General features: G+C 52.6%; 3 protein-coding genes and 1 long non-coding RNA gene across 13 annotated transcripts; 1 reads left to right on the plus strand and 3 right to left on the minus strand.

The window, feature by feature from the left end:
* The first annotated feature begins 209 nt into the window (after window positions 1-209).
* OAZ1 (ornithine decarboxylase antizyme 1) lies at window positions 210-4205 on the plus strand. Its single transcript, NM_001289841.1, is given in 5 exon segments — window positions 210-328; window positions 2537-2682; window positions 2806-2978; window positions 3478-3563; window positions 3689-4205. Coding segments are annotated over 5 exon segments (651 nt in total). The 5' UTR covers window positions 210-212; the 3' UTR covers window positions 3820-4205.
* A 3647-nt stretch (window positions 4206-7852) lies between these two features.
* Window positions 7853-12059, minus strand: PEAK3 (PEAK family member 3). Its single transcript, XM_021279410.4, has 4 exons — window positions 11651-12059; window positions 10757-10902; window positions 9982-10601; window positions 7853-9484 (listed from the first exon to the last, which is right to left on the minus strand). Exons 1-4 carry the CDS (start codon window positions 11692-11694, stop codon window positions 8483-8485), a joined length of 1812 nt encoding a protein of 603 aa, XP_021135085.2. The 5' UTR covers window positions 11695-12059; the 3' UTR covers window positions 7853-8482.
* A 2900-nt stretch (window positions 12060-14959) lies between these two features.
* LINGO3 (leucine rich repeat and Ig domain containing 3) lies at window positions 14960-35533 on the minus strand. Of its 10 annotated transcripts, none has more exons than XM_038169225.2 (4): window positions 35064-35533; window positions 25239-25342; window positions 21094-23035; window positions 14960-19392 (listed from the first exon to the last, which is right to left on the minus strand). In XM_038169225.2, exon 4 carries the CDS (start codon window positions 19356-19358, stop codon window positions 17541-17543), a length of 1818 nt encoding a protein of 605 aa, XP_038025153.1. In that variant the 5' UTR covers window positions 19359-19392; window positions 21094-23035; window positions 25239-25342; window positions 35064-35533; the 3' UTR covers window positions 14960-17540. The 10 variants fall into 10 exon arrangements, with proteins under 10 accessions (XP_038025153.1, XP_071885293.1, XP_038025149.1 ...); XM_072029192.1 differs by lacking the exon at window positions 21094-23035 and having other exon boundaries at window positions 35064-35136; window positions 35257-35532; XM_038169221.2 differs by lacking the exon at window positions 35064-35533 and adding an exon at window positions 34584-34740 and having other exon boundaries at window positions 22724-23035.
* A 10859-nt stretch (window positions 35534-46392) lies between these two features.
* LOC101803471 (uncharacterized) lies at window positions 46393-49293 on the minus strand. The gene is made up of 7 exons (XR_005261279.2): window positions 49155-49293; window positions 48993-49079; window positions 48375-48597; window positions 48065-48207; window positions 47595-47711; window positions 47164-47391; window positions 46393-46545 (listed from the first exon to the last, which is right to left on the minus strand). It is a non-coding gene; the product is annotated as an uncharacterized lncRNA (long non-coding RNA).
* Between the last annotated feature and the right edge of the window lie 20099 nt (window positions 49294-69392).

Here is a 69392-nt window from a genome sequence, read left to right on the forward strand (position 1 = left end):
TTTCTGAGTGACAGTTGGGCTGTTCCCGCACGGGAGCTCTCTCCGGTTGGGGGCGTGGCCTGACCCTGGGGGGCGGTACCATAGGTGGGCGTGGCCGTACAGAGGCTATAAAAGGACCCAGGGCGGCCGCGGGGCCATTTTGTGTAGCAGCGCCTGGAGAGCGGCCGGCGGGAGGCAGCGGAGGGTTTCGGGGTTCGGACCAGAGCGGCCGGATGGTGAAATCCTCCCTGCAGCGGATACTCAACAGTCACTGCTTCGCTAGAGAGAAGGAGGGGAATAAAAGCACCATTATGCCCGCCGTGCTGAGCCTCAGTACCGGACAGAGCAGGTGAGGGGCTGGGGCCTCGCTCAGCCTTCGCACCGCAGGGCGTTCGCCGCCGCCTCCTCCCCCCCCCCCCACTCCCCTCCCCGGGCTCTGGTTTTCTTCCTCCTTCTCCCCCCCCCCCCCCCGGACCGGGGGCAGGGCTGCTCCGTGGTGGGGGCGGGCCCTGCGGCCTGGCCTCCTCCCCCGCAAAAGAAGGGGGGGGGGGGAGCGGGAGGGGAAAAAAAAAAAACGAAAAAAACAACTATTGTTTTTTTAATCTTCAAACGTTTAAGGCGACGCCGTGAGGTCGGTTACGCCCCCAGCCGTGCCAGGGGACACGTCCTAGGCCCCCCTCACACACAGCGGGCCCGGGCAGGCGCCCCCCGAGCCCCCTCCCGGTGCCACGTTAGCGGCAGGCCCCGGCCCCTCGAGGGGCTGCTCCGCCGTGCCCCCCCCATCCCCGGCGGGATAAGGGGGGGAAAAAGGCTCCTGAAGACAAAAGGCACGGCCCTCAGGGGGAGAAGAGGCAGAATTAGGCAGAGAGGGGAAAGGGCTGGAAGCTGTTAGCCCCTTACGTAAGCGTAGATATTCTTGAGAAGTAACCGAGGTGCTGAGCCCAGAGTGGAACGTCAGACTGTTACGAGAGCTCTTAATTTAAAAGCCAACAGAAGAATTGAGCAATCCTAACAGATGCTGGGGAGAAAAGATCTGGAGTGGGGTGACCGAGCTACAGTGATGGAAGCTTAGGATGTGGGTCTGCCCTGAATAAAGAGAGCGATGAACAGAGCTGGTGTGTGCATTGTGAGACCAGCCCTAGAATGCTGCAGAAGCCGTTTTGATACTTAACTGCAGGTTAAAGAACTGTGTTTTTTTTTGCAAGGGGAGTAAGCTTACCCAAACATCACTAAAATATATTCTCACTTTTGAACTATAGACAGCCTTCATTATATAGTGCTTTTCATTGGGTGAAAGGTGAAATCATAAAGGATTGCTACCGCACAGCGCTGAACAAGATGTTCAAAGGCTTATTTGTAAGGCTAATTAGGAATACGTAGATCTGCAATCATTCTGAAATAAAAATAAGTAATGCTAGTATTAAAATCGTTTCAGAGAGCCTAAAATAATGGATTGAACACATTTAATTGAGATTGAGCACATTATAATTTTTAGTTTAATAACTTCATAGCTGCTGTGCTTACTAATGCTTTCTGGCATTTAATATTTGACTTACATGACCATTCATTGCCTTTCTAATACGGATTATTCATCACAGATTCTAAGCTCATTAAAAATTAAATTCGTATGAACTGTGCAAAATGGTGGATTATTTTGTACATGTTTATTCCGATTTGCAAATGGCTGCTGGCACTCACAGACAGGACGATTGTGAAAATTTCCCTAAGGGCCTCGATTGCTGCATCTGCTGAGATGACGCAACTCAAGAGTGAGCCTGCAGGGTGAAGGATGGTGCAGAGGGAGGGGCCAGGCGGCACAGCGATTGCTGTTCCTACAGTAGAAGGATTATTCACAGCCAGGCAGGCTTAGAGATGGGATGAAACAGCACACATAGAAGAAATGTTTCATATCTGAAGATAACATTCTTCACCTTAAACACTGGATGTTGTTAAGCAATGTGTAATTGCACCAAAAGTCAATCGGTAGAAAGACTTGTAGATTTCCAAATCATCAGATGTGGTCTTTAAGTTGAAACTCAAGAGCTTGCTTCTGAGCTTTGCCTGATAGTAACATTTGAGATGGTGTCCTTTGCGAGGCTATTTAATGTAATTTTCTGACCTCCAGCTAAGAGAGCTGATGCAAAGATCTAATGTAATTAAGGCTGTATATCACAAGGAAAAATGATTTCCAGGGTGGGGAAAAAAATGGGATTTCACATACATGGTAGTGAAATGGTTCCTTTCTTGAGATCAGATCAAACATACATCTGCCACAATACAGAAATTTACTTCATACCAAGTTAAGAGTATTTTCATCTCCAGGCTAGTATTTCATTCACTATTGTACAGTGGTAGCTTTCTGGTGCCTGTGGATCTGGGCTTTACGTGATGTTCTTGTGCTTGGCCTGTATGTTCTTTTGTCTTGCTACTTGGCTAGGTTGCAGTGGGAGGAGTTCCCTCAGTCTACAAACCTGTGCCATCTAATCCGTGTAAAACCTAGAATTCTCAGGGCTCTAACACTGCTGCTTGTTTACCTTTAACTGTGATTCTTTTCTAGTTCCAGGGTTCCCTTCAATTGCTGTAGTAACCTGGGTCCGGGGCCTCGGTGGTGCTCCTGATGTCCCTCACCCACCCCTGAAGATCCCAGGTGGGCGAGGGAATAGTCAGAGGGATCACAATCTTTCAGCTAATTTATTTTATTCGGTGAGTAACGTTAAGCAGCTTGCTCTGGTAGGTGGGAAGCTTTCCTTGTCCCAGCACTCCTAATGGGAGTTAACTCTTCTCCAAAATGAACTGGAAGTAATGTTGAATGTATTACTGCTACAGGATAATCGGCTGAATGTAACAGAAGAACTAACATCTAATAACAGGACAAGAATTCTGAATGTCCAGTCAAGGCTTACAGATGCCAAACACATTAGTTGGAGAGCAGTGCTGAACAACAACAACCTCTATATAGAAATTCCCAGTGGTGCTCTGCCTGAAGGGAGCAAGGACAGGTGGGTAGAATAAAATGTAACTTGAGTTTGATTTGTCTTGAAGATCTGGCATTGTACTGTTGATATTCTCTTCAGTCTGCTCATGGTGCTTGATGCTCTCTCGTAAGAGACTACAACTAAGTGATCCTGATCTGAGAGCGTCATCTGCTTGTTCTGTTAGGCAAAATAAAATCAAGGACAAAGATTTGATTTCAAACTGCATTCCTGGTAGCAGTGTGGCTGCTTTTATCCACTGAAAATAGCATTCTGGTTCGAAGTCCATCACTGCAGTTCTCCCTTTAGCTGCAACAAAAAAACAACCACATTTTTTGGTGTAATTAAGATTTAAATTTGTCTCAAGTTATGGCTATGGCTTGGGGATTTCTCATTGGTGTGAGTCTGCAACCCATGCCTACTACTTGTGCTTGTAATGTGTGCAGATGGGTTCATGGGCCCTTGCTACCCACCTCTGATGAAGTGCGTGCTCATGTGCATTGAATGTCTTGCATTTGTTTTGTAGTTTTGCAGTTCTTCTGGAGTTTGCTGAAGAACAGCTTCGAGTTGATCATGTGTTCATTTGTTTCCACAAGAACAGAGATGATAGAGGTAGGTGTTAGCACTGTCACTAGAGATGTTAATGCAATATTTGAAGTTTTTTTTTTTTTTGTGGAAACTTTTAACTGTTGCTTGATACCAAGAGAATGAAATGTTTTCTCTTTTTTTTTTTCTAGCTGCATTGCTCCGTACTTTCAGCTTTTTGGGCTTTGAGATTGTGAGACCAGGGCATCCCCTTGTCCCCAAGAGACCAGATGCTTGCTTCATGGCCTACACGTTTGAGAGAGACTCATCAGAAGAAGAATAGATTGCAATGTTTGCCTTTTAGAGCTTTCTTGTTGTCTATAAAGATGATTCTGTAGAAATTTTGTCAACATCTATTACAGTATATATAACTTTGTATGAGATGTTGTGACCAACTGCTCTGGTGGTGAGATGTTGAAAATTTCAGACTCCACATCTTTTTCTGGATTTGTGCGCATGTTGTGGTTGTGCAAATAAATGCTCCCTCCAAATTAGCAGTATATTTCTTGAAGTTTAATATTGTGTTTGTGATACTGAAGTATTTGCTTTAATTCTAAATAAAAGTTTATATTTTACTTTTTATTGCTGGTTTAAGATGTTTAAGACTTGCACTCTGAAGAGTTGGCTCTGGAACTCTCCCAGCCATTAAAGTTGCAGGTATGGAAGGGCTTGGGTTACTTGTCGCTTGATTGGAGCTCAAGGCTATCATCTGTCAGGACTTGCAGTCCTGGAAGAGCCTGCTTTTAGTGAAAAAACTAGTAGGTTATCCGTTTCTACTGGTCATTGTGAACAATGATGGAGTAGCAGTATTAAACACCAGCCAGGCTGGCAGCCAAAGTCTGGCTTTTTTTTTTTTTTTAATTGGTTGGAAACAGAAGTTCTGAGGTACTGAGAGGCCAACTCTTGTTCTTACCCCTGCCATCAGAGTGGTTCCAAAGAGTGTTTATCAATATTGTAATAGGTGCTTTATATATATAAATATATGTAAATCCCTGCTGTATCAATGTTTCATAGGATAGATAATTCAGGGTTTGTGCTGGTTAGAGTGAAATGAGCGAAATGAGCAGTTGAAATGCTGAGAAGCACAACGTATGCATGCTATGAGGTTCAAGCAGCTTTGAGAACCAAATAATGCAGTTATAGCATCTGAAATCTGTTAGTGGTAGTGGTGGGATCCTGTGCTGGCACTCGCTGCCTTATTGGCTGTGATCTAGAAAGGCTTGCGGCACTTGCATAGCTAAATGTTGTCACTGAAGCTAAGGCAGCCTCCAGAAGGCCTGCAAATCAGGTGAAACATTGGGGTTGAAGTACAAGGAGAAGGGAGTTGGGCAGTGCGTGCTGGGGGGGGGCACAGCCACCCGGACAACGTCTGTGATACTGAACAGAAGGGAAAAATGTGGGCGTATGCAGTGCTAGATTTACCAGAGGTTGCAGTGTAGCTGTCACCTACAGTGGTAGGTCTCCAGAGGGCTGTGCTTTAAAGCATGTTTCAGGTTTTTTTAATTTACATTTGCAGCTGTACATGCTTGTTCAGTGCTATTAAATCCCATCAAACTTTGTCTATAAAGCTTAATAGCAGTGAATCCTTGGGGTCGATTGAGTGCTGGCTCCGAGGTTATTTTACCAGGTTTCAAGCACCCCATTGTTCATGCTCTTGAGTCAGTGTAAGCTCAAGCACATGATCCTCGTTTGTTCCAGCATGTGCTCTGCTACCAGGTCTGTGTCCCCAGAGCTTGGCTTTAGGATCCAACTCACCTATGTTCTGAAATGTGTAAATGCATCCTGGGGGGCTGCTCTGTGGGGGTGATCCTTAGGCAGCTGTTCTGGGCCGAGGAATACAGGCATTGCATGAGTATGTCCATCTGCTACTGCTACAATTCTCTCCAAGCAGTGGTGAACGAGTCCCATGGTGGTAACTGCCCCTGCTGCAGCACAAAGGGGCCTGTGGGTGTGGTGCTGTGATCCCAGAGAACCTGGTAAGTGATGGTCTGATTAATTGGCTTCAGGCACTTACCAAGCCTTTTGCTAACATCTGGACCCTTCACACTCCCAGCACTGTCACTCTCTGCTCCTTGGGTCCTGGTATAGCTGCATGACAGCCGGGCTGGCTGCTGTGTAGCTAGGTGAATGCAAGCAGACCCCTTCCTACTGTCACTTGTTTATGGTCTTATTGTCATGTGCATTTTTTTTTTTATTATTTATTATTATTATTTTTTTTTTTTGGAAAGCTGTGAACTTGCCAAAAGCTGGCTAGGAGGAGGGGGGCATGAAGTGGGTCGGAGAGGGTGTTCCTGCCTTTTCCCAATAAGCTGGCAAAAGCCTCAAGTTCCTAAGAGGTTTCTCGTACGAAACTTTTTGTCTCACCTGTTGTGGCGGTGATGCTCCTGCCTGCCTTCTGGGGGGATGAGCAAGTGTGGAGCCCGCACGGTTCTGCCTCCAAAGCTGTAGACCCATGCAGGCTTTGCTGGCTGCGGTGCTCCAAGCTGCCCCAGCAGAAGGGGTGATGGTCACCAGTGGTGATTATCAGCTGGAAACCAGAGCTGGGGGTGCAGGTGGTGCTTGGAGCTGCTGTTGTGGCAGTGACACAGGATCTGGCCATCCTGGCCCCTGGGACACCAGAGGCTGGGGTAGGCCTGCAGGAGTATATATGTATGTGTATGTATATATATATATATATTATTATTATTATTATTATTATTATTTCCCCCCCCCAAGGTGAGGTGCCCAAGCAGGCCCTGCTGCTGAGCTGCTGCTACTGCCAGGGCTTTTACTGCCATCTTGTAGCCATGCATGATACTACAGGAGCAGCAGTGGGGATGCAGGGCAATGCCTCCTGCGCGGTTCTGGCCCCAAAGCTCCTACTGGGAGACTCTGGTTTTGTGAACCAGCCGTGCTTGGGTACCGAGCAGATTTGTGTGACCAGGGAGATTTTTCAACCCTGTTCCTTCCTGTCTGTAGGACCTGGTTTCCCTTGGTCCCACCTCCCTTGTAGCTCTGTTTGGGAGATGCTCGAGGCAGGGATGGTCCCCACTGTGTGCAGAGCCTCACACAAAGGGGCTGTGAGCTCAGCTGGGTGCCAGCCCTGCTGCAGTCCAAGCAATGAGGCTGATGTGGGATGCAGCCCTGGGCTGTGAGGCTGGGGATGGAGCATGTTTCTGCCATGCCAGACTGGAAGAAAGCAGTGCCCTGGGAAAGCAGCACGTTGTTGGGGCAGGGCAGGAGGCAGAAACCCACTGGCTGGGAGCATTTTTCTCTGTGGTTCTGTCTCCAGGCTCACAGCTCCTGTTTACCAAAGTTTTTTCAAGTCTGGGGACTGCCAAGAAGGATCCTTCCCAGACTCAGCTGTGCCACTGGCTCTAGTGACTGCCCAGTGTGTCACCATCGATGGGACACCAGACCTGCCTCTGTGGGGAAGCCCCCAGGGCCCATCTCACTGTGTGCACAGCCCACAGCAGCTGTTCTCTATGCCGTCAGGTGATAGCTGTGAGTGGATTAATAATTACTCAGTTAATAATTATATCAACTACCCAAGTGGGGTCTCGTGTGACACTCGACCAGCTCTGCAGACAGCTGTGCCGCTGCCATGCTCACGTGGTTTGGAAGGTGCTGACCCTGCACAGTGCTGAGCAGCCACTGCCTGCATGATGTGTCCTTAAGATTTGTCCCCCCACGTGCTGTGGGACAGGCATGTGCATCTGGTTATGGGTCTCTTTACAGGGGAAATGTATTTATTGCAAGCTGCAGTCAGTTTAGTCACCACGTGAGTCAGATCCTGCTCACACGCAAGTCCCATTCCAGGAGTGGGACCATGGGGGGCACACTTGGCTCAGGGCTCAGCCAAGAATAGGTGCCAAGGGGTCTGGGACTGTGTGCGATGGGCTCGTGTCCCCAACATGCTAACCCCACTTTGCCAGCCCCCTGTTGCAGCCAGACATTTGGAGATTGTCTACGACCCTGGGCTCAAGTTTCTGCCTTACCCACACAGGCTTTGCCCCATCCCATACACCTTGAGGTTTCATGACACGGATCACAGCACAGTGATCGCCATACAGGGCATCCAGGTGCTGGTTCCTGGCACCTAACAGACCCTAAACAGAGGCTGAGACAGACCCATGGGCATCTCACACTTCCCCATAGATGCAATGGCCCTGCCTTGGCGCAGCCAGACTGACGATCCAGTCTGGCCCCTGTGTGCAGTAGCCACAAACCCACCCGCTGTCTGCTGCTCCAAGTCATCTGTGGAGTGGTGAAGTTCAGCTTTGTGATCCTCTCTGGATGGATTGTCAGGGTGTAAGAAAGCACATAAAAGGCCAGTATTTAATAGGCTCAGCTCTGGGTTTTATTGAAGCTGTGGTTGCTTTATTTCCCCCTTTGAGACGACATTGGTATTTGTGACTGTGCTACAATCTGTTCCTAAAAAGGGCAAGGCTGTGTGATGCATTGTGTTTCTTCTCCCATAATGGTATCTTAAGGCAAGCAGTAATGTATGGCTTTGTATTGTTATTTAAAACAGTGGCAGTAGCAGTACAAGAGTTTTTTTTTTTTTTTTTTTTTTTTTTTTTTTTGCGACCTCGTGTGTGTGAAAAATCTAAGCTCCATTAACCTTACCCAGGATAATCAACCACTGAGCTGAGCTGGTGCTTTGTCCTGTGGCTCCCATCCAGCTGTCTTTCTGAGATGCTCCAATAACCTGCACTCAAACCATTGAACAAAAATCAGTGAAAGGTATAAAAATACATCCTGCATCCTGGGAGCCAAGGTACCATGGTGGGAGTTTGGTCCCTGCTTACTTGGGACCATTGTTCATGTGGCGTGCAGGATCAGTTTCAGATTTGGAAACAGTTTTTGCAGCCAGGATCAGCCTTGGTTAGGAGCTGAGAGCTGGTGGATTTGTCCAGACCTCTATGGGCTCCCATCTTTGGGGAGCCTTTTGGGCATGCTTGTTTTTAGGGCATGTAGAGAATCTGGGTAACCTGGTAGAGCATATGCTCCGTGACCTCTGCAAAGTACTGGCAGCACAGCCACTCCTCCAGGCCAGGGCTCCCCCCGGCCCCAGCCCCCTTCTCAGCAAACTTCAGCAGCAGCAGTGCCCTCTTCATCTCCACCCAGTTCCGGAGCAGAACCAGCGTTTTGTTGCTCTTGGCGAAGAGCTCCTGGCGAGGCCCCCAGAGCAGGACCTGCAGGATGCCCCTGGCCTGCTCGATGGAGACCCTTTTGAAGGGGTCTTGGTGGAGAAGCAGCAAGGCCAAACGCTTGAGTCCCGTGGAGTAGATAGACAGGGAGGGGATTTCAGGAAGCTGATTTCTTCTCAGGTCCAAGGCATTTTCCAAAGAGATATCCACATGCAAGATCTTATAGATCAGCATGCCTATATTCAGCTCATCTGCCATTGGGGTGAGGGGAGCAGCAGAACCCTCTGTCCAATTCTGCTCTTGGCTGGTAGAACAAGGTCTTCTCTTGTTTTTAACCTTGAACAAGTTGCTGATGATCAACCTTGGAAGGGACAGCCCCATGGATGCCTCCTTGTCCTGCTGGCTCCCAGGGGGACACGGGCACTGCACCAACAGCAGGTTCTCGGGGCAGATGTCACCCTGCCCCAGATTCTGCGCCCTGAGGTGCTCCAGCCCCATGCACACCTGCAGGAGGAGGAGGCACGCCAGGCGCTCATAGTGCCCGGGGCTGCTCCTGTGCAGTGCCCAGGAGCCCTCCACAAACCCTGCCAGGGTCTGGTAGGGCACGTCTGGGGATAGGAGGACCTGCAAGACTCGGGGGATGGCAGGAGGGGCTGGCTCCTCTCCAGAAGGGGACAGTTCCTGCTTACTGGGGTGGCCCGGGAGCAACAGCTCCCCAGGGATGTGTTCGGTGAAACGTCCGATCACGCGCTGGATGCTGCAGTGTGCCCCGAGGAAGCTCTCCATGCCCAGACTGCAGCAGCCTGGCTTGAGGACCTGTGAGGAGAGAAAGAGCAGGGATAGCTGTGCCAGGACAGAGCCTGGGTCCTGGGCCAGGCCACCGCTTGGGTTGGGGCCACAAGTCCCAGTCTTACCCATGCATGGTGCTGGGCTTGCCTGCACCCTCTGGTGCCTACCAAAACAGCTTGAAGCAAGAAATGGGGCATACAGAGGGGGGTGTCAGTCCTGTCTGAGCTGCAAGGCTGCTTTGTTGGGTCTCATCCTGCACTACCAGGGAGCCAGCCCCATTCCCTGCTCACTGGCCCCTCAAGGCCTCGTGCCAGGGCACTTGCCCCAGTGATCCCTTCATCCTTTACCTTGGACCTTTGATCCCTTGAACCCACGGGAGCCCTCAGCAGCAGCAGCAGCAGCAGCGCCAGCTCATTTAGCAAATGAATAAGTTGTCACCAAAGGGGAACCTCCCAGCTAATGTGGGCCACCCCAGGGTCACACTTGCCTGCAGCCCCCTCCTGCTGCCCAAACTCCCCGCTTACCTTGGCTGCAAGCACCAGCTGGTCTTGCCTAAAAGCAAATCCCACGCGGAAATACCAGGCATCGCCACTCTGGCAGCACGGCTCCCGCTCCAGGATGCTGAGTGCTGCCCAGCCCTTCCCTGCCAGCTCTGCCCCCAGCCGCTCCGGGGGTCCCACCAGCCCCTCCTGGGCTTGGGCCACCAGTCGGGTCAAGCTGGCCACCTGGCAACCCACCAGGGCTGTGTACAACCCGTCCCATCCCTGCAGGCCCCGCAGCAGCCGGCCCAGCTCTGCGTCTCCTGTCCCAAAGGTCAGCTCCTCTGGGCTGGGTGTCAGAGCTTCCCCCGGGATGCTCCAGGGCTCCCCCAGGCTCTGGGACTTGGCCAGGGGCTTCTTGGGTGCCCGGGGGGGCCCAGAGCTGGGACCCCCCTCCTTGTGTGGCAGCAGGGTGCTGCCAAACCATGGTGTGGTGTCGCTGTGGCGGGGCCGTGATGGACCCTGCTCCGGGAGGGACTCTGCTCGCTGCAGCTGCTTTTTTGGCAAGGGAGGAGGCAGGGGGTCATGGCCGGGCTGGGGGGGGACTCTCCTGGCTCCATCCCCTCGGCTGGCCTTGGTGGGGACGAGGTGGGCGCGCAGCTCTCCTGGGGAGGGAGGAACAGGGGGCTGTTATTCACACCACCGCACCTCTCCAACCTCAAAGCCATGCACAGAGGGGGGAATGGCTGTTGGGGGTGTGGGGGGGTAGGGGGTGGAACAGCATAGTTCTGTCCCGGGGGGGTGCCTGGTTATCACTCACCCACGTTGCTGTAGATGAGGGCTGAGGCGGGGGTCTGAGGCAGGTGTTCCCCTGGGGTGTCTGGCATGGTGGTGGGTGGTGCGAGGTCCCCCAGGTCCAGGCTGGCACAGCGGGTGTGCACTTGGCCCCCCGCCTGCGCCATGGCCCTGCACAGAGCTGGGAGTCAGCGCTTGCCCCCCCTCCACCCCCCAGGGGCTTCCGCTCCTCCCACTGCTAGCTCTGGGGAAGAAGAAAGAAAAAGGGGAAGCAGCAGCTGGGGCGGACATGGCTGTGAGGTTTGGGGGTAAAAGGCGGGGAGTTTGGTCTCCCAGTGACTCCAGCTCCTGCACTGGGGGTGCTCCTGTGGGGCGGAGGCTGTGTGGGTTTTTGGGTGTGCTGGTGCATGGCTACAGCCATCATTTCATATCTGCCTTGGTGGCCATGAGGTGGATGCAACGATGATGGAAAGGTGTGGGGTGAGGGCAGGAAAAGCTTTTGTTGCCCTACCTGCCTGAGCAGAGACAGGGCTCAGGGGATCCAGAGGTCTGTGCATGAGGAGGGATGTGCAGTGAGCCTGCGAGCACTGAGCAGGGACATAGAGCAGTGGGAAGGAGCCAGCCATGGGGTTTCACTTCTCCATCCTGGCCTCTGACCCTGCTGTTACGAGCGGTACTGAAACCATGTTGGCTTTCTTGAAACCCACCATTTTCTGCTGGCAGCATCCCTGTACAGCTTCAAGCTTTGGCACAGATCTCCGCCCCCGCCCCCCCCCCCCCCCCCCTCCCGCCATGCATTACTCCCCTGCTGCACCCATGGGTCTTGCAGTGGTGCAAAACCTCAGGCTGGAGCATTCTTGCTGGGTTGCAGCTGGGAAGTGTAATTCTGGGACACATTTGCAGAGTAGTTTGTTGTTACCTCTGGTATTTTCTCGGCAGCGGTGGGGGTCTGGTGGGCTCCATCTCCGTCTCCTGGCACTGCTGGGGCCTCCTTGTGTTCAGCAGATGTACCGGCACCCCATTCTGGGATCCCCAGTGCTGGCCATGGCCTCTACTTGCAGGAAGATGTACTTTCAAAACACATTCCTCAGTGTCTACCAAGCTTAAAGTAAGTCCAAGGCTCGGTGTCACTTCTGAGCCATCCTTGTGTCACCCTGGGGTGCTCTGGTCACCGATTGCACCACTGTCAGCTGGGAGTGCTGTGACCTGCTGCACGTTGTTGCAATGTGTTTGCTTCACCCCTGCTGCTTGCACACACTTCACACTCCTCCTCCTGGGTGCTTTCTGGATGGCAGCAGTGCTGCAGGGAGGGATTTCTGCTGTAAAACCTTCCAAAACCCTTTTAAAGTCCCTTCTCTCCAATGGCTTTACACTAGATGTACCAGAGTGGTGGAAATATTTATTTATTTATTTATTTATTTATTTTGTCTGGGATTTCCTGGAGCTGTTACAAATCAGGAAATTCCCCCTCTGGTATCTGTCACCCCTAGGACAAGGTTGCTCTTTTAACACTCTAAAAAATGAAATGTGGGCTGTCTTGAATTGTGTCCCAGCTTTAGGCAAACCATGGGAATTTTGCCTGAGAGCCCCAAGGCTGGAGGATGAGCAGGCTTCAGGAGATGTGGCTTTATACACAGAAAAGGCAACATCGTCGGTATTTTTGAAGCTTGAGCTGGGACAAGACAAATGTCCACAGGAATGGTGGTGGGACAGGCTGGTTTTGGGGCTTAACTGGTGCTTAGCTGGTGCCTGAGGCACAGATAGCCCACTGATGGGGCTTCTTGTGGTGCATTTTACAATTCGCATTTCCTAGACAGCACCAAGAAACCTGCTGTGTTTGTGTCTGTTTGCCTGTAGTGCTCACCAAGCACAGGCCATATATTAGAACTGATAAAGCATGTGCTGGGGCTGAGCTGTATTTTAATCCTGATTCAGGAGGATGTGCAAGAATTTGGGAGGTGACAGCATGTGCTTCGTCCTTCCCGTGCTGGTTGCGATGCTCTCCCTGCTGGATGCAGTGGGCTCAGCTTCTGCTTGCACTGCAGAGCAGGAAGCTTGGCTTTGTACTCTCCCCTGCTCCCCCCAGGGCTATAGTGTCGTAAAAATAGGAATAGAAATGGTGAGCATTTAAGATTCATCAGGATTCTTGGCTTATTGATGGTGTTTGGCAACAGGGTCAGCACCTTTCCCTCATCTTGGTAAATCATTTACGTTAATGACTGTACAACAAACCATTCTAAACAACTGTAAATCTACTAGGAACATCAATTTTTCTCCTTAATAAATAATGTTACATTCAAGATAAACCAGGGACCATTAGGAATAAAAAGCACAGCATTAGTGACATGAATGTTCCCCTGCAAAGCTAGGGAAAAGGCATCAGTCAGAAAAACTTGCAGTGGGCAAGAAGAGACTTTGGATGTTTGGACCTGTGACTTCAGGTAAACACCTCCAAACTGTTACTGGGAAAGCAGGGGGATGGTCACTGGTATTTTGGGTAAAAGGGAAATTGGGCTGTAAATGGGTCTAGCATTAAACCACATTGCAAAATTAAGTCTCCAATTGTCAGCTCTGTGCCAACATGTCGATTCCAACCACAAATGGCAAACTAAAGATGGTAAAACACACCAGCAGCTGCCAAACGTGGTGGGTGTATCTCCCCGCTAAACAGAAAAAAAGTCACACAAAGATATTTTCTCCCCAAATCGCTCAATTCTAGCAATTGCTAGAAAATAGCAATTGCAGGGCACTGCCTGAGATGGGGAGAGATTTCCTCGTGGAGCACCTCAGGAAGCTGATTTTCAGGGCAGCAGGAGGGGTTTAGGCACCGTTGGCTGACAAAATTTGCTGACCACCTTCTGCCAAAGTTGCCGAGCACTCAGCAGCTTTTTGTGCCGGCAGGGCTGGCAGAGGTCACTGCCACAAAGCCCTTTGTGCCCCCACACTCTGCAGCCGGGGGGCCTGGGGAGCTGAGGCAGGGAACTTCTACTTTGCTGAAGTCTTTCTAATTTATAAGGAAATTGGTTTCTCATCCCAGCGGGAATAAGATCTTTAAATGCACCTGCTGGAAAATTGCTTCTTTCATCCTAATTGCCTTTATTTTTTTTGCATTTTTTTGGTTGTTATCCTTAATACCTGGCTGCTGCAGGGATTTTTCAGGCCCATCTCTGGTTGGGTTTCTCTTGGCTGGGGTCAGAGCCGGTTTCTCAGCAGCCTTGGTCATGGAGACTCCATCACCCCTAGAGCTGCTGCAGGAACCATGGGGCTCAGCTCTAGGTCCTGTGAGCACCCAGACTCTTCAGCACAGCAACTCTGACAGTGAGCCTGTCGTACTCTCTGGAAACATGCATTTATTATTATTTTTTTTCCATGCAGGAAGTAAAAGAAAACCCCCAATTTCCTCTTTTACACCCCAGTGTGCTCCTGCCCTGCCCAGCTGCAGAGGCCAAGGGGCATTTTCCAACTGGGACCACTGCTGCTTTGTTGCTGCTTGCACCCTGGGAGCATCCCTAAATCCCCACAGGGTGCAGGGTTTTGGGGTACAGGGGGGAAGGAGCCATCCAGGGCTGGCTCTTCCAGCAGATGGAGGCATTGCTTTGCTTCACCACCCCACAGGCACCCAGTGTCTATCCCAGTGACCATCCCAGTCCCACACTGAGGGGAGCCAGGGCTGTGGGGTGACCAAAAGAAGGACAGCCACCGAGCCTGGGAGTGCAGGGTAATGGGGTGTTTCTGGATGTTTAGTAGTCCCTTCACATCCCACTGCTGGGAACACAAGGACAGGTCTGCACCTGGGCAAGGGCAGAGATGCCAGCATGTCCCCTGGGGCCGATGGGATGGGGAAGGGAACCCCACGTACTCCTTAGAAGCAGAAATTTTCCCAATTCCCCCCAGTGCTGCTGGCTCCAGCTCCTTAGCCCTGCCACAGCACCCACCTGTGTCTCGGTTTCACCAGCCAGCGAACTGTGGTGCATACCCTGGTGCCTGGATTTCAGCCTCGTCAGAGGCATTTGGTGAAAATTCAAAGCTGTGCTGATAGGGTATGCTGATATTTCCACACTGCCCCTGGGGATGCCAGTGGACGTGGGTCTGTGGAGCCCTTTAATCCGCCCTCCTCCCAGTTCCATGCAAGCAGGAGGGTTGGTGCAAGGCTTTGCACCCATCGGCTTCAGGGCATACTTATAAACACTCAATTAATAATTAATAACAGATTAATAGCAGTGGCAGCTTGTTAACACATGCACATTAATCATTTATTAGTTATTAATATGAACTTTAGTACCCTCTGAAAGTTGTTTTAGCATCGTTTATTAGGGGTTTTACAGGGCTGGCAGTGGTGCGCACAGGTGATCAACAGGAAAGCCCAACCCCCCCAACTCCTGACCCCACCAGGGTCCTCACCCACTGCCCTAATCCCTTTGGCTCCATGTTTGCAGCTTTGCCCTGACCTCCATCCCTTAGCGAGTGCCCAGTCTGAGCAGACAGTTGTCCCCAGCTGAGCTCCAGGTGCTTGGGGTCTGCCCGAGCCCTTCTGCCTTGCTGGAGGCTGCGGCATGGATCCTGCACACAGTGTAGAAGGGACCAACTGTGCAGGTAGCTGTCTTACTGGAGGCACATGGGGAAGAAAAGGCGAAAAACAAAGCAAACAAACAAACAAAAAAAATCACAAAATCCTAGTTTTGTGTTTTTCTTTTCCTTTTTTCCCCTGCAAATAAATTTCACATGCTCATGACATAGAAAACTGTGCAGGTCTGCACTGCCAGAACCTTCCTTTGCAAACGGTGGGAGGTTTTTGGAGATTTTGTAAGCCTTTGTGCCTGACCCCTCCCACACACCCCCAAGGTAAAATAAATAAATAAATAAATACATAAATAAACAAATCAGACAGAGCAGGTGACGTGGGTGGGACCCCTGACACAACAAAGCATGCACAGCGCGGGGAGCGTGGGGGCACCTGGCATGCGACCTGTGGTGAGGATGATGGGGAGTGATGGGTGTCTCCCCAACCCTGTGATCCCCCCAGTGTGGGCAGGGGAAGGCACGGGAGCAGCCTGGGTCTGGTTTGAACGTGGTTGGGTGCTGTTTGGATGCTGTGGTCATTGACTCCGCCACCCCCTTCCCTCTGGGGACAAGCTGGGGGCCGAGGAGGCCAAATGTGTGCTGTGCCCATGGCACATCCCAGCAGGATGGGGTGCAGTTGAGATGGGGTGCGGGGATGACACAGAGTGAAGATATGGGGCCATAGCCCTGTCCCCTCCAGTCCCTGGCCCTTTGGGAGCTTGTGCCCAAAATTCATCCCCAAAAGGCCTGGGGGTGCCATAAGCCCTGCTCAGGCACACTGCTGGCTGCCCAGAGAGAGGGGACATGCAGGAATGGGGACAGGGATGGCCCCTTTGTGAACACAGGGAGGAGGAAGGGGGCACAGCCCTTCCTGTAGCCCCCCCAAGGAGCTGGGGCTTCTGCTACTCTACTTAAAAGGTACTTGAAAATGGGTGAAAAAGATAAAACCATCTGAAAGCTGCAACCTGCGCCCCAAGCATGGAGATGAGCTGGGGGAGTGGTGGTGGGCTCTACAGGGTCCCATCCAGGCTCTCTCTCCAGCTGCTCCTTCTTGCACCCCAAAAAATACATCCCGAGGTACAGCAGAGGTGGAAGAGCCAGTGGGGCAAGGGACATGAAGCTGGGACTGTCCCTGTGGCAGCAAGCAGGGCGCAGAGCTCCTGTCCTGTAGAATTCAACTTTGCAAGCTAAAGAAGATGCCCTGCCTGCACCCAAAGCTGCCTTTTGTACCTGTATGAGGACATCCCACCGCCAGCCCTGCAGCTGCAAATGGGACAACCCTGTATCAGGAGCAGAAATGTGGGCACCACCTTGTACGCCAGCCCTGGGAGCCCTGGAGCAGGACCCCAGCCCTCACCCCCATCCTGCTGCCTGGTGTCACCGTCCCTGCTCCCCACCAGATTGCCAGAGCTCGGTCCCAGCCTCACATCCCCATCAAGGCCATGGCTGGAGAGCGGCTTGGATGCATACAAAGTGGGGCCTGGCCTTGCTGTGTGACTGCTCATTGTATTTTGAATGCCTGTGGCCTCATTATTTTTTTCCCCGTTTGTTTCCTGCTCACACCCCCCACTGCCTGGCGTGGGGTAGGAGGGACGGGTGATCATTATTGCTTGTGCAGGAGCATACCCAGCACCCATTTTTGCAGCTGCCCCTTGCTGAAGCTGCCCAGGTGAAGGTCCCGTGGCATGGCCATGTCCTGGGGTCTGGCTGTGCCGGCGGGGGGTTGGGGGGGGGCCAGGAACACCCTGGTATGGCACCCCAGTCCTGCGTCGCACCGGAAGACTTTTCTTTTGGAAATTCATTTTAAAAAATTGTTGGAGGAAAAAAACAAAACAAAACAAAAAAGAGAGAACAACCATAAACAACACCAAGAAAGTTTTCCAGACAGTCTCTTTAAAAAAAAAATAAAAAGGGAAAAGGGAAAAAAAAAGGAAGCTTTTTTTTTTTTTTTTCTTTTTTTTTCCCAGGCCGAAATGCTGCTGATTCCATCAAGAAATGCATAGTTGGTAGCAAAAACATCAGCTACATCGGGAGCTGGGATGGCCCCTGGGCAACTTGTACCCTGTGGGGTCACCGTGGGGCTGGGACCATGTGGGTCCTTGATCCCAGACTCTGGGTACATGTGGTGCTGGCCCTGCTGATGCCCCCAAGCAGCAAGGACATCACCGGTGCCCCTGCACCCCCAGTTCCATCCTGCTGTACCCATGCCCAGGGCTGGGCAGCAGACAACATTTCTCCTCCAAAGAGGCTCAGATCATCTTCATGTTGAACTTCCTGGCTCCTCCTTGGCCCGTGGTGGTTGTGGGACCATCCACCTTCCGGAAGGAGTACTCCACCGAGAAGTTGTTCTTGTGCTGCCCCCGGCCCCGGCTCCACACAAAGAGGAGCAGGAAGCAGAAGAGGACCACGCCAAGGAAAGTGATGCAGCCCATGGCTGTGGAGACCAGGATGGTCTTGAGATCCAGCGTAAACTTCAAGAAGACCTGGGTGTCATTGTGGTAGGTGTCGTTGAATTCGCTGAGGTACAAAGTCCGGTTGGCGTAGGGGGAGCCGTCGGCTGGGTGCCCCTTGACCGTCAGGGTGGCAAAGTAGGTGTCGTTGCCCCCCGCGTTGCTGGCAATGCAGATGTAGGTACCGCTGTCCTGCACCTGGGCAAAGCGGATCTCCAGGGTGCCCCCTGGCAGCACGGTTGCTCGCCCTGTGCTGCGCGTGGTGATCATGCGGTGCTGGGGGGACACCCAGACGATGGAGGGGTCTGGCTCCCCGTCCGCCCGGCACAGGAAGGACACAGACTGGCCTTCGCGGGCTGTGACATGCTGCAGCTTTCGATCCCTGATCTTGGGCTTCTGGCAGGTGAAGTACTCAAAGAGCACGGAGTCGGGGAAGTCGCGCAGGGCGTTGCCCTGGATTTCAGGTGGTGTGGAGCACATGGGCTGCTGCCCGTCGAAGTTGAGCGTCTTCCGTCGCTGCAGGATCCAGAGGAGGCGGCAGTCGCAGGCCAGGGGGTTCCTGTCCACCCGCAGTGTCTCCAGTGTGTTGACGGAGTGGAAGGTGCTCTCCTCCAGCGTGGAGAGAAAGTTGCTGGAAAGGTTGAGCAGCCGGATTTGTCGCAGGCCAGAGAAGGCCTGCGGCTCCACAGACACCAAGAGAGCGCCCACAATGTGGAGCTCCTGGAGCCGGATGAGGTCTTTAAAGGAGCCCTTCAGCACAGTGCTAATGGGGTTGTAGGACAGGTTCAGGTACCGGAGGTACACCAGGTTCCTCAAGGCAGCGGTGGGCACGGCTGTGATGTTGGTGTAGGTGATGGAGAGTGAGGTGAGGTTCAGGCCCTGGAAGCTGGTGGGGGAGACATCTTCCAGCAGCGGCCAGTTATCGATCTCCAGCTGCAGGAGGTTGTAGAGCTTCTTGAAGTTTTGGTCCTCCAGTGTGGAGATGCTGAGGTGCCGGAGCCGCAGCACCTCCAGGTTCTGGAGGTAGGAGAGCGACTCGGCTGAGATGGAGGTCAGGTTGCACTTCTCGATGGTCAGCTGCTCCAGGCCGAGCAGCCCTGAGAAGGCTCGCTGGGAGATGTACACCAAGTCGTTATCACCCACCTCCAGGCTCTTCAGGTTTCGCAAGTCCTGGAACATGTAGTCCAGCAGGATGACAAGCTTGTTCTCGCTGATGTCCAGCAGGGTGAGGTTGGTCAGCTTGGTGAAGACTCCTGGGGGAATGAGCTTGAGCTGGTTCCCCCGCAGCCGCAAGGTCTGCAGGTTGAACAGGTTGCTGAAGGCACCTGGCTCCACATTGGTGATGATGTTCTCGCTGAAGTCCAGCTCCTCCAGCAAGGGGTATGGGGAGAGGTCCCCTGGGTTCAGACAGCGGATGCGGTTCTTGTTGAGCTCCAGGATCTTGGTCTCAGTAGGGATGCCCTCGGGGATGGCGGTGAGCCGCTTGCGGTGACACACCACTGACTTGATCTGCGGGGCGCACTCGCAGCGGGCAGGGCAGGCTGCCACCCGTGGGGAGCTTTGGAGGACCAGGTGGAGGATCAGGACCGGGAGCCAACATGTCATGGTGTAGAGCATGGTCTTACGGACTCTCTACCATTCTCCCATGCACCTGGAAGGGAAAGAGAGACGTGATGCAAGTCCTATCAAGATCATCAGTCTGTGGGCTACAACCAAAAAATGCCTCCATTGGAGCACCCCAAACCATGGTCCATGGCCCTGACAAGGTCCCAGTCCCATAGGAAACCCCATGGACCTCTTCTTGTGGCCTGGGGACTATGCCTTATGCAAACACGGGCATGAAGCAAAGGTGGGACACCACGTCCTCCTTGCTCCCTGTGGTGGCAGCGGAGGGTTCTTGCCTGGGGTCCTGCCCTGCCATGGCCATTTAGCCTCAGTCCCACGGGATGGAGGATCCTTGGACCCTCATGCAGGAGCTGGTCCTCCTGTCCCTGTCCCCCTGCTCTGTTCTCCAGAGTGGGCTGGGGGAGGCTGCATGCTGCGGGCTGAATCTTGGCAGATGACGGATTACCGCTGACCTGCTGCTTGCGATGCACCGGCCGCAGCTCAGCCGCTGCTGCCCTCCTTTCAGAGGGATTAGGACCTCATCACCCATTTCCCTTTTCACTGCTTTTCCCTTCCCTGCTCTCTTTTCCCTCTTTTGCCCCAAATCTGCCAGAGACACATCCCAGCATTGATGCAAAGCTCATCAGCCATCTCTCCTGAACCAAGCACTGTCATTAACCTAATTAAACAGCAGGGCTGCTCGGTTGGAGTGCTGTAGGCTGGTTCTGGGCTGCTACACGATCCAGCCTCAGGGTGCGCAGGGGGCTTCCCAACCCTCCTTATGCCCACAGCATGGGGAAGGATGCTATCTCCGTGGATAATTTCCAGCTCTGATCCTATTATACAATCTGAGCAATTCGCCAGCAATAAACCCATTGCTCAGTGCAATTTAGGAGCCACAGGAGATTATCTTTTAAAGACTTCTTTTTGCATGTCTTAATTTTGTCACACTTCCCTGTCTCTCCAAGCCAGTAGGGAAAGCATCACCATCATCCTCACAGCCACGGGCGGCTAGGAGGGGATTAATGCGGGGCTAGATGATGCCGAGCGGGGTTCCCTTGTGGGGTGGGATCGCCGAGCAACCTGTCTCTGCTGCTGTCCCCACATCCCAGCCATGCAGCTTTTGGGAGGCATGCGGAGCTGGTGCCATGACCATGTGCTCACGCCTTGACTACATCCTTTCGGTCCAAGCGGCTCTGCTCCTCCCCAGCCCTTGTACTTGCACAGGTGCTCACTCCCTGCCCTTGCTGGGCTGCGTGGGAAGGATGCACCCAGACACAACGTGCAGGAAAAGTCACTACCATTTATTAATAGCTTGTTACTGCGATACTGCTGCGTTCTCTGGGGCTTGCCTGGCCTCTGGGGGGTGAGGCCAATTAAGACTCAACTCAAAGGCCTAGATAGAGGCTTCTCTTTGCATTTAATTTGTTTTTAAAAATAACACACCTGCTGCTCACCAGACTGGGGAATGGAGCCAGGGAAGCCCAGGCTCAGCACAGTGCAGGCACAGCTGCAGGGCAGGGACGGAGAGGCTGGGCAGAGGAATAAAGCTGGGCAGAGACTGGGGAAGTAGCAAGGCTGCTACTAGCCATCGAGAGCACTTGCTCCTCAGCACCCAGGTCTCTCCTTCTCTGAATAAAGACCAGAAAAGAAGCTGGGCTTGACATTTCTAGGTTCCCCTGCTTTGACATCACACAAGTACAAACACTTCAGCCAAAGCAACGTCTTGTTTTACTCTCGCACCTACTTTCAGAATTCAAAATGGTCCTCCTGGGGCTGCCCTCAGAAACTGCTGCTCGAGGCCAGGCATGCGATATTCCCCGCTGGGCTCCGGGAGGGCAGCAGCACCCAGCAGCACCCAGGGGAGTCACCAGTCCTACGTCTAGCAGCACCCACAGTGCGGTCACTGCAGAATCTCTGTGCAGGATGGGTGCATGTGGGGCAGGATGCAGTGCTGGGGCCAGTGGGCACGTTGGGCAGGCTTGTCCCCCAAAACACTGATGCTGCAGAGAAGAATGACAGTGTTGGGACTGTGCTGTGTCCTTAAGCACATGCCCAGGAGGCCCCACGTGATTTCCTGGTGCTGGAGGCTGGAGAATCTGTGCACGTGCAGGGGAAAAGCTGTGATGTGATGGGAGCCTGGAGCCCCAGAGTGAGCCTCCTGCTGTCCCGCAGCTTCAGCATGGTGCCTGCAGACCCTCCCTGCTGCCAGCTTCGGTCCCTCCTCATGGACCTCAAGCCTTATGTTCCGACCACCCCTCATCCTTCCACCAGTCCCCCTGCTCCCAGAGGGGCCCTCTGTCCAATCTGGGCTGCAGAAACTGTGCAGCTGATGCTGGGGAGTGCAGGAGGGGGAATCAGAGCTGAGAATGAGGAGTCAGAAAACTTGGGGGTCATGGGAGGCCAGTGGTCTCCCTGCACGTTGTTGTGATGAGGCTGTAGTGATCAGGCAATTAGCAAAGCAAGAATGAGAATAATCCAGCTGAAACAGACAGGAGGAGAGAGCTGGGTGTAGAAAGCAAGAAAATCAATCACCAGATCCCATGGAGAATTACCTAACGGAGTTATTCCTAATCCCATCAGAGTCTGGCTGGGAAACCAACTCTCCCGGCTCTGCGCTCTGGCGCACACGGGCAGTTTTTCTAGGTCACTTCATTTCCAGGCGCTGCTCACCTGCCCAGCACAAAGCCAGCTGCTTCATCATTTGTGGTGGGCACCAGGGCCCCATCCTGCCTGTGCCAGCCCCGTCCTGAGCAGCTGCAGCTGAAGGAGCCAGTAAACACCCTGGAGCTGGGCTGGGGACAACGGGAAGAGCCTGGTGGTGCCCAGCTCATGGGATTGGGATCCACCAGAGGCTGTTCAGACATCAGATCTTTTTGACAACATGCAGAAATAGGGCGAGAAAGCATGGGAGGAGAGATGTCTGAGAGAAGACCTGCTCCTTGTGGGTCACTGCAGAAAATACCCCAAAGCACAGCTTAAAGGGGCCATTGGAAAACCACAAGACCCTTATTTAGATGGGAGTGATTTTGGTGACTGGCAGCTGCTGCATCTTATGGCTCCCCCCCTGCTCAATGGCCTCAAGTCTCAGGGCTGGCCACGGCAATGCTGGAGCAGCCAGGCTGCCCAAGCCTCCAGCAGGGCCAGGATTTACCCTTTCTGCCCAGCAAAACCCATGGCTGACCTCTTCCTGGAGCTGCCTTCCCCCTGTGCTCCCACCCAAGTCCTCCACAGCCGCAGGACTTGCTGCTTCCCTCCCACGTGGAAACTCCCAGCCCTCATAACTGCTGTGAGGACCCAGAACCGAGGATTCCCAAATGAGTTGTGATGCCAAGGAGACAACCTGAAAGAAGCCACCGCTTATTTTTAGAGACAACCTTATGATCGTCAAGCACGTGGCTTAAGCAATACTCTGCAGGCAGCCACAGATTGGCCACAATCTGCTCTTCTTCTTGATAGACATCATGTCTGAATCTCTATCTCCACAAGATGCTCCCCAGAGAGAAGACATTCAGAGACGACCACAGCGTACAACATTTCCAAAAGGTCACTGCTGCGGGTAGTGGAGAACGGAGCGCAGCAGCCACGCAGCAGTGCGGGGCCCAGCGGAGGTGGTTGGTATGCTCCCAGCATCTTCATTTCTCTCCCGAGGTGGGTGTCTCCGGCTGCAGGCAGTGACAGTGGTGGCCCTGGAAGCGACCCCAGGGTTATTTTTGGAGGATGTCCAGCACATTTTTGCTGTGTAATGAGAACTTTGCATTTGCAGAAGCCTTTTACCATCTCAGGTGATAGAAAGCGCAGACGGACAGCCCGTGTACCTGGGGCTTTCTATGGTTATTCCCCCAAAACTACACCACATGCCCACCGCAGCCAGTGTGGCACGCTCAGCTGGAGCCCCATGGAAGGGACAGAGGGAACTTGCCAGACCCCGGCCAAGCAGGGCATCCTGAGGCTGCACTGAGGCCAGTGACGGGGACACCCCACTACCACCAGGTAGGGAGCACCCCCGTCCTGCAGACACAGCACCCAAACAGCGCCCAAGCACCCAAACTGACGTGCTACCTCACCACACACCCTCCCAGGGAGGGGACCTTCCCTCTAAGGCAGGCAGCTCCATGATAAATGAAATACAGGGGCAGGATGATTAATAACCACAGAGGAGCAGCATACGCTGTAATTATCCACCTTTCAGCGTGCTGATAAATGGCACTGCTCGGGAGTGTTCGGACCCCCCCACATTCACCCTAGCTGGGTGCAGGGTCCAGCCTGGCCCCACTTCTGAGGGTATTGTGGCAGCCCAAGTGTGTGCTGCTACCCACAGGCTCTGCCCAAGCCTCCCTGAGGGAATTGGCACCCGAGGGAAGGGTCCTGACACAGAGTCCCTGGGATGCTGTGAGCCCTGGGCAGGGTGGATGGGGCTGGCTGTCCCCCACCCCACAGCCCCCCATGGGCACTGTGTGTTGGGAGCGAGCCGCATCATTGCTGAGGCTCTAATTGGACTGGATGGCTGGATTCATGTGCAGGATGAACAGACGGACAGAGCAGCCTGACAGACAGATGTCCGCTCTGAGGACAGGGTGAAGTGGCAGCCATGGGTGGAAAACAGCCTGAGGCCAGCAGGATTGCTCTGCTCTCCATGGAAAAACAAGGAGGGCATGGAGGGGTGGCAGCTGCCGATCCACAGCTTCCGACCTCCTGGAAAACCCCGCTCGGGGCAGAAATCCCCGGCAAGGGGCACAGGGAGCAGCAGCCACAGACTGCCTTCCCTCCGCCTTTCAGCTCTGCTCAGCGTCAGTCCAGGGCTGAATGCCTTTTTTAAGACCTGTCTACAGCTGCTGCATTTGAAATGTTATTGCCATCCCAATTACGATCATGGGAGCAGCGAGCAAAGAAAGCAAAATGCCGTTACAGGGTGAAATAACGCTTGACATTGCAATCTATCCCTCATCCTGCCAGGCAGGGGGAAGATCAAACCAGCTTCACTTTAATAGGTTCTTGGCTGGGGAGGGGTACAGGGGACCTTGTCCCAGCCCTGCCAGAGCCTTGTGGAGAGCAGCTCCCAAATCCACCCTAATCTGGGCAGCAAAGCCTCTGGCAGGCACCTGCCACCATCCGCCTCTGGATGGATGAGGCAAACTAGGGAAGGAAGTGGTATAAATTTGCGTTTCTGGGGGAAAGCACAGGATATGACCCTGCACTCAAGAGCTGCCCAGCCTGGGGTCTCCAGCTGCGCCACCCCAACGGCTCCTCCTGGCTGGAAGCAACAGCAAGCGGGGACATCTGGAGCACGAGAAGCTGGCATTGGTCTCCAGATCTGCAGCTTCAGGGCATTAGCTGCAGTTGTGGGACTGTGAAAGCATCTCTGTTCCCATCTGCAGCCCCAAAGAGGCTCCTGAATGCCAGAGCTCTCTGTGGTGGGAAGGCTGGGGGAATCCAGTCCCCAGAGCTCTGCCTGTACCTCCCAACCCAGGACTGTGGGGACTGAGCTGGTGAGCTCTCGAGCCCTTGTCCCCCTCTCCATGAAGCCCATCCAGACATCCAAGCTCCAGCCATAACTCCAAAAATGCCTTTCTTCAAGCCATGAGTGGCACTGGGGACCCTGCGGCTGCCTGTGCAGCTATCCAGAGCCCTTGCCAGCACTCATCATCCCCGCAAGCCCCAAGCCCAGCGCTACGCCTTCCCTCCAGTCTTTTCTTGCTCATTTTGGGGCAGCAGCAATGGGCAGAGCTTTCTCTGCCATTACATGGAGCAAACATCGAGGCTTCAAATGTGGTGGCACCGAGTGCTTAGAGCTGAGGAGAGGAGCAGGGAGTTAATGCCCTGAAGCATGACAGCCACAAGCACTGAGGGCACAGCCCCCCCAAGCTGAACCCCCCCGTGCCCCTCACTCACCGTTCTGCAGGTCCGGGGCTGTGCCAACATCTGTCTGTGCTGCAGTGTGCGAGGCCGAGGAGGTTTACATGGCAAAGCGTCGGGCACGGCCAGCCTCCACTCCTCTGGGTAAAACAGCACAAGGAGAAGAGCATAAATCCCCTCCCCGCAGCGGCCAGAACCACAACTAAATGCCCCAAAGGCCATGGATACAGAGCACATGCATGTCCCAGACAGGGGAAGCAGCCTTAGCCTTGCTCCACCCCGACGTATGATCTGGTCATTGCACCTCCCCTAATTAAATGTATTTATATAATCACATATAAATCACCCTTTTACAAACAGTTTCCGAGTGGCCAGCTCTGGAGTGCAGCAGGGAGGATGCACAATGCTCCCTGTGCGCGGTGACCTCAGGCTATGGCATTTCTGCAGCAGTGCTGCCAGCAGCTGCTCAGGAATCCTCTTTTGAGGGAGATTTGAGCCAAACTTACAAGCAAAAACCCCCGTCCTGGGTCCCTGCCTCTTGGGGTGCAGAGAAGTGTTTCCAGCCCCAACGGCTGGCACAGGACACTGACCTCCAAACAAATGCCTTTCTACAGCTTTGCCTGCATCAAGTTTAGTTTGCCTCTATCAAAGTAAGAGGGGATTTAAGGTCTCCCTTTTGGGGGAAATATAGCTTCTTCTGGTTAACAAATGGCCCCAGATTTCAGGTCTGATTTGACTGCACCTGCAGGGATGCTGCCTTTCCAGCCCAGCTGCCACTTCACCCTCCCACAAGAACCCAGGATGTAGAGGAAAACAGCAAAGAAACAAGGGGGTGGCCAGACCCAGTCACACACAGCTTGAACCCACAAGTGCTCCTGGGGACATCCCTGATGACACCAGGAGATGAGCCCAGGACAGCTGCTGGTGCTTGCGAGGCAGGGCTGTCCTCTGTACCTCCCTAGTGCCTCCCACAAGCCCCAGCTCCACCTGGGCACTGCTCATGGACATGCAAAACACCTCTTTTGGGATCCCCGAAAGACCGAGCACATAGCATGCTAGAAAACCAAAAATCTCTCCAGGAAAGTATTGCTACCACTGAGCAGAAGACACAGCCACCTCCTGGAGCCAGCTGTGAGCTGGTGAGTGCTGTGGTGTGAGATGCTGCTCAGGGATGGTCCTGGCTCACCCCTGCTCTGCCTGGCTGTCCCCCCGGAGGATGAGCGCCCATGTTTCCAGCTGCCGTAAGACAATGCTATCCCAGTTACATGCTTGCAGCTCCCCTCATCCTCCCCCACATTTCCTTTTGGCAGTCAGCAGCATGAACACACCTGCATAAAATTAAACCTGTGCTTTGCACAAGGCCCCAGTGGGGATGCACGCCTCAAAAGCAGCTAGCAAGAAAGGAGCAGCACTAAAAAAATCCCCCATTAGCAATAACAGCAAGGAGCACCCCCTGCTCTGAGATGTGCCCCGGCATCAGCAGAGGGGTGCAGGGGCTGGCAGTACTCCCACACCTTTGCTGAAGCCTAGAGCAGGGGCGTGTTCATATTAAACCCACAGCAAGTGAATGCCCAGGGGCATCAGGTGGGCAGCAGCCAGTGCCTAAAACACAGGCAAGAGCTCTCCAAATGACCTAGGGAGACCCTGCCCTGCCCTCAGTGCCAGCAGGTGGACATTTGCAGCACCAATGCCATGATGATGCAACTCAGCAAGGATTTTGTTGAGCGAATTAGTCCAGTGTATGTGATTTGAGGGATTATAACCTCACGAAGTATGGATGCACGGAGAGCTGTTTCTGCTACACGTTGCTAGCAGCTGTGGAGCAGGTGGGGTTCCTGTAATGCCAAAGTAATGTGATAATTGGGAGGGAAGCTGCCTTCCTTTTGCATTGTCACAACGTGTGAGGCATTTCCGTGCAGAAGTGAAGCACGGTGACAGAGCAGCTCGGCTCGCTGCTCCTGAAAGCCAGGCCTCTGGCAACTGGGGTGGATAAGGCAAATCCTGATAAGAGTTCCAGCAAGTTGGATGTGCCCCTGTATTTATTGCAATCCTGCTGAAACCAAATTGCAGCGAACCCGGCAGCTACCAAACCCTGCTCAGCAGCCGGCTCTCCCCAGCCACCTCTGCTCTCCTTGCAGGCTGCACGGCTTTGCCTCCAGCCCTGCACCAGTGCGGACGTGGCCCCTACACTCGCATTAGAAAAAGCAACTGGGCTTGGCTTAATAAACCCCCGCCTTCGTTACGCGAGCCTCTCTTTCCCACACATCTGAGAGATTAGGGTCTCAACTGATGTTCTTGGCATTTATTTTTGGTAACTCTTATGTCACTTAGCAACCTCCGGTTCAGGTTACTTCAGTTTTTTGTCTGCCAATCCATTTTAATCCCTGTGAAATGGGACCCATGAACGCGCTGCTGAAGTGGCCTAAAAGTGTCCTCTGGTTCCCATGTGCCCGCAGCTCCTGGCCTCTCATTGCCATCCACCCTGGGTCTCGTCCTGCTGCCCAGCCTGGGGCAGGAGTGCACAGGGGCGCACAGAAGCACACGGGAACAAACAGAAGTATGCGGGAGCACACAGACAGAGCCTGCAGCAAACACCACCAGGCAGCAGGCCCGGAGCCCTCAGGCTGCTGCAGGAGCCTCATTCTCCTCCTCCCAGCACGACCCCACTCACCCGGCACCGCTGCCCCACAGCACTGCAGCCAGGACCACAAAGCACATTGCAGTAAGCCAGAGACTTTCCTCATTAGTGTAATTAATGTCAGAGTTCCCAGCTGGCCAGGCTTCTGGCTGACCTTTACTTCAAGAGATGTGAACAACAAAAATGACTCAACACGGGGGTGATGTTGTGGGCTGCTCATTTGAAAGCATCAGTGAAATTGTCTTAGTGACGTGCCCCCAAAAGAGGAGCCCGCTGCAAAAGTGAAATGGGATAATTTGGAAAACCACTGTGGGGAGGAGGCAAAAAAACCTCTGCTCTGTCCATCCAAAGAAGTAGCCTGGCTGGCACCCAGCATTTGCTTGTGGGCTTGGGGTGATAGGAAGGAGAGAACGGAAGAGGTGGGAAGTGGAGGGAGAGCAGTGTGGTTCTGAGTTTTGGGACAGGGGGACATCGTCGTGCTGGAGCCAGCTCTAGCGGTGATGCTGCAGGAGCAAAGCCCAGCATCCAGCGCAATGGGGATGGCTCCGTCACGTCCTTAACTTGCGGGCCACAACAAGCCACAAGCCAGCAAGGAGACAAATGCAAACTCCTGTCAGATCTCAACTCCATCATGACCACCGCAACAAACAACCTGGCCCTGGGTTGCCAGATGTTTGTGTGAGGCCCAGACATAGCCAGCCCAGCAGCATGCACTCCCCTGGCCCCGAGCACACCCCTGCTGCACTACCCCACAAGCAGACCCGAGGTGACGTCCCCACAGCGCCGTGTGTACAGGAGCTGGGATTAACGAAGACAGGATGGTTCTGTCTTTTTTTTTCTCCTCCCCTCCATTTGTCACACTCAGTTAATACTCCTGCTTCTGGAAAAAGGTCACAATTTAGATCTCATTTATGTCACTTCATCTGTGGTTTACAAGTGCAGGGTCCTGCTCGTTTTGCTGCCCTAATTAGAGCTCAGTTACTGGGGTCCTGCTCTACCTCTCCACACTGCTGTGATGGAAGGGAGAAGAGGTGGAGGTCTTGGCTGTGCAACCCTGACAAGGCTGCCCATGAGGAGATGCCCCTTGAAAAGCTGACCCGAGGCCAGCCTCTTCCCTCTGGCAGCATGGAGGGAACCAGATGCACTTTCCTTACAACGCGATTTAAGTGGAAAAATACAAAATATTTTTCATTCTGGCTCTGTTGAAGGGTTGGCATCCAGGTGGCCAGAACAGGGAGAAAAGCAGAGCAGGTGACTGGTGGGTGAAAGAGGGCATCAGAGCCAGCTGTCCAGGCTTCTGGATCTGGCCCCGCAGGCGCAGGGATGCAAACAGGACAGCGAGGTGTGGAGACACACATGGCCACAGGGAGCAAGAAGCTGCGCAGCAATGTCCCCATGCACCACAGGAATTTGTGGGTCTGTCCCTTTGCCAAACATCATGTCCAGCACTTCAGCACGACGTCCCCCTTGTCCTTGCCCCAGTCCTGCGGGCTGTTAAGGGGTGTCTACATTTTGGTGACAGGCTCAGTGCTTGGGCAGAGGGATGGGGACAATATTTGTTTCAAGTGTTCTTACATTCCCTTCCTATTAATTATTTTCCCTCCTTTTCATGAACCTTCTTCATTCCTCCGTATCTCCCTCTAGCAATGGTATCTGAGAGAAACAATGAATTTTTAATAGAAGGGGGTGGCATGCAGAGGGAGACCCTAAGGCAGAGATAAAAACCAGCAATCTATTAAAATAAACCCCATCATCGTGAAACCTCATCTTAGGGAAAAATCAAACCTGGAAGGGAAACACATGAGGGACCATGGGCAGGGACCAAAGCACCATGACCACGCAGAGTCACAGCCAGCAAGGAACTGAAGCCGTGGAGTGGGGACACGCTGCCCACAGCCCACCACTACCTGCCCAATGTGCCCAGCATCCTTCCACGGGAGCACCAGGATTTCCTTCTTTCAGGGGATGTTTCTAAGCTGGGCACGGCTGGGTGTAAGCATCAGCTCCCCCTCAGGGCTGTGAGCCCATTGTGCCAAAGGGACAAGGAGGCTGCAGGGTGTACAAGGATGCTGGGGGGTACAAGGATGCCCAGCTCACCTCCCCGCAGCGCCTCTGTGTCACACAGCTGAACCTAAATATAGCCCCCATTTTCTTTTCTTGTAGACACAACCAGTGCTCCGGGTGAAAGTCCTTTCCCATGAACTCACTGTTGCTTAATAAAGCACAAACCCTCCAAGACCTTGATACTGGGATCTGTCATTTTAATTCTTAGCAACACTTGTCCCTCTCCCCAGCGGTATGTGGCCGCTGCTATTTTGGCTGACATGCTGGGAGCTGAACAAGGAGCTCCGGCATTGCATGTCTGAACTGTTAAGACCTAAGCAAAAGAGAATAGCTGTGGCTCTAAAAACCAAACCAAACCAAAACAGAAAACCAACAACATAGGATGGAAAGAACTCCAGGTGCACAGACTCTTACCACAGTTCGGATGCAGCAGATGAGTCCCAGTGCGCCTGCGTTTGTGGATGCTGAGGGCATGGCACAGAAGGACAAGGCTGACAGGCACAGGGGCTGCACATCACAGCCAAGCTCATGGGGGCATGAAAAACTCCAGGGGATGAAGGCTGGCAGGACATGAGAACCCTGACAGAGGCAGTTCAGGAAAGAGAAGGGATGAAAACCCAGCGTCATGGGGAGAGCCTGCTGCTGGCACCACGCTGAGGGGTGCTCACTGGTGTGAGCATGCTCCTTTTTGTCATTTTCCTATTTTCAGTTAACAAGAGGGAAAAATCAGTCCCTGGCCAGGGCTGGGAGCAGCCAGGGATGACTCTGAGCTCTGACGGAGGGTCCATTTCCCCAACAGGTTGCAGAAACCTGCTCCAATGCCCACACCATCCCTGGCCCCATGTCCTGGTCTGCCCAAAATCCACCTCTAAAATCCTGTGGCATGCTGCAAGCCTGGGTTTCCCAAGGCCAGCCCAGAGGGTCCAAAGCAAAAGAACCCAAAACAGGAGGAACCAGCACATGCCATTGCTGATGGCTACCCAGTGCCCGCTACCAACAGACAAGCCGTGTTCCTGCATCCCCTCACCACGTCCCTGTATCACATCCCCAGCCCTGCATCCTCCCATGCACCACAGCCCGTGCTGAAACTGGCTGCCTTCATGAGCCAAGTGTTGGCTCTGTCCCTCCGGAGGTGCTGCGGGGCCGCCGCTTCTCTCACCAGCTGGCAGCCGGTGTGCCCGAGGCGCCGCAGCTTTCCTGGGGCTGTGCTGGCAGCCCCAGGAGTCAGCTCTCGCTGCAGGTAAACCCTACATAAATACTTTGAAAATAGCTTCCCGATAACGCCCAGAGCCCAGTCGATGTTCCTACCACGGCTGGCGAGACGGCAGCTCTCATCATCTTTTCCAAATGCTCTCGTGGGTTTTATTGCTTTACTTCATCTCTACTCAAATCTCTGCTCGGAACATTTCTGCCCTCGCCTGTTCATTTTGGTGTTTTTCCAGGACTCACAAAGCAGCACCTCGGGCTCAAACAGCACTTGTGCATTGGGGCTGGTGCAGGTCTTCCAGCAGTGCCTTTCACCTCCACACCGCAGCCCCTGCTCAGGGGTGGCAAAGATGCTGCTTGCCCCCTGCGCCCTTCTTGGAGTATTAAATCATCACTTTGCAGCTGAAGACATACACAGACATACAGCAGGACGTGGGCTGTGAGAGCGTATGAAATCACAAAGCCAGACCTCCAGAGTACATCCACGTATGGACAGGGAAACTGAGGTATGGAGCACATTATATGTATTTTTCTTGCATACCACCCATGCAGGGGGAGTGAATACAGTGTGGAACAAACTCAAAGACAGCCTTGCTCAGCCCCACTGCCCCTTCACTCAGCAAGGCAGGATTTGGAGCTTGGGGAGATGCTGCTGGTGATGGTGCCCGCCTGGGCTGCCCACGCCGCGGCAAGCTGACGGCGTGGGAATTACCGCTGCCCACACAAAACACATCCATCCACGTGCTTCACATTCCCGGCATTATTTCCAGGGCTATGGCAACGGTTTGCTCCCATCCCAGGGATGCAAATGCAACAGCGACGGAGGTTGTGTTTGCCAGAGGAGCCCAGCTCCTCCGGTGCCAGGATGCAGGCCCATGTCCTGTCCCGCTGAGTGGAGGTGCAGGGGCAAAACACAGCCAACCAACAACCAGAAATTGAAAAGGCTCCATCGCCTCCAACGGCAGCATTTTCAAGCCTCTAAACGCCAAGTGCAAAGACACCCAGGCGCTCTTGTCCTTCCATATAATCAGGCTCCAAATTAAATGCTTAATTCAGGCCTGAAATGCTGTTTGGAGGGGAGAGCACAATGATGAGGCTAGGACCCTGGAACAATAGATGCGTTAGCATGTAATGCAAAGCTTGACGCTGCTAACAGAAGCAGACATTGCTGAGCTCCATACATAAAGCAGAAGGAAGCCCACAGCCCCGCTAGCTCCAGCAGGGCATCAGCAGATGCATGCCCTGCAGGAAAGGACAAGATAGCAACAGTGGTGCGGGACCCCCATGCCCATGGCCATGCTGGGGACGTGGCTGGACCCTGCTGCCACAGGTTCCTTGCTCACCCTGGCACGTGAACCTACCTTTCACTCTGGGCTATCAACATGGAACAGCCCCTGAGGGTGAAAGATAACTCAGTGCTTTTCTCTCTTCCTCCAGCTCATTACTCCCAGAATAAAAGCAAAATCTGCTGATGTTTAAGCTGAAAAACAACTCTTGCTTGAAGCTGCTTCGCCTCCTGTTTCCCTGAGCTGGTGGAAACATGACTGCTCCCTACGCTCAAGTTGCTCCTGTCGTGCCGGAGAGCATCGCCCCTCAGCTCAGCTGTGCCAAGGATATGCCATGCAAACCAGTTTTACAATCTCTGAAACCCACACGAAACCCGGGGGATCGGGAGCCACCTCTGCCATCCCTCCAGCAAGCAGCTGTGCCTCCACTCTCTCCTCCCCTGCTTTAATAAGCACCAAAAAAATGTCAATGGTAAATAAATTAGTTCAAATTAAACCAGATCAATTACAGGCTGTCAAACTAGCAGCTCCCTATCAGGTCTTTGAGTTTTCTCCTGTTTAAAGCACATGCTCCATGTTTCTTGCCATGCACCTGAGCATTCTTTTCTCCATCGGGCAGTGCAAGGGATGCTGAAGCAGACCTTTGGGGTGCAGAGCCCTGAGCACCCCATGGCTGATAGGGCTGTAAGGCACAACCCCCCTGCTGGCATCACCTCCCGCTGGTCACAGTGGTCAAATGGGCTCAGCCGGGGCAGAGCTGGGTGGTGCAGCACTTTGTGCACGGGTTGTCGCAGGGTTCACCGCCTGCACGTCTGCGTTTTCAAGGATAGCAGCAGGATCTGCCCCGGCATGGAAGACACACACAGATACACTGTGGTGAGTGGCCCTTCAGCTTGCTGGGAGCTGCTGGGCAGATCTGCTTTTACAGTTGACTTTTTAAAAAATTCCTGGTGATTTGATCACAAGAGACATTTGGAGGAACTTTCCCTCTCTGAATACAGCCTTCCTCGTGGCATGGCCCCTGCAGCTGGGGAAGACAGCGCCCGCTGGGGCGGTTTGCTCCTCACACCCGCAGGCAGCATATCCCCAGCTGGGAACTGGGCACGAAGCCGAGCAGCACATGGGAGCTCCTGGGAGGGCCTGGTCCTTGTCAGGCCTCCGAGCATCCCCAGCCCATCCCCAACCCCTCTTTGCTCCAAAGTATCAGGTGTGGATCCACGCACCAATATGCTGTGGGTATATTTTGCTGTGGCTCTGCCTGCTTCTGTTATCCTCTCTCCTCCCGTTTGCGCTTTTCCTTCCCCCAAACCCATGTCTGGTTCAGGCTGGGCATCAATTTAAGGAGCAGCTGCTCTTCTGCAATCGCTCCCTTGCGTGAACGCTGTGGGAATTAGAGCACCTTTTGTCAGGTTTTAGCTCAATCCACTTTGTAAGTGGATTAGGAAACTGGCACAAGAGTACTCTGGGTCTGGAGCAGGAAGAGGCAGGCTGCTATTCTGGAACATGATAGGAGCCGCGTATGCTGTGACTGCTGCCTGCTCCATTTCCCTGAGCAACACAACCCCGGTAACACTCGCGTTTAAATCAAGCCTGGGATTTTTGACAGGAGAATACACCTAGCCCTAAAATCGAGGATGCTGAGAGCGGGGACGGGCAGGGCCCTGGGGTGGCAAGGAGGACCCGGGGGGGAAACAGGAGCAGCGGAAGGTGGGGACGACCCTTCCTTAGGCCGGGAGGTCTGCTGAGGTCTGCCAGGGAAAGGCTGCGGGGGGCTGCGAGAGGCTCCCGCCAGCCCTGGCAGCGGGGGGAGGCTGCAGGGACCGGAGCCTCAGGAGCGCAGGGGCCGAGGGCAGAGGCTGGAGGGGGGCACGTTCCGGCTGGAGGCTGCCAGAGGCACCTGCAGCTCTCCGCGCATCCGAGGGCATTCAAACCACCGCACACAAGCGACCCCCCCACCCCGCCGCCCCCCTCCGTGCCGAGCCCTCTCCCCCCGCCACCTACGGGGGGGGCCTCGCAGCCCCGAAAGGATCCGGGGTGGGGTTGGGGACAGAGGCGGGCACCGGCCGGGAGGACCCCGGTGGATGCGCGGCCGCCCCCGGTACCCACGTGCGGCTCCCCGCGGGGCTCTGCCTGCCCCGGCACGGCTCGGCTCGCCCCCCCCCCGAGCCCCCCGGTACCCGCACTCACCGCTCGGCTCCGCTTCCCCGGCTGCCCATAGCGCGGGAGCGGCGGCGCGGGCAGAGCCGCAGCCCCGGGGGCGGCGCGGCGCTGAAGGCAGCGGAGGCTCCGGCCGGACCCCGGCCCGGCCCCGGCGCGTCCCCGGAGGGCGGCGCTCGGCGCCTCTCCCCCCACCCCTCCACCCCTGCCCGCGGCGTGGAGCCGCCCCCCGAGCCCCCCGCCGGGCCGGGAAGCCCCGGGAGTGCGGGGTAGGGGGGGGGATAAGGGATGAGAAGGGGGGATAACGGGATGGCAGCGGGGAGGGGGGGGATGCGCGGCCCCCGGTTGTGCTGCGAAAACGCAGGGGCGAGAGCGGGGTGCACGCCCCTTTGGCAAGGCAAGGAGGGGTGCGGGTTCCCCCCCCTTCCCCAGCAGCCCCCCAGTGCCCCCCCATCCCCCCCCGACTTTACGCCCTCCCCTCGCCCTTCGTCACCTCGCCTGGGCACCCACCTCGCTGTCTCCCTCTCCCCACTGGAGGCTTCATCCACACGAGTGATCGCGAACCAGAGAGGTCATTTTCCCCCTATCCAACAGGAGAACTGGGGTGAACAGGAGGTAGATGGCTCCAGAAAGGAGCACAGGACCCCCACGTTCACAGCCCTGCATTGGGCTCTGCCATCCCGTGCAGCAGTGCTGAGCTCACGGGCAGCCCTGGTAGAGCCGGGAAGATGCTCAGCTCTGCACCCTGCCAGCACCCACATCCCATGTGGGGACAGCACATTCCTCCCCCGACCTCCCTGGATGCTCCTCTCTGATCCCACTAAAGCCTCCCACAAGTGGGGATGGTTTGGTTAATTAGGCTTTGGGGATGACAGAGGCCAATTGCCTCCTCAGGGCTGGTTTCCTTCCAGCGCAGAATCGCGGTTGCTCCATATCCAGCTTGGATGCTTGGTTGAGGCTGCTCCTTTCCAGCCCAGGTGCTTAGGGAGTGTGACTGCTGAAGTGCAGAGCTCAGTGCCCTTGATCTGTTGCGTGACAGTGGACAAGCATCACCTGAGCTCTTCAGTTACATTTTCTGCATCTGACCGTGTTTTTCAAGCAGGGTTTGGCAGCACATCCTCCATTTTATGGATGGGGAAACTGAGGGACAGACACGAGGTTTAAGGTGCAAGGCACAGCTCTCAAACCCAGGCTGATTTAGTGTCGTGGGCTCCCTTATCAGATGTTCTTGCCTGAATTTGCTCCTTTTGTGAGAGATGCTGCCAGGAGAAATGCCAACAGCTCTCCTAGCTTGGGTGTTTTATCAGAGCCACTTGCAACTTCCACCCTTCCTGCTACAGCCCAGCACTTCTGCTGATGGAGATTACTGTCTGCCTCCTACTGCTCATTTGCTCTGGGATGTGGATTTATAATTTCATTGCAGACACAGGCAACTCAGACTTTCCCATTTGAGCTTCATCCCCAGCCTCATCCCTGGATCTGCAGTTAAACCCAGCAGATTTACACAGGTGCAAAGGCATCTTGTTGCTGTTTTAAATGATAACAATTGATGTGCCTAATAAAAGATGAAAAATCCAAGCATGAGAAATGCAGATGTTTTATTTGGAGATGCGTATGTAAGAAGCTGGTGTGAGTGGCTCTGGAGCAACCTGAATTTCATTTCAATTCCCCAGGCTGGAAAGGTGATTCTGGCTAATTTGAATCTACTCATTAAGCCACTGTTTCAAAAACACAGAGTCAATTAAACCATCTTCCCCCTGCCCTCGCTCTGTGGGCCTGCCTTGCTCTTAATCAAGGGATGGGGGGAATTGCAGCATCCGTGTGGTGGGGAACAAACACTGAGCTGGTTTTGGCTGATGGAGGTGGCTGCCCTACTGCTGCCGGGTGGGGGGGACGCATGGCACGTGTGACCCCAAGAGCAGAGGGGCCCACAGGTGTCAGCACCAGCCAGGCCGGTGGGGAGCCCCTGGGGCAATGCAGGGGATGAGCAGGACTCAGGGAGGGTCTCTTTCCGGAGGTGCTGTTCTGAGCCAGCACTGGGAGCAGCTTGACAAGTTATAGTGCTTTCTGGGTCATTTTCACACAGACTCAGCAAAATGATTAAAATTAAAAACAAACAATAAAAAGAGAGAGAGAGAGAAAAAAATCACAGCTGCTCTAGCACACACTCAAAATCCTGAGCAGTTTTTGGCTGAAAAGTGCTACAGGAAAAAAAAAAAAAAAGGGTTAGCTGCCTTTTGCTGCACTTAGCTCTCTCGCTGAGGAACGGAGCAGCTTCCCGATGGAGCCAGGGCCTCTCCCTGCCCACTGCTGCTCCTTGGCAGCCCCAGCCCCATCGGGTGTGCTGGTCCCCTGCCAGCCCAGATGCAGCAAGCAGCACTGCCAGCTCTGGTGACAGCCAGGGATTTTTTTTTCCCCCTCCCCCTAGGGATGCAGTGGGAGCCACGTACTGTCTATGGGCTCTTGGCAGTCATTAATTGTGCCTAATGAAACCTTGAGGAACTCACAGAAAGAGCTGCGATCCCCATGGCCAGTCCGGCAGATGGTGTTGGACCCCGCAGAACTCAGGGTGTGTGTGGGGGGAGAGTTCATTGGGATCTCCTTTGGCGCTGGGGGAGGGAAGGCTGGAGCCATGAGAGGGAGCACCCCCAGGGCACGGCCCCTACACCAGGACAGAGCAGCGGCAGCCAAAGCCCTGGCCATGGGGACCGGGGACAGCAGCATCCCCAGGATGATTTGTCCCGCCAGGGTGGGCAATGCCTGGCTGAACCCCGCCCCATTCGTGCCCCAGTGCCTTTCCCTGGGAGCCCAGTTGCTGTTGGGGGGCAGAGAAGGGGGTTACTCTCCAGCCCCCGGATTGCTGGTCGCCAGCTTTGCAGGGAAACAATCATGAGTGGAGAGTGACACCGCATGGCCGGAGGCAGCAAGGCCCTGGGTGCCCTGGGGACACCAGCACGTGTTTGTCCCCTCCTCGGGCTGGGAGGATGGGAGGAGCATCATGGAGCATCCCCTCAATGTGGGCCGGGGTGGATGAGCAGGATGAGACCCTGCAGCACCCAGCTGCGAGATGCCACAGGCTTGCTCCAGCCGGCACCCCAAGCACAGAAGCACCTGTACCCATTGGTGCAGGGCTGGGGGTTGCACCCCAACATGCGGCTTCCCCCCACTGCATGGTGCCCATGTTCCTGGATTTGGGGAGCGCAGGACAGGGACAATGCCACCACCACCAACTGCCACAGCATCGCACACTTCAAGCAGTGTTCATGACCTCTGCTGCATGGAGCTGGTGGCGTTCCCCGTACAGAGCCTGACTCCGCGCAACTCTGCCCTGACCCCGTTGTTGCTGTGGCTTTGATCTGCTTCAGAGCATGAACCCCCGGGGGAAGACATCTCACCTTCTATTTACCTACAAAGCACCGGGCAAACGTACCTGCTCTGCAAACACAGCAAGAGCTGATGACTAATCCTCGTTACTTTTATTATGTATTTGGTAACTAAAATAAAAGTTTCTTTGCCAAACACCTGCTGTTCTGAGCCGTCCCCAGCAGCAGCATGGTCAGGCAAATGGTCTTAATCCCCATGGGAAGGAGAAGGGACCTTTTCCCCTCCAACTGTTGTGGCTTTGTGTGACAGCGAAAAGGGACAGAGCGATCTGGTGCCTGGCTCTCCGCTGGCTGTGTTAGGGCCCCTGGACATCAAGCACTCAGATGTCCCTCCCAGCAGCCAGCCAGCCTAAGGTGACAAAAGGAGGATTTCCCCCATTCCCTTTATTTAGGGCCCTGTCCCAGTTCTTGCAGAGCCGCTGAGCACTGGTGCCAGCTGCCTTTGTCAGGAGCTCTGTGTGCTCAATGTCCCCCACAGTAATGTCCCAGCCAGTGTGCCCATCGCCTTGCCCTGGGAGGGACAATGCACCTTGGGGCCTTGCCCCCGCTGCCACCCGGTGCTCTGGCCCCATTGCAGGGACATTGCTTCTGCAGCCGCTTGCTTTGTGAGTGCAGGAGCCTGCACAGGACCTCGGCCCCATTGTTGCCAGCACCTAAGCGTGAGGCTGCTGATTTACACTGCTGCGGGGAGACCGGTGCTGCCTAGCTCATTGCTCATCCCTGCAGCTGAGGAGTGTCTGCTTGCTGTGCAAATGCAGGGAGGTGCTCCAGGCACCAGGACAAATTAATAGGAGAAATTGCTGCCAGCAGATGTGCCCCAGTTCCTTCTTCCTGCTGTAACCTCAGCTCTGACTGACGATGGATCTCCGAGCAGCCTGGAGTGGTGGGGTTGGGGCAGTGACACTGTAGGGCTTGGGTCTGCCTGGGGTGGAGAATCCCCAGGAGCTGCCCCCATGCAAGGAACATCAGCCTCTGAAATCCAGCTCTGAGCACACACAGCCACCGCAACCTCTTCCCCAAACACGCCTTAGCCTGTCAACAAACCCAAATTGCGTCTTGCTCCAGCAGCTGTGCCCTCAGCAGTTCCCCACTGGGTGCTTGGCGCTGCAGTTATTCTGCACCAGAGTGAACGTCCCTTCCCAAAGCACCAACCATGGCTCAGTAACAGCAGCAATAACACTCACAAGCCCTACATCTGCCCCAAGGGAACTGGGGCTCAGGAGGAGCAGCAGCTCCTCGGGGAATGCCAAGGGGTGAATGAGATGGCTCCAAATCTCTGCCCTGGGGCTGGGCAGTGCCACATATGCCTGTGGATTTAGGCAGTGTGCAGGCAGGAGCAAGAACAAGTGTGCTCATGGAGCAAGCCAGTGCTTCTCACACACAATTTCTCTTCCTATTCCCCCTCCGGTGTCACTTCCCTGCCTGGTGCAAACCCCGTGGGATGGGGCAAAGGGGCCGGCACTGTCCTCATGGGAACCTGGCAGCACAAAACCAGCTGAGGCCTGGGCATCATCGTGCGCAGCCTGGCCCTCCTGGTACAGGGCAATGTGATGAACTGCGCTGGTGCAGCAGCTTCCTGCAGGACACCGCCTGCTTCACCCCCTCTCTCCCTGGTTCAGTGGAGGCACCGCTCAGTGGGTCCAATGTCCCTACTCCAGCCCTGACCAAGCCCACGCGGGGTCTGTACCCACGCGTCCCATCACTCCCTACTGCTGGAGAGCTGGGGGCAGCCGCCCTGCCGCCTCCCGCCCCGTCCCCGTTGGGATGCATCCCGATGCGATGCAGCCCACATTCCCCTTCCTGCAGCTGTAGTGTGAGGAAGGCACTCCCGCCTCCGCAAGAACCCTGCCTGTGTTTATCTGAGCACAACATCGAATCCCTCCCGGCAGCTCCAGGCTCGTTTTCAAATGTCATTAGAGCCGCTTTGCAGGCGATTAGGATTCCAGGCACTGCAGTGCCTGGACGGCAAATGTGTCATGTGCACCTGCGAGACAGAAACTGTCCCTGGTGCCCCTTGCCCCCGTGGTCCCACGGCTGCCCCCATGCTTCATGCAGGCAAATCAAGTTCTCTGCCCTTAACTCATCAGCTCCAGCTGTGGCCGTGGCCTCCAGTGGCCCTGGGGTTGTTGGGTCACACCAGGCAGTGGCAAGAGGAACCCAACGCTGTGCCCGTTCAGTGCACTTGCTGAGCTCCTTGGGTGCTCACCTCCCTGCCTTGGGACCGAGGCAGCTGCCAGGGCCACCAGCCAGGAGAAGTCCTCCTCATCTATTTCTAATCACTCTCTCTCAACTCTGCAGCATTTCTGACCCATCTGTCACTTCACAAGATATCATCTCAGGAGAAAAGCTGCACTTTGATGTAGCTCACATGGGAATGCATCCCCAGCCACCACCAGATTTCCCACTTTGTGGGCAGATGCTAACTCTGAGCACCAAAATCCCCAAGGAAAGGCTGCCCCAAGTGCACTAAGGATGGCACATTGCCACCACACATAACTGGGAACCTGGAGTCCTGCTTTTTTTCAGCTCCCTGCCTTCACTCCACGTCCTCTGAGTGGGATGGGAGCCATTATATTGAAAGACAAGGCAAATTACACTGGTGTGCAATGATGGTAGATCTGATTCATAAGCCAGGAGGGTTTTCAAGGTCTAATTTGGGATTATAGACAGATGACGACTTCTTTAGTAACCAGGAAGACTTGGGAAACTTCAACTTTTCTTTGAGGAACATGTAATTACTTGCCAGCTTAGTGCTGTTCCCATGGCTGTCTAAGAGCTTGGCTTCTGTGGGACAGAGACGCTGTCACAGTTCAGAAATGGGTTTTAAATAGGGAACAGCTTAAAATTTACCAGGAGGATCATCCCTTGACCTCAAGCTGGTCTCCAGGAGCATTGGCTAGCACCAGCTTTAAGAGTGCAGTTTCTTCCCCAGGGAATCCAGTTGTTGACAGTCCATCGCAGCCCATGCGCATGCATTGTTTTTATGAAGCACAGGTGTCCACACAGCCCCAACCTCACCCCTTCTGCCTGCATGGGGACTGGGAGCTGGAGCCGTGTGGCTGCCCCAAAGCTAAGCGATGCTTCGAGGCTCCATGTGTGAAGTCCCTTTTGCAGCTGGGCACAGTGGGAATGGGCTGGGCTGCTAAGGGCACACAGGTGCACAGGTGAGTGTGTGTGGCCATCACCCCAGGCCAGGCATAGCACCTGGCAGGCTGGAGGGCACCCGCTGGGGCTGTGGAGACGTTTTGGAGAGCATCAGCACCGGAGGTGAGACTGCACTGGGCACCGGGCCAGCGTTATTAGCATCTCGCAGGCAACAAATCCACCCACGTCCTCCACGGAAGGAAAAACTGTTTGGAAACAAGGGCTCTGTCTGGCACAGGGAGCTGGGGACATCCGGCACCCCGCGTCTCCTGGCCAAAGGTGCTGTACCAGGAGGATGTCAACAAGTAAACAAACTGAATGCCCACAACTGGGCACGGATGCAAAGGCAGCCTGCCCACTGGCCCTGCACACTTCAGGCATTGGCAGGAGTGGGGCAGTTGCTCCCAAAGGACCATAGGTCCTTCACGGGGCAGAATTAGGGTTCTGGGCACAGGGCAGCTGTTGCTGGCTATTGCATTTTCCCAAGCTGTTTTTGCTGTTAATGCCTTGTAAGCAGGATAGAGTCAGGCAGGGCAGCCCCCCCCAGCTCACCAGGATGCACTGAGGGCTGTTGGCCGACGGCTGCAATGCTGATGCAGTGATCCCTGCTCTGCCTCACAGGGCTTATCCCACCTGCAGGCTCCCTTGTTCCTCCTCATGCCCTGCCCCTTCCATAACAAGCCTCAGAAAACTTCATCCAGCCAAGCCTCTTCATTTTTTTTGAAAGCCCCCAAGCGTGTCTCATCAGCACAAACAAGAGGAAGAGAAGGAAGAAACTAGTTAAAGCAAAGTCCCAAGAAAGTGTTGTCTCATTACTCTCCACATCTGACAAAAGCTACCAAAGCTGCATTAAACTTAGGAGTAACAATAATTCATCACACTTCTGCCATCATTAATCCTGGGTAATTGTTTCTATAATTAAAGGCCCCATTGTGTCTTGTCTCTCTAATACAATTTATTAGATGGGGAGCAGTCTTGCATGAACGATGCATGGCTGCTGGGAAGACATCTGCCTTTGGGTTGCTCGCATGCAAGAAAATGCAGGGAGGCTGCCTCCAGTGCCAGCAGCTCCTGCATGCACCTCATGGCATTCAGCCCGGGGATGAGAGCCCACGGGGGATCAGAGCTCCTGGCCTGTGATCCACAGATGAGCTACAGCCAAGGAGCAGCAAGAGGAAGCACCTCTGGCCCCAGAGCTGTGGGAAGGCTGGGTTTGTTTCAGCAAAGCTGCATTAAAACCTTGAGGTGAGCCAGGCACGGCCCAAGGGGTAGAACTCTCCGCTGGTGATGATCTAGGTGGTCTTTCAACTCCCCCCTCCATGTTACCATCCCTGGAGCCCAGATAGGAACTGGCTGGAGTGCACAGTAGAAGATGCAATCCAGGGCAGTTCCTCAGCTGCCCCAAGATGTTCTTGGCATAAAGTTCCCTTTGCTCCAGACTCCTCCTAAAAAATATTTTTTTGAAATAAACCCAGGAGCTACTAAGAAGGCTGAAAGAGCCATAGAGGTCCCGGAAGGCTGCTCACCTCCTTGGGTGACCCACAGTGAGGGGCACTGCCAGATCAGAGCTGGAGTGGGAGCGTGCCTTGGCTCTCAGCATTCCCCACCACCTCCCACTTGTCTAAGCTAATACTTGCAGCATCTTAAAAGGAATATGAATAAATAGAGCACGTTTTGGAGAGTGCATGGATGAAGTTAATAGGACCTGAAAATTACTCTTATGAGTCACCTCCCTAATGTATGTGCATGTTAACACTCACAGCGTGCTCACCCTCCATCTTTGTTTTCCAGAGCTTTCACTGGGGGGTTTGGCTGGGAAGGCACACACGTGGGAGGCACTGCTTATTCCCCACCTCAGCTGGACATCGCCATTAGAGAGGGAGTGGGCTAGCCCACGGCATCTCATGACTGTTCAGTTGCTTTGCTCACAGTGTGACACACAATAAGTCTGCAGACCTCAGCTCTTCTTGACGCCAGCCTCCTGCTGGAGAGCAGCCTCAGCCTCCAGCAGAGCGCTGCTTTCCCAGTGCCACCCAGCTGTGACCCTGGTACAAGAGACGACAACCAGGCTGGCAGCACAGATATTGGCTCCCAGCCCCTGGAAGTCTTCAGAGCACACATGAGCCAGAAGTATTTGGCCTGGAAAAAGCGCTCCCCTCAGGTAAGGGGTCTGCTTCCAGCAGCACTGCTCACAGCCTGGAGCACTCCCGTACCAACCTGCGCCTCGGGGGCAGGTGGGCAGCACAGAGCACCCATGAAAGGAGCTCAGTTTTGGCTGCAGCAAGAGGTTGGACCACTCATACCTTTGTCTATCCCCATCTCTGTGTGTCCAGCTCAGGGCTGAAACATTCTTTTAGTTGCTCAAAGCAACCTCAGGCTCTTGCATCCAGATAAACTCCTGCTGTAGAGGGATGTGAAGTCAGCCCATGTGGAAAGCCGGTGCTGGCAGCTCCCTGGAAGGGGCTCTGACTGCACCGAGGTGCAGCTGCAGCACTGGCTGTAAAACCACTGCGTTCAGGGCAGCCACAGCACTCGGAGAGCAGCTGCCTGTGCTGCGGAGCAGAATCAGTCAGGTCTTTGGTGCAGCCCCTTGGCACCACCTGGAGCTCAATATCGCACAATAAAGTGGGATTTATCATCTGGGAGGTGTGGGCAGGAGCCTCGTGCAGATGACAGCACTGAGAGAGCACCTACCTGGGGGGCAGGGGACTTGTATCTCCTCTGAGCTGCTGGAGGCTGAGCAGGACAGGAGGGGCACAGCCCAAGGGGTCCCCCCTTTTCCTGCTCAGAAGGATGCTCCCAGACCACAGATCAAGAACAGGTACAAAGAAGAGGAAAGGGAAAGATACTTGGAGGTGCTTAGCAAAGAGCTATGCCTTTCAATAGAGGGAGATGCCTCCATCCTCATGTCCTGCTCTTAGTCCCCACATCTCCACCCTGCTGTAGCACAAGGAGGGGCCAAATCCCCAGGAGTCATCAGGTCCTGTAACACCCTGCAGGTGAGACACCGCGGCATCACCGAGCCGCCCTCAGCATCCTTCTAGCCACAAATCCACCTTTGCGTGAGGTATGAGCCTTGCCCTGCTGCAGCCAAGCCAGCCCCAGGCACAGTCCTGTGAACCAACAGGGGGTTACTCCTCCATCCCCTCCAGCAGCAGTAGCCCCCGTTCTGCCCCTCCCTGGGTGACCACAGAATCGCAGCACATACCTGGGTTGGATCCAAGGCGAACACTTGGGATAAAGCATCTCTGTAGCTCATTCTCCCTCCTCTGAGCCATTTGCTGCCTTCACATTCATCTGAGGAAGGCTCTTCTCCCTAGATCAGGGCTCAGGACTCATGTAGGATTCGGGCATGTCCCTCATTGCAGACAGGTATGCCCAGAACTGATCTGCAGGTGAGCTCAGAGCCAGGTTTAGTGCTAGTCCCTTTCTCACTACATTTTGAGGCATAGTGGCTCTGCAGCCTGGCACTCAGACAAGGAACAAAGGCCCCTCTTTATCTCCACATCCAGCATTACTGAAGCTCAGGAGCCAGCAGGAAAATCCCACACAGATTTCAGAAAATGCCCTTACCTAGCTGTGTACCACTAAATGATGTTTTATCATTCTCTGCTTTGAAAACTCTGGCTGCAGAGAATAGGGCTATTAAAAAACAAACAATGAGCAATTGACTTAATGCAGAGCCCAACATAATATCCGTGAGTTGCAATATCAGCTCTTTTATCAGCCTTAAGTAAAACCTTGCTATTATTCAGCAGTAATGAAACCCCTGCTGCTGTGGCTGCAGATAACGCAAGGTGAGAGGAATACCTGCACTTAAAGAGACACTACCATAGGGAAAAATGAGGAACAGCTCATAACTACCTGAGCTTTGACACTTGGAGTCCCGAGTTCTGCACACTGGAGGTGCACAAATAACTGGTCCAACCCATGAGGAAATCCACTCTGCCCAGCCCAAGCCATGCCCCACTGAAGCAGAGCCACATGGAGCTGCAGCAGGTCTCAGGCCAGAGCCACGTGTGGAAGGTCAGCTTCAGAGCCCTAGGGAGGGCTCCACGGGCTGCAGCTCGAGCTCAGGTGTACCAACCAATTTCAAGCTGAAGCATTTCATCCTTTAAAGCATTTGCTGCTGGCCAGAGCATGACAACTTTAGCCCAAGGGGGAAAAGCTGCAGAGAGCACAGCACAACCCAGAGCTGCTTCTGACAGCTGAAACAACCTGTGATTAGGAAGACATCAGTACCCCTGATCACGGCAGGGCTGGGAGCAGGAATATCTCCATCCCCACCACCATCCTGCCTTTAACTGTGGGATTTGGAACTCCCACTTTTTTCTTTTTTTTTTTTTTCCTTCCTCAACGCATATGAAATAGGACACAAAGAATCAAAACCTGGGGGTGTCTCAGCACCTCCCTCCCTGGTAAGGATTGATGCTTCTCAGAAGCTTTGCCCATAGGAGGGATCAAGCACAGCTGGCAGGGTTCATCCAGGCTGGACCTGCTGGAGGGCTCAGCTACTTCAGCAGCACACCCCATTTCAGGCAGCCAGTTATTTTTATCAGCTGGAACACTGTTAGTCTGAGCTGATGCACATGCAAACACAGCTAGAGGCAGTTGTGCCATCGGACAACCTCCAGGCAGGCCCTGAGCAAAAGCTCAGCACCTTGGGCTGCGTCCTTTTTATTTTACTGACATTTGGAATATCTATTGCTCTTTTCAGTTTCAGCTACTATCACTTGTTCCATGTAACAGATGTGTTGGCCAACCTAAAGTCACTCCAGGTTGTGTTCATGATAATCCTGATCCCAGCCTCCCCTTCCTGACCCTGACTCACTTCTTGCTCAACTCTTGCCCTGAACCGAGGTCCTCTGTAGGATTCATTCAGGGAGGGCCCCAGGCAGAAATATCCCAGCAGACTGAAGACCCTCAAGTGCTCAGCAAGCAGTGTGGATCCCCTGTGAAGCTGTTTGGTTTATCCCAAAGACAGGCTTGCTGCCTCTTGTATTTCTGGTGATGTATATGTGGAGGTGCCCATCCTGCACATCAGAGGACAGCCAGCACAGGGACAGCTGGGGACCAGTCAGCATGGCCACACTCAGGCACTGCTGTATTGGAACACTGCTCCGCTACCTGTACCCCTTCCCATCACAGCATTGCCAAAGCCATAACCCCCTGAGGCCACGGAGAGCCTTTCCACAGGTGGGATTGGGGCACAGATGCCAATGGCAACCCTGTGCTCCCAGCAGCAGTGTGCCAATGCCACCTGGCACAGAGAGCCTGCCAGGTCCAGCTACTGACAGCCAACTACATCCCAATTCACATGAAAAATAGGGTAATTTATTATAAAGTTCAAAAATATCAATGTCATTAACTGGACAGCTTACACTAGAACACAGCAGCCAGAGAAAAACAGACACTTCACAGCCACAGCAGAGGTCTGGGCCCACCGGTCAGGGTTCCTGCTTACCCTAGAAAAGATGAGATTTGTCCTTGAGCACAGCAGCCAGTCACAGGGGGTTGAGAAACTGAGCACAAAACATACCCCACACTTCCTCACCCTCCATTCCTCTGCAAGCTGAGCATCAGCTTCATAGGAGGTGGGAGGGTATTGGTTGGTGCCTTGGGAACAGATGGGTCTAGAGCAGTGGAGGATCCCATGCAAAGTTACTGGTGATGAAGACTCTCCCACAAACCCTCCCCAGTTTTCAGGGCAAGCTCTCTGGGTCACGGTGTCATGAAGCTTCTGGGTCAGAGGGAGCTGCCCTAGGTACCAGCACAAGGTGCTCAACTGAATTTTGGTAGCCCTAACACCCAGGGGATGAAGGTGCCCAGGGCTCTGTGCACAGCCAGCATCACCTCAGCAGCATGTCTGGGACTGATGTGTCCTTGCTGGGGAAGACAGCCGCAGCCCTACAATCCTTGCCTGGTTCACATGGCAGAGAAGGGAAAAGAGAGCTGTCCCAAAAAGCTCAGAGCCTGAGGGCATCTTCCCAAGCTGAAACCCCTCTGAGTACAGACCACTTATGATACCTCACCTAATAAAGGAGGGCAGGTGGGACTATTACTCATGCAAGAAGAGTCCTCACCTCATGCTGCAACAAACTGCTGCTCTCATGATCCGCCTCCTGCTCCTGGCCACTACCATCCCCACTGCTCTCACAAGCTGGTGGCTTCTGGGCATCACCATCACCACTGTCAGTGTCAGAAGCGTCTTCCCCACTGCTGGACACAGACGAGTCCCTCAGTCCCTGCTCCATGCTCGCAGCCAGCAGCTCTGGGATATCCCCATCCCCAGTGGGCTGGGCATCTTCCACCTGCAGAGACAGGGACTGGGTCAGACTGCAGCTCCATAGACAAGCAGCACAGAAAACCCACGAATGATCTTGTGAACTCACCCCAGAAACCTCTCCTTCTATAGCCAAGGGAAGAAGGACCGAAGCATGTCCTTCCAGCTCAGTATCTGAAAGTCTACCCAGGATGAAGTCAGCAGCTGGATGCAGCAGGCCTACTCACTCACCTGGAGAGCTGATGACTCCTTCAACAGAACAACCCCATCCTGCTCTTCAAACTCCAGGTCTGCTTCAGTGTCATTCTGGGACTTGTACTCCTCGCTGTCTGTTTCCAAATCCGAGGGCTGAGGAGGGAAAAGGCAGCCCCTGAGGGAGGCATCAGCCCTGCAGCCAAGCAGCCATGGGTGGCCATGGTGCTGCTTTGCAGGGACACTAACTGAATGGGAATTCTGGTGTTACGGGGCAAGCAGGGCACCCACACTTTCAGACACTGAAGATGCAATACTCAAGTTCTCCTTGGACAGCCTGCAGCCCCCAAAGGGCATATGACAAAGGAAGCCTCTTTGTGTCTCTCTGTGCAGGCTCCTCTGCAGCCCTACATAGAGAAGCTCCCAGTCCACTGGGAAGACGGAGGGCAAACAATCCTGACTCACTTTCCCAGGGGGAAAGGATCTGCTCAGGCACCAGAACACCATACCTCGTATGTGACATCTTCAGGGTCATCTTCCAGCAGGTCCCCCTCCAGCACCTCCACCCAGGACACCTGCTCCTCCAGAGCAACATCGTCCCGTTTCCTCTTGTTTGCTTTACTAGAAGGGTTGATCCGAGCTTCTCGGATCTCTGCAGGGATCCACAGGAGGCAGAGTGCATACAGAATAAACACACAGCTGTGCATTTCCCAGCTTTCTACCCAGCACAGGAGCTTCAGATCCAATGTGTTTGGATGTCATGCTCTGTGCTTCTGGCCTGCAAACCCTTTGGGTACTCCAGAAGTCCCCAGCTCTTACCCTTGGGCATGTTGCTCTGGCCCCAGTCCACTGGCAGTTGGCCCAGGACGTTCCGGATCCTGGTGGGGACGATGGAGAGAAGGAGACGCGTCAGCCTCCCGTAGCGCTTCTTGGCGAGTCGTCCAGGTCTGGTGGGAGACTGTGTGGGGCAGACTTTGCTGATAATTGTCTCTACAGGGACCACAAGCCCAACCCAGGCTGATACTTTCTGAAGGATCTTCAGCTGCAAGCAAGAGAGAATTACATTTGGTAGCATGAGACCTTCCAGTTACTTCAAGTTCTCAGTGAAAACCTTGACCTTTGAGCTCTGCTCTCTCCCAGCATAAGTAGGACCAACTTCAATCAGGTAAACAGGGACCAGTGAGGTTGTACCTTGCCCCCTTCTGGTACAGAGAAGAGAAACACAAATGCTGCAGTAACCACTAGCAGAAGAGGAGTAAGATAAGACCAAATCAGACAGAGAATGAAATGGGAATGGGAGAAAAACAGAGGATGAGCACACACTGACTGCAGAGCAGGGGGGATGAAGAGCAGAGAGGATGATAGAGCAGAGAAGCCAAGCCACTGCCACCCCATCCCCTTGCCCTCAAACCCCTCCAGCAGAGAAGCATCACCTACCAGGTTCCTGACAAAGCCTAGCTGAAATACCTGGCACAGGATCCTGCTAGGCATGGAGTAGGGTTTGTTGCGGACAACCATCTGCCCCTACACCGAGAGAGAAAGGTCAGCCATCCTGCACTCCAGGTTCACCCTGGCCCCAGCAGAACCCACCCCATGTACCTGGAGGAGCTCTGCACACACTGAGCTGCTGTGTGACTAGGACTGCTGCCACCTGATGCTGCCCAAACCTGGCTTAGCCTAGCCTGCAGCCCCCAGCTACTTGTAGTTCATGGCCCAGCTGCTCCCCATTGTGCTGACGAGCTGCTTGCCCCACTCACAAGTGAGGCAGCCCCATGTGCCCTTCTCTGGGGGTTCCTTGGTGTCAGCACTCAGCCTGATGCCTCATTCAAGGGGGGTGATAGCTCTCAATTTCCTCTACAATTTGGGATACTCATCTCCCAGTGTGGGTTGTAGCTTGCAGAGCCAAGGCTCTGGGGTGGGATGTCTCCCATCTCTCTGTGCTGGTGCAAATAGCTAAGGCAGAAGGCTGAGATGCCAAAATTCAGACCCTCTGCGCCCCCTGATGGGCCTAAGGGAGGGGGACCCTCAGCTTCCTCCCTGTGTGCACCCTCCCATTGCTCCTGCAGTGCAGTGAAGCTGAGTCTGGGGTTTGTTTGAGTCAATAAAGCTGAAAGGAAGAGAGCGAGGCCAGCCTTTCCTTGCGTGACCCCTCCAGTTGCCTTCCTGTGCCTGAGTGGTTGACAAATGGCCTCCACTCTGATGACAGCAGGTGCAGGGATGTGTCAGCCGGTGTCACCCAGCATCACGGCACGCAGAGCAATCAGGGCTGCCTGCAGAGCATAAATATGAGGCAGTGCTCCAGCAGCTGCCAACCCCACCATGCTGCATCGGGAGGCAATGCTCTGTCCTTGCTCACTCCAGGACAAGAGCTCCAGGGACAACTTCCAGCACATGGTGACCACTAACCTGCATCCCACAGTTTACCATCCCCTCTCTGGACATCCTGGAGAAACACTGGTGTGTGGGGCCGCTGGTGAGGACAGCACAGGGCAGCAGCTCGGGGCTGGTGCTGGTGGACACACGCGGTGTGCCTGGCTCCATCCCATCCTGCTCCAACACCGAGCTCGCCACCAGCACGTAGACTATCCCAAATCATCTTGCCTGGGCAGCTCTGCCCCTGCCCCATCTCCCCAAGGTCATCACACTGTACGGCTTTGTCACCCTGGGGCAGAGCCCTCAGGTCACCTGGGAAGAGGCCTTGTTTTTCCACACAGGTCGCCCTCGAGCTCCTGCTGCTGAAATACCCCCCAGGTCCCAGCAGGAGCCAGGGCACTGCAGACACCCCCGGGTACCTGGGGCTGCTGGAGATGGGTGCTCCCACACAGGTGGAGGCCTGAGGGACCACAAGCGGATGAGTCCCAGTGCCACCGGTCCCAGGGATGTTGGAGGCAGCCAGCAGCCAGGCCCTCCCTCCACCCTGGAGACGTGCCATGTGGGGTGTGCTGGAGAGCAAAGAAGCTGAGAAGACAGCGAGGAGGCTGGTGATTCACTTCCTGAAGGTGGGATCCAGCCTGGAGCTCTCTGCTGGGAAGTTCTCTGGGAACTTGCTCCAGAGGTTCCTCAAGAAGCCCTGTGCTCCCCGGCAGCTCAGGCCTCTGCGTTTTACTTGCCACTGACTTTACAAAGCTGTTCAGGAAGCAGAGGATCCCTAAAGCCTTGGGACAGAGGCACTTTTTGCAAATACATTGACTGCCAGGCAGCCAGACCCAGACCCTAGGGCAGCGGATGGGTCACTCTACCTGGAGGAAAAGCATCTGGGTGGCATTGCCCTTGGCCAGGCACCAGAAGCGCTCCCCACAAGGCAGGGGGGGTCAGGGCAGGCTGGGGAGCAGAGTGGTGGCAGGTCTGTAACTGCATGGTGGCCTAATAAAGGTAAAAACATCTCAAGCAATGAGTGCGCCTCTGTTTTTTCCTTAGCTGTCCCAGCAGTTTGGTATCAACAAGATATTTTGGTGCCAGCCACACACACCCCATCCCCCCAGCACCCTCAGTGCACCCCCCCATCTCTGCAGCTCCTGGCATTTATCTCCCAGCCACAGCAGGCTCTTGATGGGCTGAAGCAGGAGGCTGCCTGTGCCCTGTGGTACGAGCTGTTGCAGGGCAAGGGAGAGGGGTGATGATGGCAGCTGCTTGACAGCTGCTGTCCTTCTCCATGGCTGTGGGGTGGGACATTTGTGTGTGTTGGGGACCCTCCCCAGGTGAGGACCCTCCCTCTGCTTTCAGCAGGCAGCAGCTCCTCCGGAGCAGTGACTCCCCACCATTCCCAAGGGTTCAGTCACCAACCACTTGTAACCAGCCACAGTTGAGACAGTTTCACATTGCTGGCTGTGCACTCATAAATTGTTTTTTGCTTTTATTGAGAAGCAGAACTCGTAAGGCAAGAACTAAAGCATCTCTGGTCAGCAATGCTCTGGGGTTAATGCAGAGCAGCCTCTTGGATCAGCAGTGTTGGGCTGTGGCCACCGTCCCTCCACAGGGCTTTTAATTCCCAGCAGGGACCCCCCCAGGGTGGCACTGGGTGGTCTGGTCCTGGCCAGGCATCAACAGAGACCCTGCAATGAAACCTCACCAAGCTGGCAGTAGTCAGGTTTTGGGTTGGGGCCATTAAGCAGGGAGTTAATCATCTTGGTTTGATTCCCACCTTCCAACTCTGTTCCTCCAACACTTTAGCCCCAGTAGATGATATGCCCTTCGCAGGACATGCTGATCCCCAGGCAGCTCTGCACAGTGTGCAAATACAGATGAGCAAAAGCAAGATTCAGGGGTCCCATAGTTGTGTTCTTTTCCAGGTATCCTGGTTTCAGTTAGGACAGAGTTAATTTTCCTCCTAGTAGCTGGTAGGGTGCTCTGTTTTGGATTAGAATGAGAAGAGTGCTGATAACACGCTGATGTTTTAATTGTTGCAGAGCAGTGCTTACACCAAGCCAAGGACATTTCAGCTTCTCGCTCTGTCCTGCCAGCGGGCAGGCTGGGGGTGCAACAAGAGCTAGGAGGGGACAGACCTAGGAAAGCTGACCCAAACTGGCCAAAGGGGTATTCCACACCATCTGATGTCATGCTAAACAATAGATAGGGGTGGCTAGCTGGGGTGGGGGGGGCAGGCTGCTCGGGGTTAGGCTGGGCATTGGTCAGTGAGTGGCGAGCAATTGCATCGCTCATCACTTGTTTCGTACACATTATTATTAGTAGTACTATTATCATCATTATTGTTATTATTATTGTTGTTATTACTATTTTTCTGTCTTAGTAAACTGTCTTTATCTCAACTCACAGGCTTCACTTTCCCATTTCTCTCCCCCATTCCAGAGAGGGAGGGGGGAGGGTGAGTGAACAGCTGTATGGTGTTTAGCTGCTGGTTGGGTTAAACCACAACACCGGGCAATGCTCTGTGAGTGCTGGTACCCAGAGGACATCAGCATTGGCATTAAGTGGGTGCAGAGCTTTCCAGAGTCCAAATCTCGGTTTCCTCCAGGCGTGTACGTGCCCTCTGCAATGCTTACTGCATGGATATTAAAAGCTTTTTCTCCAGCACAGGAATATGTGACAGCCAGGGCTGCTAGAGAGTGAACTGGGATCAGTTACATGATAGAAAATCCACTAAACATTTATTATAAGGAGCTCAGACACTATGGGGTGAGTCAGGGACCAAGACTTTAAAATTTAAATTGATCTCCAGCTCCTGAGGACATTGCCTCTGCTCTGTACTCAGGGCTGAGAGGGCAGATAGAGTTACCAGAGATTAATAAACAAGCAGTTATCAGTTAGCTGAGCTCTGATATCTGAACATGTGCACGCTCCAAGCTGACAAGCAAATGTGAACTAAGCCATGCTGCTGTAAACCTCTCTCTTTCTTCTTTTGGTGCTTAAGCTACTGCACAGTAGTTGCTCTACCCAACTGCCTCTGTCATCTTCCATCTTGTCATTCTCCAAGCATGGGGGCAAATCCTCAGTAGCAGTTCGCTGAACCTGTGTGTCCACTGTATTAAGTAAACACTGGAGATTGGGACCAGGACTTCTGGGTTTTATCCCCTGGTCTGTGACCTTCCTGAGCTCCCGGGAACATTTGTGTGCCTCTAACCTTGTCTACAAAATTAGAAGAAATCTTCTGTGTTTCACAGGTGGATCACGGGGCCTCATCCATTCTTCTTCACAAGACATCTCTGATGCCCTTGGCAGGATTTCCCGAGGGAAGAAATATTACAATACGTTATTACAGCCTGCCATGGTACAAGACTCATTTCCTCTGGGTGTGCCAGCACGGGGATTATCAGCCTGGACAGAATCACAAATTAAAGGTTTGTTTAAAATGATTATGGTGGGGATTGCAAGGTGGCAGGCATGCTCTGGGGCCAAGCAGGGAGGGAAACACCAATTCTGGCCTCACAGCCTAGCCAAGGTGCTCAGTGGCAGAGCTGCACCTCTGCCATGTTTCAGTAACATCTCTACAAGTCATCTCTCCAGCAAGGAGAACGTTGCCCACCATGCCTCAGGTGTGCAGGATGCTCCTTCCTGCACAGCCTGCCCCGGGCAGCGAGGACATTACAGTGGGAGACATCACATAATCATTATTTATGAGATAAATAATTGTTAGCAGCGGCTGATTATTCTGCCTGGGCCAGATACATTTTCTAAATGCTGTTTTTGTCTGACTCAGAATTTTGTCCTAGCCTCCTGCAGGTACAGGCAGCAGAAATGCTCAGGGCTCATTATCCCCTCTCAATCCCACATTCACTGGCTCCAGCAGCACCAACTACGCCTGGCTGTCAGTGGGTGGAATTAGAAAAGCAATCAGCTGAGCCCATGGGGAGCTCCCCCAGACCCTGCAGCAGCTGCTGCCTGGGACCCCCCAGACCCTCCTAGCACCAGCCCAGAGCCAGGCACTGCTCCCATTCCCCAGTCTTGCACTGCAGCCCCTGGCAATTGCCTGCAGCCTTTCCTTTTCCAGAGGTACTCAGCTCCCTCCACTGCCATCTCCTACAAGCACCGGTCTTACCGGCTCTGCAAGGCCACCAAGGGGATGCCAATTGCTCAGTGCCACTCCTCTCAGGTGCAACAAATGTTACCCAGTGAGAAAGCAGCCCTTTGCTACCCTGGGCAAGGGGAGATTTCAGCTTCATAGACCCAGCGCCAATCAGCGGCGGGAGCAACGAGAATTTCTCCCTGTGATTTTTATGCAAGTGAACACCTGGCCTTCCCGAGATCAATACTGAGCCTCAAGTCTTTGCCAAGAATTTTATAGTCAGCATCTATGCATGCTGGGTGCGATAAGCCCTTTTGTACACTCATTAACTGCATCCTCCTCTCCCAGCTAATTGCTGCTGGAAAGGTCATGCTCTGGCTATGAGACAGTACGCTGCAGCCCGAGCCCCTGCCTGGAAGCCGGAGGCTGGGAGGCTCTTCCATAGCCTCTGCAGCGTGGGGCATGCAGTTTGCCCCTGGTCTCCTGAGTGAGAGGGACCTGGGTACCTCCCTGCCAGGGGCCTGGCCCTGCTGCTCTGCACCCCAAAACAGCTCTGCTTCCCATGGGCTCCAGTGCACCTGGGTGCCAGGAGAATGGCTTCTCGTGGCTCAGGCTCATCCTGCGGCTGGCAGGTGCTTGTGACCAGGTAGTGGCTGCCATGGGTGTACCTGCTGCTCCTGTTTATTTCATGAATGGGTCTGTTTGCTGCCATGTGTGCGGCACCCCTGTCCATGCTTTTCTATTCAGAAAGCCAAATGTGGTGGGATCGATCTGCTCTTGAGTATGAGAAGCACTAGCTCTGTTCACCTGTGAGGGGTTGTCTTTCAAAGACAGTGTGACCATCTGCTGCTCTTCATGGAGTTGGGAGTCACCTGTCTCAGGACATGGGGTTCACAGCTGGGAGGGTGTTGTGGGAGCAGCCAGTGCCTCAGGGATGTGCTGTTATCTCTGGACATCTCTGCTCTGCTGCTGTGGCCAGGTTGGATGGAAAAGCACAAAGGTGAAGCATCTCGTGTTCTGTGAGAGCAAGGCGAGCTCCTGGCCGAGCCCAGCTGTGGGCAGCAGCTGGGACAAGGCACTGGGCAGTAGGAGGTGCTGGGGCAGGGGAGTGCACAGTGGGGCTGGTGACCAAGCCAGAGGGCTGCAGGGAGAGCGGCAGTGATGCCTGGGGTAGAGGCAGACGGTGCCCACACATCTGCAGCAGCCAGCACAGAGCCCCTTGGCAGCATCCTCCGAGCTGCACCGGAGCTGCTCCCTCTGCCATGGGCTGGAGCCAGCCCAAATGAGGCTGCCAGCTCAATTAGAGGAAACATGCGGAAGGCATCTGCAGGGATAGTTCCAATTTCAGCACAGGGCAAAGCCGGGGAGCTGTGTTTTTGTCTTGTTTCCACTAATTATCCATGTAGATAAAACAAGCTGTTAAAGCTGGAAACCCAAACAGTTTTCTGTATGCTGCCTTTGCATCTCCCAGGATCTGACCCCACTGAAGAGCAGAGCTGATTTGTTCACTTGGGGGGTTCATTTCCGCCTGGCTCCTCTTCCCATGACTTTGTGTAGGCACATCTAATTCACAAGCCAAAGCCTGTTGCTGTGCCCACCCCAGGGAAAAGCGGCATTTGCCAAAGGTGGTTTTCCCAAGCTTGGGGTTGCATGTAAGGGGTTTTCCTTTCTGTGCACAGCATGGAAACCCTCCCAGGCTCATTGTCCGGGGATTTCAGCATGGATGCAAGCAGCAGAGATGCAATTGCTACATGAAGGCTACTGCCTCTGTGTGCCTGGTGCTGTACCAATGCAGAGACAGCCTGAGCTTCACTGGGATCAGCATCCCATGTGTCCAGCCTGAGATAAGAGACCATCTGACCTCCAGTAACCACTGGGGATCATGAGGAACAAAGCACCATCTCCATACCACCCACCACAAAAAGGGTGGAAAATCACAAGCACCTTGTTTACAGACCTGGAGCCTCTCTGTGAGTTATACCCAACCTCCAGCTGCCTCCTGCTTCAACGGCCCCCAGCTGATGCTCTCCACAGCTGCAGTCTCCTCCTCCTCCTCTCTGCGCAATCCTGTGTGCCAAGCCACTGCCTTTTGACCATAGCTCTCAGAAGCATTTCAATGCCCTTGGCATGTGTACAGCAAATACAAATGACCAGCAAATCTGTAAATCTCTTCATCAGAAGAGCTGAATAATGTTCCCCCAGACCCCAAGTTCTCATCTTTTGCCACAACCCCTTCTTCATGTGGGCAAATGCATGTGCAAGTACTTCTAAGAGGCTTACAAAGCGATATTGCTTTCCCCATCAAAAGCCCTGAGTCATGTTATTCCTAAAAGCTGCACAGTTCACCTTTGTATTTGCTTCAAGATAATTGCTTAAAAAAAAAAAAAAAATCAAAGCAGGATTCATTATGTTTCTTTAATTGCCCTCAGGGCTGGGTGTATTGTGAGGGCCAATATAATTTAGCTAGATGATTTTCATTAGGGAATAAAGCAGAAGAGAGAAGTGTTTTCTGCTTTCTGTGCCTTAGCAAAATAACCCTTTTTGGAAAGCTCTCAAGTGTGCAGGACTGGGGCAGTGAACCCCCAGCACCTGACCCGCAGCCCTCCCCGTGAAACAGCAAAGACATGAAATAGCTGAGTAGAAGCCCCTGGCCAGAGCCTATGGGAATGCAGGTAACAGGCACTCCTGCCAGCAACGCTGAGGGTCTGAAGGCTTGAGAAGGAGGCGCCCAGGCAGGAGAAGGTATATTGCCTGATTTATGTGACCAACATGAAAAGTGTCAATCATGGCTGCTGTCAACAGCCGATGGCAAGACCAGGCGCAGATCTCGTGGTGGCAGAAGCATGGCACTGTGGGCACAGAGAGCTGCTTGAGTTCATCTTCCCTGATGCCCCCAGCAGCTGGCTTGGGGTGTGCTGGGTGAGATCTGGCTGCTGATGGCAGGACTCTGCAGGCTAATAAAGCATTGGTTTGTTTTGGAAAGAAAAACCTGCATTGTGCTTTTGTTTCCAGCTGCCTGTGGGGCTTTTGAGGGCATGGCCATGGGAAGGGATGCCTTTCCCTGCTTTTCCATCCCTTGCAAAAAAATGACTTTTTGCTCCCTCCAAAGCTTAGCTCTGTTCTGGCCACCACATCTTCGAATTCTTTGAAGGACAGAACTGTCAGGGAGACTTCCTTTCTTCTCCTCCTCTCTCTGCCATCCTTCCCTTGCTCCATCACCCTACGGCTCTGTTCCCCTGTAACCTTTCCAGCGAGTCCATTTTCTTCAGTCCCAGTGGGGTCTACAAACCTTGCAGCAAGCGAGGGCATGCTGGAGGCAGCACTTGTCACGGGCTGCAAGGGTTGCATGCTGCCAGGAGAGCTCCTCCTGCTCACCTCTTCAGTGGGAACTCGGAGGCTCCCTCACAGCCTCCTGCCAATAAGTCAGATATGTGGGAGAAAAGATGATTTTATTCAATTTTATTTATCCTGTTGGGGCTGAGATATTACTTTAAAAAAGGTTCAACCAATCTTTTAATCACAGAAGGACAGTGACGAGAATGCAGAGGTAGGCACTATATCTACCCAATTAAAGAGATTAGTCTTATTGATTTTAATGGGGGTGATTCACCGGCTTGAGATGAAACACCAGCTTATTTATCTGCTGGATCACAGCCGGAGAATGCAGCATCTTGCAGGATCTGGCCCTTCAATACCACATCTAGCTATGGGCAGTGCAGGAATCCAGTCCTTTTAATAGTGATAGTTTTGAGATTATGTTTGGAGTTTTATCACTATTATTTTAGGCAACATGCCCAACAGGGAGCAGTATGATTAATATTTAGGGAATAAATCCAGAGGTAATGGTCCCCAGGAGCCCAGGGATGCTGACGCCTCAGTGTGCTGGGAAGTCAGGCGGAACCACTGATTTCTGAGCTGCCCATCAGATATGCTGCCAGCAACTTTTCAGGATGGATTGGTAGCCCTAGAAATACAAACTGCTTAACCACCCAGCTCAGCTGCTCTGGGGACTGGCAGCCCTGCTTCTAAAGGATTGGTGCTGTCAGGGTCCTGCTCTCATCCTTGCACCCAGCCAGGAGCCTGTTCGCACATGTAAAACTGCCTCATGTCTATGTACTCTGAGCACAAACCTGGAGTCAGGGTGCCCTTATAACAGCAGGCACCCAGCTATGGAGGAGCGGCTGGGCACTGAGCCCCTGTGCGGGTGATGCCTCCCCCAGACCAAGCACTGACTAAGCCCCCACCAAGCACTGAGCTGCTTTGGGCTCCGGGAGCACAGGGATGGTGCCAGCTCTTCCCCTCTCTGTCTTGGTTAAAACCCATCCTCATTTAGCTTAGGTTAAGGTCAGGGCTTTTTTAAGAAACTGCCTCATAACACCTCTCCTACGGGTGCTGCCTAGGAGCAGCAGCACATCCCCAGTCTCCTTGTCAGTTACTCCCTAGCAGATATCATCACATTTTCAGAGAAGCACCGTGGATCACGAGCTGCTCCCAAGTGAAGGGGAGCCATCCTGCCCAGTGCTTGCCAGCAGGCCTGGTCCTGACCAGTGCTGGTGCTGTCCTCAGAAGCATCACTGCTTTCCCTGACCTCCCAACATGAGATGAATGTGGGTTTACATTCAGCTCCGTCACCATTTCTGGTGCTGGGGAGGTGACCATGAGAAACCCCACACTTCCCTGGTGTGGGACATTCCACCATCTGGACAAAATCAATTTCTAATTAGTCTGGTTTAGGAAGAACCACCCCAAAGAACAGGTTCTTCTACAGGCAACACAAGGCTCCATCTCCTGTAGACCATTGCTGCTGCCCATTACAAGAGGCAAGAACTGGTTTTAATATAACATTGTTTATTTCCAGTTTGCTTTCTCCTAACATGCCTCTAAATTTGTTTGTAGCTTTGGATGCTCCTTGGTTGGTTCCCTGTGGGAATGCAGGGAGCCAGAACAGACAGTCCTAATACACCCATCACACACCTCAGGTTTGCGTGATGGGGCCAGAAAACAAGCACTGCAGCAGCAAAGTAACCAGGAGAGTCTGTTGGTCCTTGGTACTTTGTGAATTAATATTCAATCACTTCCTCAAAAGAACAGGGCAGGGACACCAGGCTTTGGGATGTCAGAGACGCAGACCCTGTATGATGAGCGCACGTCACTATGTCAATGAGTGCTGCTCTGTCCTATTTCATCTGAATCTGCTCCTCCCAGGAGCTGTAAGAGCTGTCTACAGTTATGAAAAAAAAAGACATCTTCCTTCCACTCTGAGCCACACAGCTCCCAGCAGTCAGCTCTTGCGGGAAAACAACCGATCCTTCGTGTACAGGAGGAGTTCAGAAGGTGCGAGCAAAGTTCGGTGTTCCGTGTGAGCGTAGTATGGCAAGGCCACCTTACATTATTCGTTGGACACTCCTGACAGTGCACGCCTCACAGGAGATTAGTCTATTCCATGCTTTCCATTTAAGTCTCCCTGTGCAAGGAGAATAATAATTAGACTCTTGTAAATGTCATGGCAGGGTGAAACGAGCTTGCCCCATGGGGCAGAGGTGTCCAAAGCTGTGGGATCTGGCATGGGAACAACCAGGGCAACTGCTCCAGACCTGTGTGCTGTGAAGAGGTTTCAGTGCCTGTGTCCTGGTGAGTCGTGGTGCAGTGCAAGGCTCTGCAACAGACTTTCCTCCCAGCCCAGCAGTGGCCTAAAAGGCCAGGTATGCATAGCTGCCAGCCTTATTGCAGGGCTCTCCAAGGAAGTGGAGCCGACCACGTTTGATTTCAAGAGCCCTGAGCAGAGGTGACCTCTGCTGATAAAAGTGCTGATGGAGGAGGAGTGTGCCTGCAAGCTGCCTGCATTGTCACCTTTGTCATGCTGCATCCCTAACAGAAAGCTCAGAGCCCAGGGGAATGCTGGGCGAGAGGCAAGTCAGCAAATGAAACAGGACTACTCCGCTGCCTTGGTGCCAACACCTCCACTCGGCCTTTTTTACAAGGACAAAAGTCTTTGAGAGATGAAAGGTGTCCCACACGGTGGCAACTCCCAAAGCACTGATATGGCCTGGGGACAACTGGCTGCTCTCTGTAATGTTCCAAGGACGTGGGTAGGAGAACAGCTCCAGAGGGAAAAGCAGGTGGTGGGAGGCAGAGCACAGGAGCCCCATAGAGCTGTGGAGTCCCAGGGGCAGCAAGGAGAGATGTGCAGAGGAATGAGAGGAGGGAGTTACGTGAGCAGGGCGATCAGGCATTAAAGCCTGAGCACTGGTGTCAGGAGGATGAACACAGGACAGGCTTGACATGAAAAATGTTTTGGTATCCTTAACATAAGTGAAATAGTGAATAAAAGTCAGTCTGGAGGGATCCTGAGGGATGTGAAAAGACAGGAATTCATGCAGTGAGTGACCATTTTTAGGTAAAACTGAGTCAGGTGAACATCTGCTTAGCGGCATACTGGGACCACGCTTGTGAAACCCTGGACACACTGGGACATGAGTTCAGCCAAAGGACTGCCAGAGGATAAGATAAACAGACCAGCCACACTGCATTACACCCATCCCTGGACATGAGCAGGGGTTTGGCATGTTTTTCTGGCCAAGCCCACAGCAGGAGGTCACACCGTGACCAGCCTGCTGGGTACACAGGAATGCCCTTTTGATTAGCCTGTACCAGTTGATCTGCAAAAACCTGAACTGCCTTGTAAAGACAATGTGTCCTCTGCACACATGAAAGCAAGTGATTGTAAAACAAGGAACATACTATTTTCAGAGAGCATAAATTTATCTGCTTTTATTTATTCAGGGTGTTGATCCTCAGGTCTCTAGAATCACACTAGCTTCTTAACATCAAGTTGCTAATCATTATGGAGTGCCTGGGAATGACATGTCATGTCTTTGCTATTGTGAAACCACAGTACAGTTTTAAAAGAAAATTTAATCAGAATTTTGTGATTTCTGTTACACAAGCTGATAGGGTTCATCTTTTCTGCCCAGGCTTTTTTATTTTATTTTATTTTTTTCTGAAAGAAAATGACTACATGTACCCTCGGGTGCCATTTTCTGAAGATGGGTTTTGTCATTTGTTATGCTGTTAAATTCCATGCTGATCTAGTATCAAATTCTTGTCTTGCGAATACAACCATGACAAACTGCAAGAGCTATCAAGGGCATTGTCAAAATCCATCTGGACTTTTTGCACTTAAATTAAGTGTTCCACATACCAACTTTGTTCCTAGAAAGAAAACTTCTTGGCTCTGCATTGTAGGGACATGTTAGGAAATGCATCCTGCCTTGATTACCTTGTCAGTAGAAGAGAGAGAGAGGGATATTTTAAAAACACCAGAGCAATTTCATGCTTCAAAGGTAGCAGAGCTCTGGGTGCAGGACTGCTGCCCCAGACGCACCCTGCTCTCATAGGATGTTCAGGCGCTGCCCAGGTCCTTGCCTCGGCTGGCTCCAGCTGCCAGATTGCAGGAAGTACAAGAGGAGAAAGGTTTGGTAGCAGTGAAGTTTCCCCAACACTTGCTTCGATAAGAGCAGTTTTTGCATTCTGGCCAGGCAGCAGTTTGGCTTGGTGTGTGGCAAACAAATGCACAGCTACAGCAAGAACGGGGCAGATGAAAGCTGGTGTGTGCACAGGACCAGGCAGGAGCAGGTGGAAAAGCAGCGGCAGCTGCGCCTTTCCCACCCCTCCCACTGCAGGTGGCTTGCAGCAGCTCTCAGCAGAGGTCTGGGTGGCCAAGAGGCACTGCTGCCTGTGGGGATGGATGGGCAGTGGGTAAGGTGGAGAAGAAGCCTTGGAGCTGCTCTCTCATGTGCCAGCTTCCTGCAGCTATAAATCTGAATTTGAGAGTGACTGAAGACACAAAGTTCATTCAAGCACAAACATGGGTTACAGCAGGATTTCCCAAGCCTTCCTCTCTGTGCTATGACACCCCCAGATAAACAAACTTCCTGTCTGCTGCAATCGTTGCGACACTTTTGTTTCTGCCTGGGACGAAGCTGAAGCTGGCACCCTGGTTCCTTTTGCAGATGGCTGTGCTCTCAGTGATGCAACAAGCTTGTTTTGCACACACCTTCCACCAGCTGGCCCTGCTCTCACCTCTTCTGCAGTTCATACTTGAGATGATGAAAAGGTCAGGCACCCATCCTCAGAGGGTCAATGTACAGCTGACAATTTACAAAGGCTTAGGTGCAAACCCCTTGGGATGATAGAAACATGCTCAGGTCCAGAAAGGCCAAAGGGCTTCCCTGTTGGTTGTCCAGTATCTTCAGGAAATGACCTGACGAATAATATCCCTCAGCAGCCAACAAATACACAGAAACCTACCAGGGAAAGGTACTGAGCAAGTTCCCAGTAAGGGAGAAACCGAGAGGAACCTGTGCTAACAGGTGTAAAGACTCCTCACTGACCTTATGCTGTGATTAGACGCGTTACAGAAAGCACACAGAAAGGTTTCAGCACTGCCTGTATCAGCACCCTCATCTGCTTGTCTCAGTACAAAGACAAAATTCATCAGCAGCACAGAGAAGAGCTTTTAGAAATACACATAATTCAATTAGACCATCAAAAAGATGATCTAATCATGTCAGCTCAATTATTCAGACTAGGGCAAGCTGAAATCTTTCATGCCACCTAAACTGGAAGCCTTCTGCTGTGCCAGTCCTCTGGTGGCAATCCTCATGTCCAAGGAGGTGATTCACTCAGGCCGTGCTTTCACTTTTCAATATAGCAGTAGGTCTTTTTAGGATAAGAAAAATCTCTCTGATATTAACGAGGGAGAAAAAAAAAATAGTACCCAGGACACCAGAGGGCGTTGTGCAGAGTGGGAACAGACGTGGTGTGGACTGGGGGTCCTGCGGGTGGGAGAGTCACCATCAGGGCTGCCCACAGACCTGGACACTCCGCCCAGCTGCCATGGTGCATTTTGGCAGAGGCCCCTTTGTCCACTTCATCTTGTCATTGCAAGACTATGTTACTCAAATGATGAAGCCTCTGTACTCCCTCTTCCTGCCGTTCTTGCTCACTTGAAGCTTCTCTGTCCCTGCTGCATCCTGCTCCCATCTGTGCATGATGGCAATCTCCCATCCGCTGCTGCTCTGCATGGCTTTCACTGGGGTCACTGGGAAATGCGCTGCACATGCATGGCCTCTTGTACCTCCTGCCCCAATCTGGGAGCAGACCCAGGACTGCAGAGCCCTGCTGGGTCTCATTCCTGATCCCCGGCCTACACACGTGTCCGGTCTCTTGTCAGTCTCCTGTTGCTTTGTGGTTCAGGTGCTGTGCTAACAACCTGACTCTTATCAGATGTTTGGTTTCTAGAGACAAAATGCTCCTACGCTGAGCCTTGTGTTACCACCGGTCCTTCTGAAGCTGCCGTGCAGCTGTCCCTGAGAACAAAACCGCTGGAACAAGTGGATGAAGGGTATACAGACGAGCCTTTCAGCCTCTAGCCTCTCCCCTGAAGCCACACCAAAGGTACAGAGAGCTTAGCCTTGATCAAACAGAGCTGTGGACACAGTGCTTGTGCGGCTCTCTGCTCTTGTTCTTGGGCAAGTCCCAGCTGGAAGCAACAAGGGCCAAACCTCAGCCCGAGAGCCAGCTGGACGCAGCATGGCCTCTGCTCCTGTCTGCTCACTGGGTTTTGCGTCCCACTCCTGCAAAACAAACTTCTAACTGCTGGAGGAATCCTGCAGAACACAGCATGGCAGCAACAAGCTGAGTCCTTCGCATGGGGATACAAAGAGACTTTATCTGCACAGGCCCATCCTGACTCCCTGGTTTATTCCAGGGGCCACAGATCGGGAGATGGAGGCTCAAAGCTGCTCTGATAACAGTGAAGTGGTGCTATCCAAGTTGTGTGGTTAGAAAACTCGGCAGCAAAAAGTTGATTAGAAGTCGATCAAGAGAGAAAAAGCAAACTGTAGGAATAAGATGCAAACTTTCAGCATGGAAGGAGTTTAACAGCTTTATATCCTAACAATTTGTGCTATAGCCAGGATTACTGCATATATTTAGTGATGATTTATAAAAGAGTGCACAATAGATGTCAGAAAATTATGGCTTACATAAAATTATTTAGATGTGAGAGAATTCTGAGTAAGTCTAGATATGGAAGAATTTTGAGGAACTTTGGAAGGACAGAAAAAATGATTAGCTGGGCAATAGGATGAGAGACTAAAGTCAGTGCAATGCAATGCATCTGAGAAGAAACAGTCTGAACTATTCCTGGTCTTCATGCATTGTAAATCAACTAAAAGGTCTTGGTGTCACTATAAAGAGTTCATTAAGAAGCATCTGCTCAGCAAAGTCTTCTGACCAGAAAAGCATTAGGACATTATGATATTTAAATATACATTTTATGCAATGATGAAAATATTATAGTGCCATATATTACACAAGTGATGATACCTCCTCACCTTAAACAGTGTGTTCATTCCAGTTCTGTTTCCCTCATTTGGAATATATAAATCAAGTTCAAAGTGTGCAAGAAGAAATGCTGGAGACTTGGAAGATTTCCATAACAGAAGAGACGGCTTGGACTATTCCAACTTTAGATAAGAAATTAGTAATGGAAAAAGCTGAATTTCATTGACTAATGAATGGCATTGGAAAATAAAAAATTATCTTCCAAAGTACTTCATGTTGTACTGCTAACAGAATAATAAGAAGGCACTCATATAAATTAAAATAATCCTTTTATGTCAACCATCATTAAAACTCAGATGAAGTATTTCTGACCTGGAAACTCATTAATTCAATATAGTAATCTGTGCCCAAGTATTTAGTGAGATTCAAAAATGAGTTACCTCCTCTTCCCAAATATACTTGCAGACAGAGAATGCCAGTCATCACGTTTGGATATTAAAAAGTTTTTGTTAAATTCTCAGTCCTCTGGGAGACTCCAAGATTATTTCTTGGGACGGAGCTCATACTTCTAATATACTGCCAAAACTGGGACTTTGAACTTTCTCAGTTGCCAGGACATTTTCTCTTGGAAACATCGAGAAATGCTTCTGTAATATCAAACCCAGTAGATCTAGGCTGCTGCTATCCACATGTCAATTTAGCTACTGACGTAACAACTAAGGCATGTAAAATTCATTCCACATGCACATCCTTATTTCAAACAATTTCAGGTAATTCCCTATCCTCCAACTATTGGTTTCAAAACCTCAAAAAAATCTATCACACCAACTCCCAATGCAACCCTGCAGCTGAGGGTAGAGTGAACCATGTGCTTGGGAGCCCTCGAAAGCATTTTGTGGGCAGCCTGGTGATCACCAGGACCTGCAGGAGAAATCTCTGTGTTACTGCAAGTGGCCTCCATGACAGTCTCAGAATGAAATTCACCCTCAAGTCTAGATGCTGATTCTTGGGAGTGAACTCAGGGCCTGATGTAGGGCAAGTTAGTCCACGGTGATCTGCAGCAGCCCTCCACTGAGCCTGCAGCTGAGCTCGCCATCGTGCCATTTCCTGGTGCTGTTGGAAAAGAGAGAGTGAAGAGCCACTCCCCTTGCCTTTTTTCAATGCACTTTAATAATGCACCTACCTTTAATAGCTGAAGTGATGAATTTAAACCTTACTGGAGGTTAATTACTTTGAACTAAAGTTGTAAAACTGAATTTCACTGCCAGATGTACAAGGAGCAAGAGATGAGGATGCCAGTCCCAGATGAGGAGTGTCATCGGGGACTTGTGCTGGGGACCTGAAGAGCTTCTGCCACCAAACTGTACGTCTCTTTTCAAAGTTTTAAAAGCAACACTGACAAAACATCTCTAAGTGTCTATGCAAAAGGTTTTATAGATTTCAGAAATTGTTTTTGAATGCTACCCAATCAAAGTTTAGGGTTTGAAATGTTTAGTGCATTAAGACTACACCTACGTGGAAACTGAAATGTCTGTTTCCTAGGAAATTCTGTGATTGGAAACTCAGCTTTCAGTCCAATGTAGAGTGAAATGTCATATTTAGAAATTCAGAACAAAATGGAATGTTTAAAAAGTTTTTAAAAGTTACTTGAAATACTCTGTTGTCAACTTGACAGGCTTCTTTTATATTCTTATTGTAATTTATTACATCAAGTGATAATTTTCATAGCAAAAATTATTTTGAAAGGAAAAATGGAAATGCTATGTTCTTGTCTCTTAAAAATGGAACATTTCAGCCTTATTTGCATGTTTGACTTTGCATTCAGAGTAGAACGGACAAAACCCAACACATTCCTGGTGAAAGTTTAACAAATGATGTTTTATTGAACTCTAAGAGGAAAACACCCAATGAGAATGATGCCCAGCTGCAGCACTCCATACTTCCTAGCCTAGTCCCACTTGAACCCTCTCGCAGTCCTTTGCCTTAGCTTCAGCACTGCTTCTGTGAAGACACAAGGGGGACTCACATGCTGATGACCCCTCTTGTTATTGCTTCTTCATGGGTTTTTATCATTACCTGTCACTCTTCAACTTCTGCTGCACACCAACAGTGACCTGGCCTGGGCAAGGGCTAAGTGCTGTGTTGGGGTTGCTAGCCTTGGTCAGACCACAGCCATCAGGGGGAAGCCCACAAGGAGATGCAACAGCCTAAAAGCTGGGCCATGAGCTGCACAGACCACAGACTGCTAGTGCTGTGACACTGAAGCAGTGACATTATGAACCAGCTGTTTCCCCGCTGCTCAGACCACATTGGGTGAAATCTGGAGACATTTTTCCTGATGGAGATCATAAGGGATGACACAGATTTTCCTCTCCCTGCAGGGAATATTTCCTGCTGTGGAGGGAAGGAGCCAGGTGCATGAAAGGGAATCTGCTCCGACTCTTTGAGCGGAGCCAGAATGGCTCTACCTGGATTTTTTACCTGCGTGGCCTGCCTGTGTGCATGAAGGGTGAATAGCAAGGCACCTGCACACCCTGCAGGGCACCTGCCTGTTGGAGGAGATGTGCTGATGGGTCCCTGTGCTTCTGCAGAGGGGCCCTGGTAAGGGAATCCCTCAGACTCCGCTCACAATAAGAATGCGCACCTGCCTGGCTGCAGAAAAACCCAACCAGGGTACATTTGCCACAGAAAGGAAAAGCCCTTTTAAAGAATGCAATGTGAGAAATGCAGGTATACAGGATCCACGCACGTCCCTGAACACTTGACCTTCACATTAACTCCTTTCACCACACCCCCGATACGTGGGCATCCAGTATTACTTCATGCCGCAGGTGCTACACTTTCCCATGTGCACCGAGCCAGAATTCCTCTTCACTGCATAGGTATTTACCTTCCTAACCATTCCCCTTGCCCACTTAACCATTTGATTGCTAAGGAGTGTAAAACACCACTGTTAAATCTAGACCAGTCCTTGGACTCGAAAATACATAAAATTCAGAGGTGTCTAGGTCTGGGTTTCAGTGGGATCGAGCAGATAAAGAGGGGATGCTTGCAAATCTGGGAATCACAGCAGTGATAACACACCACAGCTTTCAGCAGATGCTCCAGCTCCAGCTGCAGGAGCTCTGCCACCAGATGAGGCTCATCTTCCCTGCAGAGGTGATTTTGAAATGCACCTGGAGAACAGTTAACTTCATCCATAGGATTCTTATTTGACATAATTGCAGACACTTGTGCAGAATAGCCCTTTCAGAAAGGATTTTTCCTTCAGAAAGTGCTTTGTGCTCTTAATCAGTTACAGGGTTTAGTGGTATTATTTACAGCCTGACAGTAGAAAAAGAACCACCCTGCAGGCTCTGGCAGACAATGCAGAGCTCCTCACACTGATTGCACCAAGGCAGGGTAAACCTTTCAGAAATCTCCTGTTGCAGAGCCTTGTAACCTAGACGTACCTGGCTTTGACGCCCAGTGGCTCAAACTGAACTAAGGAAATTAATACCCTTTATGAACTGATTCTCAGGGTTTTTGCAAAGTTTACACACTATTTCTTGTAAGGAAAAGCTTGGCACGAGTGATGGCAATGCATTCCTCCTCTGCTTCTCACCTTTGAGCCCAGCAAGGCCTCGACCAAGCAGTGACTGAAGTGACAGCAGCCAGAGCCACACCGGCAGTGCTGGGCACAACCCTGTGGCCCCATCCCTCACCCCTTGCATGGTGTCCAGGCAGATGGGGGGTGCGTCGCCCAGTGAGGCCCCCAGAGCCCCAGCCAAATCTGTCCCACACTGCTGGGTGCCCTGCACCATCTCATGGGGAAACACCATGTCAGGGCACCTTCAGAGCAGCTCCCGCTCCACTGCAGACACCCTGAGAAGAGCAGACAACTCCTTGATTCTGCTATTTCAAGGATCAACTGAGAATAAAGCTTTTATTCTACATCCTAGATATTCGTGTTGCCGGTTTACCAAATGTCTCTTGAGGAGCATCTAAACCCATGATACAACAGCTTCACCCTTCTAAGCTGCAGTGGGATGAACTCTATGAGATTAGCTTTGCCCTACAAATGCAAATTTGATAACCTTTCATATTACAATGGTAGATCCCATTGAACCAAGCCTCCCAGGGACTTTTGTGATTCCCCAGTTTGGCAGCAATATCATTGCTGCCCCGTGAATGGCGTGGAGGAAACAAGATCTCAGGAACCTCTTATGGCTGCTGGTGCTGCTAGTGCGAATCGGCTTTCAGAAAGCAGGTAAGGAAGGAATTTCTCTCAATAATTTCCTCTAATTCATTAACTGCTCAGAATGGCAACTTGCAACCAAATTATTTCTTTTTCTGCAAAACCTTTCTGAATAATCATTTTTGTAAAGTATTTGCCACATTCACTTTTTACAAGTCGTGAGTTTTATTTCTAAGTAGATGTTACATGCAAACAATCCCCACGGTGCTGATAGCTAACATAGCTTTGAGTTTCACCATGGCTTCTGATAGAGGAGTTTAAAATAATTACAAAATTAGGGTATGAAAAACTCATCCATGAAATCCCACTCTTTGGCAATCTGCTATTTACCTGCCAGAAAGCACTGCACGCAGTGCTGTGTGAAAGGCTTCAAGGTTTTACAATCCATGTATGAACAAATGCTTATGGTTTACTAAAAAAAAAAAAAAAGAGAGAGAGAGAGCAGCATTTAAGTGTTTTAATCAAGGAAGTTTATTTCTTTTTGAAAAGAAATCTCTTTTGAATCTTTGAATCTCTAAGAATACTTCCATCTGTAATTCCTTTTAAGAACCTAGTAGCAAACTTTTGAAAGTTTGGTGTTTGTCACATTTACATAGATACTGCGGGGTAAGATTAAATAAATATTCAAAATTAGATGAATTTGATCAAACATTATTTAAAAGTTTCACGGAGATATCTAGAAGCAGTTTTTTTTCAAATTACTATTTGATGTCAGTGTTGCTAAAGGAAATTTCAAGGTTGCCATAAGCATCTTGTAGAGTACTAAATTATTAAAATCATTATTGTTGTA

This window comes from Anas platyrhynchos, chromosome 29 (assembly GCF_047663525.1).
Source record: "Anas platyrhynchos isolate ZD024472 breed Pekin duck chromosome 29, IASCAAS_PekinDuck_T2T, whole genome shotgun sequence".
Lineage (NCBI taxonomy): Eukaryota > Metazoa > Chordata > Aves > Anseriformes > Anatidae > Anas > Anas platyrhynchos.

Coding starts and splice junctions, on each gene's coding strand:
- PEAK3 (XM_021279410.4), bottom strand. CDS start 11,694: ATGGAGCCCACCAGACCCCCACCGCTGCCGAGAAAATACCAGAG. Junction 10,602..10,756: donor CCTCATCTACAGCAACGTGG/GTGAGTGATAAC, acceptor CTCCCTCCCCAG/GAGAGCTGCGCGCCCACCTC. Junction 9,485..9,981: donor AGCTGGTGCTTGCAGCCAAG/GTAAGCGGGGAG, acceptor CTCTCCTCACAG/GTCCTCAAGCCAGGCTGCTG.
- LINGO3 (XM_038169225.2), bottom strand. CDS start 19,358: ATGCTCTACACCATGACATGTTGGCTCCCGGTCCTGATCCTCCACCTG.